Source organism: Triticum dicoccoides, chromosome 2B (genome assembly GCF_002162155.2).
Source record: "Triticum dicoccoides isolate Atlit2015 ecotype Zavitan chromosome 2B, WEW_v2.0, whole genome shotgun sequence".
Classification (NCBI taxonomy): domain Eukaryota; kingdom Viridiplantae; phylum Streptophyta; class Magnoliopsida; order Poales; family Poaceae; genus Triticum; species Triticum dicoccoides.
Genome location: NC_041383.1, coordinates 207306231 through 207378319, shown reverse-complemented (window position 1 = coordinate 207378319; position 72089 = coordinate 207306231).

Sequence of the window (72089 nt, the reverse complement as noted above, 5' to 3'; positions counted from 1 at the left end):
CAGTAAACGTAGCTTTGCAGTTGATGATCTCAATTGCCACACACAACCATCCCAGGTGCTTGCTTTCGCTGTCAAATGTGGTTGCATGTTGCATATGGTGTCTAGCTTGTATTGCTTCCAATTTGGTTAAATTGCATCTGCTTACTTTACACATTATACCTTTCATAATGACATGCCTTCCTGTTTTTGATACATACTACATATGTCTATTAACCATGTTCGTACATCAAACTAATGCTCTTTTGTATCCCTCTTCAATCACTTATGATGAGACAGTCACCCGGGTGGTTTACTGTGAGACGCCCTACTCGTTTAAAGAGTGCAGTGTCATCCTCCCCACATGATTCTCAAGAAACAACAAGGCTAAATGAAGATAGTCAACGTAGCTCTCTAGTTGATCACCGCAATTCCCCCACACCACCATCGCAGGTGCTTGCTCTTACTTGGCAGTGTGATATGTGGTTGCATGTTGCATATTGTGTCTACCTTGTAATGCTTCTAATTAGGGTAAATTGCATCTGCTTAGTTAACACATTATACCTGTGAATATGACATGCCTTCCTAGTTTTGGTACATACTACGTCTTTCTATTAACCATGTTCTTACATCAAACTACTTTTCTTGTGTATCCCTCATCAATGCTCCTAATTTGTTAAATTGCATCTCCTTAGCTTACACATTATACATGTGAATATGACACGCCTTCCTGTTTTTGGTACATACTACATTTGCCTATCACACCATGTTCTTACATCAAACTACTGTTTTTGTGTATCCTGCATCTATCGCTTATGATGAGACAGTCACGCGCGTGGGTTAATATGAGACGCAATACTCTTATAAATAATGCAATTTCATCCTCTCCACATGATTCTCAAGAAACAACAAGCCTAAATGAAGATATTGAACGTAGCTCTGTACCTGAATACCGCACTTCCCCTACACCACCATCACAGGTTCTTGCTCTAACTTCGCAGTGTGATATGTGGTTGCATGTTGCATACGGTGTCTAGCTTGTAATGCTTCTAATTAGGGTAAATTGCATCTGCTTAGTTTACACACTATACCTGTGAATATGACATGCCTTCCTATTTTTGGTACACACTACATCTATGTGTTAACGTTGTTCTTACATGAAACTACCTCTCTTCTGTATCCTGCATTAATCACTTACGACGAGTCACCTTTATTTGTTGCATATTGCATATTATTTCTAGCCTGTTGCCATGTATTGCTTCTAATTTGGTCAAATACATTTGTTAGGGCACCCTTTTAATTTGGCAGAGTGATATTGGTTTCATCTTTCATATGGTTTCTAGCTTGCATCGATTCTAACAAGTTCAAGCACCTTGTGCTTAGTTTACACTTTATACATCATACATGTCAATATGTCACGCCATCTTGTTTTTCATACATATTCCGTCCTCCTATCATGCGTCTGCCTTACATGAAAGTAGTGTTCGTCAGTATCATGCATCAATGAGTTCTGAAGAGCAAGTTTTATTCCTTTTTCTTGTGGATTTGACTTGACAAGGCAAAATCAAGAAACAGGAAGGAAAAGAGTAAGGAAGGCGATGATGGTGGTCCTCTGCAGCAACGTAAACGGAGCATCTGTACCGATTCTCCTTGTACTGATAGTGCATTACAAGGTCCAAGTCTCCGCTCCCCTACTCCACCATCCAAGGTGCTTGCTCTAACTTGGCAGTGTGATATCTGGTTGCATGTTGCATATGGTGTCTAGCTCGCATTGCTCCTAATTAGTGTAAACTGCATCTGCTTAGCTTACACATGATACATGTGAATATGACACGCTTTCCTATTTTTGGTACATACTATATCTGTCTATCACACCATGTTCTTACATGAAACTACTCTTCTTGTGTATCCTGCATCAGTCACTTATGATGGAACACCTTTAAGTTGGCAGTGTGATATTGGTTTGCCTCTTGAATATGATTTCTAGCATGTATTGCTTCTAGTTTGATGAACGCCACCTATGACGAGACATTTTTAACTTGGCAGAGTCATATTGATTGCACCTTCCATATGGTGTCTTGCAGTGTTTCTAATTTGTTGAAGTGCCATCTGCTTAGTTACCACATCATAGGTGTGAATATGTCAAGCCGTCCATTTCTTCGTACATATTCCATCCTCGTATCATGACTTTGCCTTTCATCAGAGTAGTGTTCGTCGGTATCATGCATGAATGAGTTCTGAAGAGCGAATGATATTCCTTTTTCTTGTCGGTATGACCTCACAATGCAAAATAAATAAAGTTGAAGGAAATTGGCAAGGCATTGGATGATGGTGGTCCTTCCGAGCAACTGAAACGGAGGTTCTCTATAGATTCTACTCCGCCATCCTCCCAACAAGATTCGCAAGACAACGCAAGGCTAGACAGTAAACGTAGCTGTGTAGATGATGAGCATATCTCCCCCTACTCCACCATCACAGGTGCTTGATCTAACTTGGCACTATTATATGTGGTTGCATGTTGCGTATGATGTCTAGCTTGTATTGGTTCTAACTTTGTTGAATTGCATCTGCTTACTTTACACATAATGCCTGTGAATATGACATGTGTTCCTGTTTCTACATCAGACTACTATTCTTGCATATCCGGCATCAGTCACTTATGATAAGGCACCTTTAAGTCGCCACTGTGATATTGGTTGTGTCTTGCATATGATTTCTAGCATGTACTGCTTCTAATTTTTTGAAATGCGATAAAGTTTGAACTTGGCAGGGTGATATTGGTTGCATCTTTCATATGGTGTCTAGCTTGCACTGCTTCTAATTTGTTGAAATGCCTTCTGCTTAGTTACCACATCATAGGCGTGAATATGTCACACCATCCTATTTTTCATACATATTCCATCCTCGCATCATGTGTTTGCCTTTCATCCGAGTAGTGGTCGTCAGTATCATGCATGAATGAGTTCTGAAGAGCGAATTTTATTCCTTTTTCTTATCGGTTTGACTTCACAATGCAAAATCATTACAGCTGAAGGAAATTAGTCCCGCAGTGGATGATGGTGGTCCTTCGGAGCAACTCAAACAGGGGGTCTCTACAGATTCTACTCCGCCATCCTCCCAACAAGATTCACAAGACAACACAAGGCTGGACAGTCAACGTAGCTGTGTAGATGATGAGCACATCTCCCCTACTCCACCATCACAGGTGCTTGCTCTAAGTTGGCACTATTATATGTGGTTGCATGTTGCGTATGATGTCTAGCTTGTATTGCTTCTAACTTGAATTGCATCTGCTTACTTTACACATAATGCCTGTGAATATGACACGTGTTCCTGTTTCTAGAACATACGTGTACATGATGAGCACATCTCCCCTACTCCACCATCACAGGTGCTTGCTCTTACTTGGAACTGTTATATGAGGTTGCATTTTCCGTATGATGTCTAGTTTGTATTGCTTCTGATTATGTTGAATTGCATCTGCGTAGCTTAAAACTTATACCTGCAACGATCACTTACCCATAAGACACATTTAACTTGGGACTGTTGTCGGAGTAATGGGCCACGGGTAGGCTAACCCGGGTCCTAGGACCTTTCAAGACATCGGGGCAGGCCGCGCCCCTCAAGCCGAGTCCCATGAGCGACTCCAAGACAAGCGGAGTCCTAGACGGCGACTCCGAGATAAGCCGACTACAAGCAGGCGACCTCCAGAGAGGCCGACTATGGAGAGTCGGCCCATGACTCCTCCATCATCTCGAAGTACGATGAGGGGTACGGTCACGGCGTGGCCGTTCCCCCTGCCTACGAAGGGCCGGCATGGCTACAGTGAGCCGTATCGCTGGAAGATCTCCGGCGAGGTGCGGCACTGTTGCCATGCCTGCCCTAACCTCAGCCACAGTGCGCAGCACACTGTGCCCACGACGCCGGCCTGTACGACCCGAAGGCGGCGGGGCCGCCTATCAGTGGGTGGGCCGAAGGCGGCCTGAGCGCCCCGAAGACGGACCTGTGGGAGTCGGCCTCCCTGGAGTCGACCTCCCTGGAGTCGGCCGACTCCTCCCCGGGGCCCCACGAGCCATTAACCAGATAGGATGGGGAATGGCGACAGTGATCGCCCGATAGACGGTGGCACTGTTGCCATGACCCAATGATCGAGCCTGCGTCATCAGGAGTGCCGCTACAGTATCAAGCCTGTCCACGGGACCCGCCAGTCGGCGGGCCCAGAAGCCAGCGGGGAGGATGGCGGCCTGAGAGACAGACGGCTAGGACCCGCACCCAACCGGATTACTACTGTACCCCCGGGGGGTAGGCCTATATAAACCCCCCGGGGCACCCATGCAAAGGGTTCGGACCTAGATAGAGATAGACCAGATAGCTCAGGGAGGAGAGAGATAGCCTTGCCCTCTCCTGCCTCCCGAAACAGCTCCAGGAGCACCATTGTAGTCACTTTGCCTTAGTGATCATGCGGAGACCCCGCAGAGCAGCAGTAGGGGTGTTATCTCCTAGGAGAGCCCTGAAGCTGGGTAAGTTCCGCCGGCGTGCATGTCTTCGCCTCATCCCGCTTCCAGGCATCGGCGACGTTCTACTCGCTCCCACCATGATAAGCCATCCTTTGGCATATGTCGTATCCAACCCCCGACATTTGGCGCCCACCGTGGGGCGAGGTGCACCGTCGTCCGGAGATCTGCTCTGGACGGGAACCCTGTTCCTCCCTGGCGAGCACAGCCAGCCCGGCACGCCAGATGGCGTCTGTGACGACGCGCTGCACGGCGCTGAGATCGCCTGTGCGGCCAGCTGCCTCGCCGATCTTATCGGCGAGGTTCGCCTCTCCAATGAGCCTGCGTCCGACGCAGGCACGAGTGGCCCCGAGAGCCTCCTCACGGGCCTCCTCGACCAACTCCACGTCGCCGGCGAGCCTGCCGCGGACCTGGAGTCCATAGGATCCACCGACCCGATGCTGGTCGACTCCGACACCGTGTCGCTCGACGCGTTCCCCACCAACGTGGTGGTCTATGACGAGCCGCTCTCTTACGCGGGGAGCGGCGGAAGCAACGTCACTGAGGTCCTCGTTCTCGACCACGGCGAGAGCTCCGGTGAAGGAGCGCATGACCCGTCTGGTGCGGCCCTGCGAGACCTTGCAGCGCTGATTCCGGAAGACGCCGACGCCGGGACGCTGGAGGCGCTCCGCCTTCAGCTCATCGAGGGCGCGAATAAGCTGGCAAGCATGAGGCGCTTGTCAGAAGCTTACCAACGCAAGATGGATCGCGCCGTAGGCGGGTCGCCGGCTCCAACCGGGCCTAGCCGCCTAGGCGCGATCCGACAGCGCGGCGCGGCAATCGCCAACCTCTTTGGGGCTGATCGCCCTGTGTATGCCACGCCCGCAGAGAATATCCATGCCGCCCAGGCGGCGGCAGACGAGCTCGACAACTTCAAAGGCGAAGAGCGCCGCATAATGACGGAGCGAGTTCAGTAGCTCCTCGACGCGGCTGCCACGCAGAATGATGTCGGCTGCCGCACCGAGGCGCCGCAGCGCCAAAACGACGACCCACCGCCTCGCCGAGACCAAGGTGCGAAGTCTCGGACACTGACTGGCGGGGCCCGTGGGAAGAAGGACAAGGAGCCGGCTGTCAGCCATAGTCGGACTCACATCACCATCGAGCGCGACCAAGACGGCCGCCCCAAAGCGATGGAACGGCGGGACGACTACCTGCCTCCCCCTCCTCGCAGAGAAAGGCGAGTCTCCCCGTCGCCCGTGGAACATCCGACTCCCGGCGACCGCCTTGGCCACCGAGAGGGAGTCGGAGAGAACGATGCCCGCCACCGGATCGACCGACTCCACCGATCCCTGGCGCTGGAAGAAGAAGACGAGTTGGGTCCCCCCTGCTTTGGACCCCGCATCCGAGATGAGCCCTTCCCCAAAGGGTTCACGCTCCCCCGAGACACGCCCAAATATACCGGCACCGTGAAGCCGGAAGATTGGTTGATCGACTACTCCACAGCCGTCAACATAGCGAACGACAACAAGTGTGTTGCCGTAAGATACGTCCCGCTCATGCTCCAGGGCTCGGCCCAGACGTGGTTGAACAGTCTGAAGCCTCGCAGCATCAACAGCTGGGTCGACTTCACCGAGGCTTTCGTCCGCAACTTCACGAGCACGTACAAGCGACCTCCCAAGCCACGCCAACTCTCCTTGTGCGTGCAAGGCCCTGACGAGTCTACTCGCGACTACCTCACGCGCTGGGGCGAACTCCGGAACTCCTGCGAGGGCGTGCACGAGGTGCAGGCCATCAAGTACTTTACTGCCGGGTGCAGAGAAGGCACCCTCCTCAAGCACAAGCTCCTCTGCGACGAACCGGAGACCCTCGATGAGCTGCTGATCACAGCGGAGAAGTACGCCACGGCCGACTCCTCCATGAAGGCGGAGATTCGGGTCAGCACAACTGGCAAAGTCGCCCCTCAGGCTCCAAGAACTCCGGCTGGAGACACCAGTCGGCGGCAACAGCAGAATGACCAGAAGCGCAAAGCCCCGCAGCCGACTTCCAGCAGTCGGCAAGTGGCAACAGCAGAGGACCAGCAGTTGGAGGGACCGCCTCCGGCGAAGCGACAGAAGGGCGGCAAGTCCAACTGGTTGCCGGCTTTCTCTTACGAGCACACTCTAGATGGTCCCTGCAAGTTTCACAGCGGCGCGAAGCCGTCAAACCACACCACCAGGAAATGCCACTGGCTAACCAGAATCACCAAGGGGGACGGCCTGCTCCCTCCCCCTGCTGCTGGGCCGCCTCCTCCATTGCCGCCCCAGCAACCGGCCGTTAGGCTAGTCGGCGCGATACAAGACGAGTTCCCGGATGAGCACGGAGCCTATGTGGTGTTCACCAGTGTAGCGGATGATCAACGCAGCAGGCGCCAACAGCAGCAAGAAGTGAATGCGGTTGCATCAAGCACTCCAGAGTTCATGCATTGGTCCGAAAAGCCTATCAGTTGGAGCAGAGCTGATCACCCAGAGGTGATGCCGAGTCCAGGCTCCTACGCCTTGGTCTTAGGCGCCACACTCGCCACAGATAGGCGGGCCGCTCGCTTCTCGCGAGTACTGATAGACGGAGGCAGCAGTATCAACATCCTGTACAAGGATACAATGGAGAAATTAGGAATCAAGCGAAGACAGCTTTAGAGCAGCCGGACTGTGTTCCACGGAATCGTCCCTGGCCTTTCCTGCTCGCCAATCGGCAAGATCCTAATAGATGTCCTCTTCGGAGACAAGGATCATTTCTGCCGAGAGCCAATTTGGTTTGAGGTGGTGGACCTTGAAAGCCCATATCATGCATTGCTTGGCCAACCCGCCTTGGCCAAGTTCATGGTAGTCCCCCACTACGCCTACCTCAAGATGAAGATGCCGAGTTCCAAGGGAATCCTAACCGTGTCCGGCGACTACAGGAAGTCGTCCCCTTGCGCGGCCGAAAGCAGTCGGCTGGCCAAGTCCTTGGTGATCGCAGCTGAGAAACGGCTTCTTGATCGGGTCATGGCGATGGCCGGCAAGCAGCCCGAGTTACCGCCCGACCCCAAGGAGTCGGAAGCAGAAGGATCATTCAAGCCAGCCAAAGAAACAAAGAAGATACCGTTGGACCCGGAGCACCCGGAGAGGTACGTTGTCATGGGCACAGGCCTTGACAGCAAATAGGAAGGCGAGCTCGTCGATTTCCTCCGTGAGAATCGCGACATCTTCGCATGGTCCCCCAAGGACATGCCTGGTGTCCCGAAGGAATTCACCGAGCACAAATTACATGCCCGATCTGATATGAAGCCCGTCAGGCAGCCCTTGCGCCACCTGTCAGAAGAAAAAAGAAGAGTTGTTGGGGAAGAAATAGCCCGGCTCCTGGCAGCTGGCTTCATCATGGAAGTGTTTTTCCAGAGTGGCTGGCAAACCCAATACTGGTGCTGAAGAAGAACAAGCAGTGGCGGATGTGCATTGATTACACGAGCCTCAACAAAGCTTGCCCCAAGGACCCATTTGCTCTACCGATAATCGATCAGGTGATAGACTCCATAGCCGGATGCAAGCTATTGAGTTTCCTAGACGCATATTCAGGATATCACCAGATCAAGCTGAACCCGGCTGACAGACTGAAGACCGCCTTCATCACGCGGTTTGGAGCCTTCTGCTACCCGACCATGACGTTCGGCTTAAGAAAAGCCGGCGCCACCTTTCAACGTTGCATGCAGAAGTGCCTCGTGAAGCAACTCGGCAGAAATGCCCACGTCTATGTGGATGATGTAGTGGTGAAGATGGAGAAGCGTGGAACCTTGCTGGAGGACATCAAGGAAACCTTTGAGAATCTGCGCCAATTCCAGATCAAGCTCAACCCAGAGAAGTGCGTTTTTGGAGTACCAGCTGGCCAGCTCCTCGGTTTCCTGGTCTCCGAACGCGGCATAGAGTGCAATCCTGTGAAGATCAAGGCCATCGAGAGGATGGAAGCACCCAGACGACTGTTAGATGTGCAGAAGTTCACTGACTATTTGGCATCCATCAGCCGATTCATCAGTCGGCTGGGTGAGAAGGCTCTCCCCTTGTATCAGCTCATGAAGAAGACGACCTTCTTTGAGTGGACTCCCAAGGCAGACGAGGCTTTTCTCCAACTAAAGAAGATGTTGACTACTCCCCCTGTGCTGGCGGCTCCGACTCCCAAAGAGCCCATGCTCCTATACATTGCTGCCACCAGCCGAGTAGTCAGCACAGTCATTGTAGTCGAGGCAAGGAGGAAGGCAAGGCGCTACCTGTCCAGAGACCGGTATATTACTTGAGCGAGGTACTGTCGGCCTCCAAGCAGAACTACCCCCATTACCAGAAGATGTGCTACGGCGTGCATTTTGCCGCCAAGAAATTGAAGCCTTACTTCCAGGAGCATCCAATCACGGTGGTCTGCACAGCTCCACTAGCCGAGATCATCGGAAGCCGAGATGCTTCTGGCCGAGTGGCCAAATGGGCCATTGACCTGGCCCCCTACACCATCTACTACGAGCCCCACACCGCCATCGAGTCACAAGCACTTGCCGACTTCCTCGTCGACTGGGCCGAGACCCAGTATCTGCCACCAGCGCCTGACTCCACCCATTGGCGGATGCACTTCGACGGCTTCAAGATGCGCACCGGCTTGGGAGCCGGCGTCGTCCTCACTTCCCCCAAGGGCGACAAGCTCAGATATGCGCTGCAGATCCACTTCGCCACCTCCAACAACGTGGCCGAGTACGAGGCGCTCATCCACGGGCTCCGGCTTGCCAAAGAACTCGGCATTCGCCGGATCCTGTGTTATGGCGACTCTGACTTGGTGGTCCAGCAATCATCTGGCGATTGGGATGCCAAGGACGCAAATATGGCGAGCTACCATTTCCTCGTCCAGCAACTCAGCGGATACTTCGAGGGGTGCGAGTTCCTCCACGTGCCAAGGAACGACAACGACCAAGCAGACGCCTTGGCACGAATCGGCTCCACCCGCCAGGCAATACCATCTGGCGTCGCCCTCCGGCGCCTCCTCAAGCCTTCTATCAAGCCGTCACCAGAATCAGGTTCAATCTTTGTGCCGGCTCCACCTGAGGAAGACGGATCCGACTCCAAGAAACACACAGTCGAAGCCGGCCCGGGGACTTCAGAACCCGGCCCGAGGACTGCAGTGGCAAGATCGAAGACTCCAGAGCTCGGCCCGGGGACTGCTCCAGTCGGCCCCGGGACTTTGTCAAATCAGCAAGCGGCTGCGGACTCCAACCCGCTGCCTCCCATCCCGGCCGCCCTTGTTCAAGTCGCACTAGTGGCAGTTGAAGAAATTGCAGCACCTTCATGGGCCCAGCCCATCCTTAGGTTCTTAGTAAACAGAGAGCTGCCAACTGATGAAATCTTGGCTCAGCAAGTGCAACGCCGAGCAACAGCCTACACCATAGTCAACAGAGAGATGGTCAGGCGCAGCGTTACCAGCGTCTTCCAACGCTGCGTCGAGGCAGAACAAGGCCAAGCAATCCTCAGAGACATCCATGAAGGCGAGTGTGATCACCACGCGGCACTCGTTGCCAAAGCCTTCCGGGACGGTTTCTTCTGGCCAACCGCCCTGGAAGAGGCCAAAGAGTTAGTCCAAAAGTGCAAGGGGTGCCAGATTTTCTGTTCCAAGCCACTTCAGCCAGCTTCCACACTCAAGACTATCCCCATCGCCTGGCCCTTTGCAGTCTGGGGCCTGGACATGGTGGGACCATTCAAGACGGCACGAGGTGGCTTGACTCACCTACTTGTCGCAGTGGACAAGTTCACCAAGTGGGTGGAGGTGAAACCCATCAAGAAGTTGAATGGTCCGACTGCAATGACCTTCATCGCTGACATCACAACTCGGTACGGCATCCCACACAGCATCATCACCGACAATGGCACGAATTTTGCCAAAGGCGCCTTGGCCCGTTTCTGCACGACACAGGGCATCCGACTAGACTTAGCGTCCGTTGCCCATCCGCAGTCAAACGGCCAGGTGGAGCGAGCGAATGACCTCATCTTATCCGGCATCAAGCCTCGACTCGTCGTACCGGTGGAGCGATCTGCCGGCTGTTGGCTTGAGGAGCTGCCAACCGTCCTCTGGAGTCTGCGCATGACTCCAAACAAGTCAACCGGCTTCACACCCTTCTTCCTCGTCTATGGTGCCGAAGCCGTCATCCCAACGGACATAGAGTTCGACTCCCCGCGAGTCACCATGTACACCGAGGAAGAAGCAGAAGAAGCACGTCAAGACGACGTCGATCTGCTGGAAGAGGGCCGGCTGTTGGCACTCAGCCGGTCCAGCATCTACCAGCAGAGTCTGCGTCGATACTACAGCAGGAAGGTCAGGCCAAGATCTTTCCAGGAAGGCGACCTTGTGCTCCGACTGATCCAGCAAACAGCCGGCCAGCACAAGCTGTCGGCACCTTGGGAAGGCCCCTTCATCATCAGTAAGGTGCTAGGGAACGACGCCTACTATCTAATCGACGCTCAGAAGCCCCGAGCGCGCAAGAGGGACGACTCCGGCAAAGAGACAGAGCGCCCGTGGAATGCAAATCTTCTTCGAAGATTTTACAGTTGATGCAGTATGTATCACACTACCCCTTTGTATTAAAGTACTACGACTCTGGGCCCCCCGAGACGAGCTCGGGGACTGCCCTTTTTTGTTATCTGTATGATAAGAATTATGCCTCCGAGTACATTACTTTCATTACAAGCCGCTTGGCACCGGGCCAGACTAGTCGGCCCGGGGACTCGCCGCCTTGCGCTATGAGGAGCTTCCCGCAGTCAGACAAGTAGTGCGCGGTGCCCAATCTACCTCCTGGCAAAGCTGCAGCTCGCAAAGCGACTGTGAGGCGGGCTGGAGTGAGGAAGAACGGGCGCCCACACGAAAAATGGCTAAGGACCTAAAGCACGAACATAGCGTAAGACGGCCTCCAGCATTTCTGAAGCGGAAAGCCGACTCATGAGTAGCCGGCTCGCCGTCTTTATTAGCCTCTATCAAGGACGGCCGACTCTTGGGTAGTCGGCCTGTCACTTTCTATCCGACTTGCTAAAGAAACTCTAAACGGCCAAGTACTTGCCTTCCCGAAGTAGCCAAGCACTTGATCCAGCCATAGTCCGCAGAGCGGCTGTCCGACTGGCAAGGCAATGACTAAAGGAAGGCGGCAAAGGGAAAAGCCTAAAGAGCAGTAAGCAAGGAAAGACGGAAATCGGATTAATATTTACATAGGCCCTTGGCCGAATCTTCGAATAGAAGTTCAAGATACACCCCACGGGTGGAATTGTTCGAATCTAACAAAGTTTTCAAAAGATTACTAAGACAGACAAACAGAGGCGAAAAAGGCAGCCTAGGAGGCGGCATATGGGATCGGAGGATCGGAGGAGATGGCAGTGTCAGGCGCCGGGGCAGTCGGCTGGGCGGTCTCGGTTTGATCGCCTCCGGCGGCAGTCGCCTTCTCTCGACGCGGCTCGTTGCTGGAGGCGGTCGAGCTGAGGCTGGCTGCCTACTCCGTCTTCTGGCACCTCCGCCTCGCCTTTGTCCTCCGCCTCGTTCTCCTCCTCGGTGCTGGAGTCGATCACCTCCGCCGAGTCCTCGCCATACTCCGGGTTCATCCCGAACCACTCTGGCGGCACTTCCTCGCCGCCTTCAGCCCGCTCGGGGACGAAGACACTGGTGTCCGTGTACTCAGCGATGGCCGCCGCACGCTCGATAAGGGCGCCCTCCACGGCCTCCAGCTCGGCCTAGGCTTCTGACCGGAACGCGGCCAGACGGTCCAGGTCCAGCCCTGGATACCACGCCTTGACGAACTCCAAGGCCCGGCGCGCTCCGGCCCGGGTCGAGGAGCCCTTCCAGGCCTCAAGACGGCCGGCAGCGACCTCCAGCCAGTCGGCAGTCCGGCTGGCGGTGCGCAGAGCCGGCGTGCCTGGCCACAGGGCGACAACCGCCTGGGTGCCGGCATGCTGAAGCTGGCGCATCAGCCGGTGAGCCGGACGAAGACGGGCTTCAATGCTCAGAAGCTGCTCATCGATGGTTCAGGGGGCATTAGCGGCGATCTCCTCACCGTTTGCCCTTCGCGCCTCACGATTAGCCTCGATGGCCAGAGGGACTGCCTGCGAGTGACCAGGGAAGAAGTCTGCCAAGACCAAAAAGAAGCAAGTCGAAAAATCAGAAGTCGGCCTGACACATAGTCGGAAGCCCGAAGAAACGAAAGAAACTTACCATCAACGATATCCTCGATCTCGTGGAAGCCGGAGGTCAGCATTGCCTCCCTGTCAGTCCAGGAGGAGCGCTCGCTCTCGAACTCTGCCAGGAGAGCGGCCTCCTTTTTCTCGGCCTCGTCCTGTGCCTTCTTGAGCAGCTCCTTCTGCTTGGCCAGCTGCGCCGCCAGCAGGTCGCGCTCCGCGGCAAGCTTGCCACACTCCTCCTCCTTGGCACGCCGGGCGGTATTGGCTTCGCCCAGCTGCTCCTGAAGAGCGGTGTTGGCTCCTGAAGAACGAAAGAAGAGACAAATAAGTTGTCAGCAAAGAAGGTCACCGAGAAGATCCGGCCTGATTGCTCAGCAGTCGGCCCGAATCTCGGGAACTACAGCCTGCGGGTGCGCCAGCGCGCCCCCGTGAAGAAGAAGAGCTTACTCCGGCTTTCCGACAAGTCGGCAGCCCGCTGGCTCAACTCCTCAACATTGCGGTTGAAGGCAGTGGCGCGGAGGTTGTGATACTCCTACAATAAGTCATTGAAGACAAAGTTAGTATTTGGAACTCGCCAGAGGGAGTTCCGAACCACCTGCTCAGCAGCCGGCTCGGAACTCGGGGACTACACCCAGTGGGTGCGCTGGCGCGCCCCCACAGAGAAAAACAAGAATCAAAAAGGAAAAGAAACTTACTCGGACGACCGTTCGTGCGGCCTGATGCGCTCTGGTGCAGGCTTGAAGGGCGTCGCCTTCGGCCCGCAGCTTCGCCCGGACTTCCAGAAGCGATTGATTTAGCGGCCCGGTGCCGCCTCCGCGCAACCACCTGGTGGGCACGGCGCTTGTGGCCTCGGCATCTAGGGTTGCCGAGCTGGCAGCACCGGTCTCCTGAGGTCGCGGCGCCGAGGTCGCCCTCTCAAGACGGCGGCGCACCGGCGAGGCGACTTGGAGAAGCAGCCGTGCCTCGGCCTCGTCCGTGACCGGCGGCTCCGACGGACCCACCGGCTATTTGCCGTGTTGTCTCCCAGACGGCGGTGGAGGCGGCGGCGGCACGAGAGTGTCCGACATAGAAGCCTCGCCGCTCTCCTTCTCCATGACGGGGTTCTCGGTGCCGGCCTCTCCGGTCTGCCCCGTGAACTCCGGAGGCGGCAGTGCAGACGACAGTGGGGGGACGAGCATCGCTGATCGGCGATGCACGGCCTCCTCGGCACGCCGTCTCGCTGCAAGGGCGGCTTCGGCATCCTCCAGCTTCTTCTGGGCGGAGGCGGCCGCCCTGTCGGCCTCCGCCTTCTCCAGACGTTCGGCCTCCTCCTCCTCACGCTTCTCCCGCGCATTTCGCTCCGTCGCCTCCCGGAGGTCGGCGGCGGGGTCGGCCCGCCGAGTATTGGCGGACGTCTCTGCCGACCCCATGACGGAGGGGACGGCGACTCTCTCAAGGGAAAGAGGGGCCCTGAAGAAGAATGGAGGGAGTATAAAAGAAGACTCGGACAAGATTCAACGAAGGAAAATAAAAAAGCGTAAAGACTTACACAGAGAATAGCGGTGGCCTTCTCACTTCCCTTCGGAAGCGGTTGGCCTTCGCGGCCGCCTCCTCCCATCTGGTCGTGGCGGCCTCCCCCTTTATCTTCTTCAACTTGCCGCTGAGCGCACTCGGCCCGGCGTGACGCCTCTTCAAACCGCCTTGGCCGGCGGAGGAACCGACCTTCGGCTGGTGGCGCGGGGCGACCTCCCCTTCGGCGTCGTCATTAGGCCAGTCGGCGAAGGTGGCCGAGGGCCTAAAGTCGCCTTCTGCTCCTTCTCCCCCGCCTTCGGCGTCGGCTTCCATCGCCGCTGCCCCCAAGTCGGGGTCGTCGACGTCGCTCTCCGCACGATCGGGGACATACTCGTGGGGCTGTCTCATGGCGCCGGCTGCAGGCTGCATAAGGGGATTCTAGCTCAGAAGAAACCGACAAGAGTCAGAAGCTGGAGTCGGCCGCAAAGAAGACAAAACAATAGGGGGACGCGACTTACCACTGGTGGGGGGTTGTCGCGTGAGTACGACTCCTTGCCGAACTGCCAGTCCTCCTCGAACTCGCAGTGCGCGATGTGGTTCACCAAGTTTGCCACCTCCTTGCGGGGCATCTCCTTGGTGCTCATCCGACTTGGGTCTCGGAGGCCGCTCATCTGACAGATCAGATGAGGCCGGCCTTGGAGCGGGAGAACTCGGCGCGCCACGAAGGCGGCCAGCAAGTCGGCCCCGACGAGACCCTCCGACTACGTCAGGACTCGGAGTCGCGCTACGGCGGCGGCTCCAGTGGGAGTCAGCGTCTTGACTCGGTGAGACCAGCTGGGGAGCCTCCCAGTCAGGGGGGCAGCATTGTAAGGCGGCAGGTTGACCCAGTCGCCGTCGGAGGCGAGGTTCTTCACGTAGAAGTATGAGCGCTACCACATCTTCACCGAATTGATCAGCGTGATGGGAGGAAAGGGGTTGTCGGCCGTCGAGCGCCGCACCGCGATGTAGGCGCCGCACTGAGCCGGCACGCCGGCGACGTGCGTGCCGAGCTTAGAAGAGAAGAATTCTCCCCACAGCTCGATGGTGGGGAGAACGCCGAGGAAACCTTCGTACAGAGTGGCGAAGGCGGAGAGCAACACCATCGTATTCGGAGTGAGGTGGTGCGGTTGAAGGCTGTGGAACTCCAAGAACGAGCGGAAGAAGCCGCTCGCCGTCAGCCCCAGGCCGCGCATGAGGTGCAAGCGGAAGATGACCCGCTCGCCCTCCTCCGGCGTCGGCCGGATCTCCCCCTCCGGCGCGGCGCGGGCGTGCACGAGGTCCGCGCTGGGGAGATGGCGTGTCCGGCGGAGGAACTCGATGTGTTCCTCTTCTACCCCCGAGCCGTCCCACACGCCGGAGCGCACAACAGGGGCCGCGGCGGAGGAAGAGCTCATCGCCGTGGTGTGGAGTGCTCTTGCTCAACGGCGGAGGCAGGAGGAAGAGAAGGCAAGATGAGGCGGGGGAGCGGGGAAGAAGGGCGTGCGTGCTGTGCCGCTCTGCTCCCCCCGCCTACTTATAGCCCTGTGGGCTGAGAAGCCGAGGGGGCGGGCGTGGGATTAACTGCGCACGATGCCCCACGCCGCCCCACGATTTACCCCATGAAGTTACTGCGTGCAGTAACGATGTGGGAAAACCAACCGTCCACGGCCGCAATGGATCCGTTCGTATGCCGAGGCACGGTAGTGGCGGGCTCCGCCTGACGGCCCATCCCGTCGCGTGCGTGGGCAGGCAGACTGTCCTCTCCACATGGCGCCACGCGATAGGACCGCCCTGATGGCTGCGGGGAAGCGTATCAGGCACGCCGCCTGGTTTCCCGCCGCGACTTTCGAGCTGCGGCTCTTCGCTAAAAAAATACGACTCTCGACAGTCGGCCCAAGGGAAGACGGCAGCCGAGTTCAGAGTCCGCTCCTGGAAGGTTGAAACTGTTAAAGCCCCACAATGCAGCGTCCGCAGGGCTTCACCAGCTTCGGGGACTACTGTCGGAGTAATGGGCCACGGTTAGGCTAACCCGGGTCCCAGGACCTTTCAAGACATCGGGGCAGGCCGCGCCCCTCAAGCCGAGTCCCATGAGCGACTCCAAGACAAGCCGAGTCCCAGATGGCGACTCCAAGCAGGCGACCTCCAGAGAGGCCGACTATGGAGAGTCGGCCCATGACTCCTCCATCATCTCGAAGTACGATGAGGGGTACGGTCACGGCGTGGCCGTTCCCCCTGCCTACGAAGGGCCAGCATGGCTACAGTGAGCCGTATCGCTGGAAGATCTCCGGCGAGGCGCGACACTATTGCCATGCCTGCCCTGACCTCAGCCACAGTGCACAGCACCCTGTGACCACGACGCCGGCCTGTACGACCCGAAGGCGGCGGGGCCGCCTGTCAGTGGGTGGGCCTAAGGCGGCCTGAGCACCCCGAAGACGGACCTGTGGGAGTCGGCCTCCCTGGAGTCGGCCGACTCCTCCCCAGGGCCCCACGAGCCATTAACCACATAGGATGGGGAATGGCGACAGTGATCGCTTGATAGACGGAGGCACTGTTGCCACGACCCAATGACCGAGCCTGCGTCATCAGGAGTGCCGCTACAGTATCAAGCCTGTTCGCGGGACCCGCCAGTCGGTGGGCCCCAGAAGCCGGCGGGGAGGACGGCGGCCTGAGAGAAAGACGGCTGGGACCCGCGCCCAACCGGATTACTATTGTACCCCCAGGGGGTAGGCCTATATAAACCCCCCGGGGCACCCATGCAAAGGGTTCGGACCTAGATAGAGATAGACCAGATAGCTCAGGGAGGAGAGAGCTAGCCTTGCCCTCTCCTGCCTCTCGAAACAGCTCCAGGAGCACCATTGTAGTCACTTTGCCTTAGTGATCATGCGGAGACCCCGCAGAGCAGCAGTAGGGGTGTTATCTCCTAGGAGAGCCTTGAAGCTGGGTAAGTTCCGCCGGCGTGCATGTCTTCGCCTCATCCCGCTTCCAGGCACCGGTGACGTTCTACTCGCTCCCACCATGATAAGCCATCCTTTGGCATATGTCGTATCCAACCCCCGACAGCTGTGATGTAGGTTGCATCTTGCATTGTCTTCTAGCTTGTACTGCTTCTAATTTCTTGAAATGGCACTTACGACGAGACACTTTTTACCTGATAGAGTGATATTGGTTGCGTGTTCATATGGTGCCTAGCTTTCATTTCTTATAATTTTGTTGAAATGCCTTCCGCTTACTGTTTTTCATACATATTCCATCCTCCTATTGTACGTGTGAATATGAAACGCTGTCTTTTTTTGTATATATTCCATCCGCCAATCCTGCGCTTGCCTTACATCAAAGTAGTGTTCGTCTGTATCATGCATCAACCAGTTATGCAGAGCTAATTTTATTCATCTTCTTGTGGTTTTGACTTCATAAGGCAATATCAGAAAATAGGAAGGAAAAGAGTAAGTTAGGGGATGTTGGTGGTCCTCCACATTGACGCAAACAGAGACTCTCTAGATTTTCCACTGCTACTGCTAATGAAGTTGAAGTCCCAAGTCTACATGATGAGTTCATCTCCCGTACTCCACCATCGCAGGTGCTTGCTCTAAGTTGACAGTGTGATAACTGGTTTCATGTTGCCTATGTTGTCTAGCCTGTATTTCTTCTATTTTGATTAAATTGCACCTGCCGAGTTTATACGTTATACATGTGCATACACTACTAGGGAAGAGCCTATACACAGAAAGTTACTAGTAGCGAGGGTTAAAAACCCTCGCTACTACTACTTAACAGTAGCGCAGGTTTTTATACCTCGCTACTACTAAGTTGATAGCAGTAGCGCGGGTTTTTAACCCTCGCTACTACTAAGCGGTCTCTACCGTGCCCCCCGGGACATGCCATAGTAGTAGCGCGGGTTTTTAAAACCTCGCTACTACTAAGTTTGATAGCAGTAGCGTTAGTTTTTAGCCCTCGCTACTAGTAAGTGGTGCCATAGTAGTAGCGAGGGGGTAAAAAACCGCGCTACTACTAAAGGTCCCATTTTCAAACTCTACCCCCCCAGGGATCGCCTTTTTAGTTTTAAAACAAATAAAAGAAAATAATGAAAATGTCAAAAAAATAAAAGAAAATAAGTTTCCCATGTGATATGTGGTCTAGTTGCTGGGAAAATTTGCAAATATGAATTTCGACTTTATTTGCAAAATCTCTCGAGAATTTGTAAAAATGGGCATAACTTTTACATACTAACTCGGATGAAAAAGTTTTTTATATGAAAAAGCATCTACTCGAAAAGTTACATCCAAATTTAACCGGGGGAACCCCGTTAAACATTATCAAAATCCTCAAAAACCTAACAGAAAAAAGTTACGGGGCTTTTAAGATCTAGAGTGGAAAAAATAAAAAAAATTCAAACTGTGTGGTCAAATTGTGGTCAAACAATGGTCAAACTAATTATTCTAGAATTTTAGTGTTACTAAATAATTATTTTAGTTTTTTTGAATTTTGGTCAAATCTGGTCAAACTATGGCCAAACTATGGTCAAACTGTGGTCAAACTAATTATTCAAGAAATATTAGTGTTACTAATTTTTTAGATCGATAGTTTCAAACTCAAATAGTGAAATGTGTGACTTCATGCTCAAGCTAAATTCCTGAGGTTAATAGGATTGACATCTTACTATTGTTAGGAAAACAATAAGTGCATACTTGGAAACGAGGGAGAATAGAACCCGGAAGTTAAGCGTGCTCAGGCTGGAGTAGTGAGAGGATGGGTGACCATCCGGGAAGTTAGATGATTTGGAATGATGAGGGGTGATTAGAGATTAAATTGAGCAGCGATGAGGGGTGATAGAGATTTGAGGTTAAAATAATTCAGAAATTTGAAAATTAGGGAAAAAATCGAAATATTTTTTTGAAAAAATTCAAAAAAAACCCGCGCTGGTAGTAGTAGCGCGGGTTTTTACCCACGCTACTACTAAAGGACGTAGTAGTAGCGCGGGTGGCACCCGTGCTACTGCTATAAGTTAGCTGTAGCGCCTTATTAGTAGCGCCGGCCCCCACGCTGCTAATAGGCCCAAAACCCGCGCTGCTGCTAGGCTTTTCCCTAGTAGTGATATGACATGGCTTTCTGTGTCTAGAATACACTGCATCTATCTATCATACCATGTTCTTACATCAAAGTACTGCTGTTATGTATCCCGCATCAGTCACTCATGATTGGACGCTTTTAACATGGCAGTTTGATAGTGGTTGCATCTTGCATTGATTTCTATGTTGTACTGCTTCTAATTTTTCGAATTGCCACTTATGACAAGACACTTTTAACTTGGCAGATTAATATTGGTTGCATCTTTCATATGGTGTCTAGCTTGCATTACTTCTATTTTCTTGAAAATACTTCTGCTTAGTTTGCACATCGTAGCTGTGAATATGTCATGCCATCCTGTTTTTCTTACATATTCCATCCTCATATGGTTGTCTTGCATCAAAGTATTGCTTGTCTGTATCATGCATCAATGAGTTCTGAAGAGTGATTTTATTCTTTTGTGTTGTGGGTACAGCTTGACATTGCAAAGTCAAAAAAGAGCAAGGAAAATAATATAGTAGGGAGTGTTGTTACTCATCGGGTGAAACGAAAAAGGATCTGTTGTCGAGATTCTGCTGGTACTTATAGTGCAGTAGAAGGTCCAAGTCCACCGGCTAAATCTACAAACACAGTATCACCTGCTCCACCAGCTGCAGCATCCGCTTCAATTGTACCAGCATCTCAACCAGTTTCTCGTTCGTTTGCTCCAGAACTGGCCAGTTCCCTAGCTGCCTTCACACCTAACACTACTTCTGAAGCACTGCTGACACAACAGGACTTGGCAAGATCAGATGAACCTCATGAGCATCAACACCAAGACGGTACTTGACTGAGTCAAGTTGCATTTGCATGCTCCTTTATATGTACTCTCACAATTTGATGTACACTAACACTTTCCATATTCGTTGTTGAACTAGCACCATGGCGCAAGCGGAAACAGACATCAGGGATAATGCTTGACAGATTAACAAAATCTAAAGGAGGAAGAATGGAGATCCATTTTGAGGCAGGTTTAAGAAGGCCACGCGACGCTATAGTCAGCCAAGTTAGTATCAGAGGCAGCCGTTGCCGTTAGGTGTCATGCACGTATCCTCCCAACATGGATCCAGTACTAGAATGAGAAAGACAATACCCAGTTTAACACCTTCCTTGACCATTTATCCGTAAGTAATGTTATTCATCGCAATTAGTAATATTGTCTTGCTCTGTCCCATACTTTCTAGCTTCCTCCTAATAAGACTCACATTCTTTTTTCAACAGATGAGGTTCAAGTTGGATCCGAAAGATGATGCAACTAAACAAGCATGCACTCATGTTTTTCAGTCTGCTCTGCGACAGTATCGGTACCACCTTAGAAAATCTCACTTTGAAGGCAAGGCTAACAATGAAATCGCCCAAACATCTCAAGTGGAATATATTACAGATGAAGACTGGGCAACCCTCGTTAACCACTGGTTGAACAGCCACAACCACCTGAAGGTGAGAAGGCTACGATAGGCACAATGTCACCTCTTGCTGCAGTGCGTCAGTATCTCTCCACTAACAGTGCAAAAAGCACCTTCCTGCGTAATTCTGGGTTGGTTGTCAAGGTAACCTCGTCCAAATCGCCTTCGGAACAAAATCTTCTTGCTAGACAGAGTGATATATCTGTGCTCCAGACACAAGTCCAATCCCTAATGGACGTTGTTTTGGAAACAAGAATAGTGGTTGAGATATGTCGTCAAGATATGAATGGTTTTGAAACCAGACTATCAGGCATTCGCTTCGTTGTTCAAGAGCAATGGCGGAAAAAGGTGGAGATCGTGCTGCTCCATCAGATTCTACGGCCTGAAACATTAGCACTCAGGTCAAATGATCTGTGCTTCTATACATCTGATGGTGCTTTTATCTGGAAGGACTATAAACTTTATGCCAACATGCCTTTTGTTGTATGGTTGGAATTTATTTTGTTGTGATACAACATTTATGATGCTGCCACAGGCTGCAGTAATTACGACGCTATTTTTGTATAGTGTAGGTTTATCTTAGTAATGTATTCGGCTGAAAGCTTCATAGGAGCCCAACATGCCAACATTCATCGGGCCCATTCCAATTGGGCTAAAAACGATCATGGGCCGAAATTGGCATGTAGCCCACTAAAAATATCTGGGCCTAAATCAGCATAAGCTTTCATATTTTTCGGGTCAGCTTGTGCCCGTAGTGGACCTTTAACAAGCCTAAACATAATTTGGGACCTCAGTAAAATTACGCCGTTTACAGGTGTAAATATCTCGAGCCCATAAAAAACGTGGGCCTTTAATAGACCTAAAGTGAGATTGGGCCCTGATTGTGCCAAATAACCCACTGGACTTAGCAGGCCGAAATGGTGGCCCATTTACGATGCGGATCTTTGACAGGTCGAAATTCGGACGGGCCATAAATGCGCCGACCTAATACACGGGCCTTTAACGGGCCGGAACTTCGGTCGGGCTAGATTATCGTCATTTTTATATGGGCCGTTAATGGGCCCGATATGACGTTGGGCCACATATGGCCCATGGTTTACGTCCGGCGTTAACAGGCCGGAAATGACAACATGTCGAAAGTGGCCCAAATCTATAGTGGGCCTCTAACAAGCCGAATGTCAGACATGGCCGAATATGACCCAAATCCTTTACGGTCATTTATGGGCCGAAAATTTTGATGGCCTGTAAATGGGCCCAAATGAAGCCAGACCTTTAACAGGCCGGAAATACACCGGGCCGTAATTCGGCCCAATTACTTAGCGGACAGTTAACGGACCAGAAGTGACCATGGGCCGCATTGATGACAAGTTTAGGACAGGCCGTTGATGGGCCGATTTGACAGAGAATGTTGGGCCTTTAGCTGGGCCGGCCCATTATGGTCTGCAGAATCTTGTGGGCCTTTAGCTGGGCCGACCCATTGTGGTCCGCAAAATCTTGTGGGCCTTTAGCTGGGCCAGCCCATTATGGTATGCAAATTCGTGTGGGCCTTTAGCTGGGCCGGGCCATTATGGTCTGCTAAATTTTGTGGGTCTTTAGCTGGGCCTGCCCATTATGGCCCGCTAAATCTTATGGGCCTTCGGTTGGGCCGGCCCATTTAAACTTTGTGGGCCACTTTTGGGCCGGTCCACGTGTCAACATATCATAGGCCTTCTCGACCGTTGGATGAGTGACACCTGTGCCAACACGGAGCTGACGCGTGGATCTGTCAGCAAATGAGAATTTTACACGTGGAAAATCGGCATTGGTCGTGGTAGTTAACGGGTTATCGGATCCAAAATCCGACCCGATAGCTTAACGGTGTTCTGTTACGGTGGATGCCACGTGTCGGTCACCCTTGACGAAAGCACTTCTGTGACATGCGATTTATCGTCATGGAAGTGGACACTTCCGTGATGATAATTTCGGTAATGTCATGGAACACTTCTACGACAGCACAGGTATGACTATCTTGATTCTGTCATAAATTTGTCATGGATGTACATGCATGACAGAAAACGTGACCTACTGTGACAAACACGTATCATCACGGAAGTGTATTTTTTTTGTAGTGTCACCTAACAGTGCATCAAGGACATAATTTTTCTGTGCAGCAATGAGGATAATCCTCAAGTTACAGACCCAGTCCATGTAGTTGCTACCATCATATTTCAACTTAGCTTTCTCTAGGAACTTATAAAAATTCAAGGGAACAGTAGCATGGACCATTGATCTACAACATAGATATGCAAATACTATCAGTACTAAGTTCATGATAAATTAAGTTCAATTAATCAAATTACTTAAGAACCCCTGATACGTCTCCAATGTATCTATAATTTTTGATTGTTGCATGCTATTATATTATCTGTTTTGGATGTTTTATATGAATTAATATGCTATTTTATATTATTTTGGGGACTAACCTACTAACCTAGAGCCTAGTGCTAGTTCCTGTTTTTCCTTGTTTTTGAGTTTCGCAGAAAAGGAATGCCAAATGGAGTCCAAATGGAATAAAACCTTCGTGATGATTTTTCTTGGACCACAAGAAAACCAGGAGACTTGGAGATGAAGTCGGAGGAGCCACGAGGCAGCCATAAGGACGGAGGGTGCGCCCAAGGGGGTAGGGTGTTGGTGTCAAAACCGGCGAATCTCGGGTAGGGCCCAAGCTCTATGTCTGAGGACCAATGGTAACTATGGACAAAGGACACCGTGTTTACCCAGGTTCGGGCCCTCTTAATGGAGGTAAAACCCTACTCCTGCTTGATTATATTCGAAGGTTATAGGGGTTACAAGAGTTGATCTACCATGAGATTGAATTGGCTAACCCTAGATTAGTTAGCCTAGCAATGTTGTGATCCTGCCTCCTATCTACCCTCCGGTTTATATAGACACCGGAGGGGCTTAGGGTTGTACAACAGTCGGTTTTATAAAAAAGGAATAACATATCCAGACACCTATACTTGCCATCCACGCATACGGGAGTCCCCACCAGACACAAAAGGTGATCTTCTCCTTGTATCTTGATGGCCCATCAGTCCAGCCCGCATCCAATAGACCGAACACGAGGACCCCCTAGTCCAGGACTCCCACAGTATCCATGAACCAGTCTTCAATGATGATATATTCAATGTTCAGATTGTCTTCGGCATTGCAAGGCGGGTTCCCTGAAGAATATACATGACTTTCCTCTGTAAAAGAATTGTATCCAGCTTTTCATAATGAACACAACCCTTAGCCACGAAGGCAGGATATATATAAAAAATAAGAATAATGTCTTTTACTGACAACTTTTTTGGTGAAGCGTCAGACTTGACCCTTCGACATTTTGAACCGTTTTCACATCCCGCGTTCTGTGTTTCGAGGCCACACCCCATTGGCACATCCAATCAAACAGAGATTGTGCCCACTTAATATGGGATTGCACATCAATAATATTTGGGTAATCCAACCATTTGCGACGCACGCCTTCATTGGGAATAGGCGAGATTCAAGGCACGAACGGGGGGCTGTTGACATTTTTACTGCTTATAAGAGGCAATGGATCTTTACTTTCTCCCCCACGCCTTCACATCTCCTCAGCCTTCCAATCTCCCAAGCTCTATGTGCCCACAAAGTCTCCATCTTTCTCACCACCACCACCTCCTCCGACCATGGCTGGAGCTGGCTCCAAAGGCAAGTGGGAGGCCTCCTACGTGACGGAGAAGGAGATAAAAGATCTCCGGAGTGCGGGGTACCTCACCACTGTTATCAAGCACAGGCTTCCCCCCGAAGGTCAAGTTGTTCCCACTATGGAGCCCGGCAAATGGGCCGTCTTCCTTCCCCATGTTCTTAGAGGGTTAGGTTTTCCACTCCACCCATTCGTCCGCGGACTCATGTACTACTATGGGCTAGATTTCCATGACCTAGCCCCGAACTCTTTCCTCCACATCTCGATGTTCATCGTCGTGCATGAGGCTCTCCTCCGCGTCCACCCACACTTCAGCCTATAGCTCAAGGTCTTCAACATGAAGCTAAAGGTGGTCGATGGGAAGCACGCAGACTGTGGCAAAGCTATGACTAGAAAGCTTCCGGAGACCACATGGCCCAAGGGGGCCTTTGTGGAGACTGTGAAGATCTGGCAACAGGAGTGATTCTACATCATCGAGCCGCGCCGCACTAAGTGGGAGGCCATTCTGGAGTTCAGATCCGGACCCCCTGTCGGGGGTTGGGTGCGACATATGCCAAACGATGGCTTATCATGATGGGAGCGAGTAGAACATCACCGGTGCCTAGAAGCGGGATGAGGCGTAGACACGAACCCCGGCACACTTTACCCAGGTTCGAGGCTCTCCTAGGAGATAACACCCCTAGTCCTACTCTGCGGGGTCTCCACATGATCACTAAGGCACTAGCGAGTACAAAGGTGCTCCTTGAGCTGTATGCTAGAGGCAGATGGAGGCAGGGCTAGCTCTCTTCTTCCTCTAGATGTGAGGCTACTTCTAATAGGTTGGGACCCTTTGCATGGGTGCCCTGGGGGGTTTATATAGGCCTACCCCCCAGGGGTACAATGGTAATCTGGCCGGGTCCCAGACCCGGCTGTCGGCGTCTCTGGTCGCCGGCTTCTCCGCCGGTAGTTGGGGCCCGCCGCCTGGTGGTCCCCGCTGACTGGTATGGTATAGAGCCGATAGGCCTCCTCCTCCGCTGGCGGGTCTGGTTGGTGGCTGATCACTATAGCCGTGATGCTAATGACGCGGTATAGGCCAGGGGAGCGTGGCCACAGTCCCGCCGCCTGGTGGGAGATCACTTTAGCCACACCATGCCCCATCTGGTTAATGGTGCACGAGCCTCGAGGGAGGAACCGTCCGCCTGCTGGAAGCCGACCTCCTTTAGGTCCGGCTAGTCTGGCTTCCGCCGTGTTCCTGGCCCTCACTACCTGGTAGGGCCCGCCGCCTACAGGCCATACCGACAGGCCGTCGTGGGAACAGGGCCCCGCCTATCAGGAATGACGTCAAGGGGGAAGTGGCAAGAGTGCCGCGTCGTGCAAAGATCTCCACCTGTACGAGGCACTGTAGCCACGCCAGCCCAGGATTCAGGGGTGAGGGACTACACTGTAGCCTCACCCTGTCTTGTCCTCTTGATGAGGGGCGCAGACTCTGAGGGCGTCGGGTGGCCGCTTGCTAGAAGCCGGCCTCTGCGGAGGCCGCCTGCTAGGAGTCAACCCGTCTTGGTGCCGTCTGCTGGTGCTCGGCCGTCTTCGGGCAGTCGGTCGTTGAGCCAGCCGGCCACCAAAAGGTTGCGCTTCCTTCTGAAGTCTTGTGGGGCAAAGCCGACCCAAAGTCTTGAAAGGCTCAAGGACTCGGGTTAGGCTACCCGTGGCGCATTACTCCGACAGTAGTCCTCGAAGCTGGTGAGGCATCGCGGTTGACGGGCCATGAAGCCTCAGCAGTTTCCCTTCTTGCCGTGCTCTGACCAAATGCTCGGTCCGCCTTGTGACGCGCCGGCTGCGGGAGCCAACTTGACAAGGCGGGCTCATTCGCCAGTTTCGAACGCCAGGGTGGGAAGCGGATGGTGTGCCTGCTAAGCTTCCCTAGGCCTGCCGCCTGCCACGAGCACGCCACTTGGCGCACGTCAGCTTGGCTAGCCTGCCACCCCACGCTGTTGATGGGACATGTCAGCGGGCTGGGCCCGCCACCATCGGGCCTCGGCACGCCAGTGGATCCGCTGTGGCCGAGGCGGGTGGTTGTGATTCCCGCAAGAGTTACTGTGTAGTAACTCTGCGTAGTAATCGGGGGGTCGTGGGTTCGTGGGCACAGTTAATCCCACGATCCCATGTCCTACCCCCTCGGCTTCGCAGCCCGAGGGCTATAAGTAGGTGGAGGCAAGGGAGCGGCGGACCACGCGCGCCCTCCTCTTCACTCTTTCTTCCTCCTCTCTCCGTTGTTGCTGCTCCGTGCCCACCGTAGCACCGCCGTAGCTCGCCACCGCTGAACCTCTTCTCCCCATGCAACCCCGCTCAGACGCCATGGCGCACGAGAAGGGAGGAGATTGGGACGGCTCGGTGGTGATCGAAGATCACCTCACCTTTTTCCGGGCCACGCGCCAGGTGCCCAATGCAGCCTTCATCAAGGTGCGGGTGCCGCCACGGGAAGAGATCTCGCCGGCGCCAAAGGGGGACAAGCGGGTCGTCTTTCGCTCGCATTTCCTCTGCGGCTTTGGCCTCCCAGTGAGCGGGTTCCTCTGCTCGTTCATGGACTTCTGCCGCATCTAGCCGCACCACTTGACGCCCAACACCGTGACGCTGCTGTCCGCCTTCGTCATGGCGTGCGAGGGCTACCTTGGCATCCTCCCCACCATCGAGCTGTGGGGGGCTTTCTTCTACGCCAAGCTAGGCACCTCCGCCAAGGAGACGGCGGCGAAATGCGGCGCCTTCGTCACTTTGCACCGGCCGTCGAAGAAGAATGCCTTCCCGGTCATCAAGGTGTCACAGTCGGTGAAACTGTGGCAGCAATCATACTTCTATGTGGAGAACGTTGACTATCGGTGTCAAAACCGGCAGATCTCGGGTAGGGGGTCCCGAACTGTGCGTCTAAGGCTAATGGTAACAGGAGACTGGGGACACGATGTTTACCCAGGTTCGGGCCCTCTCGTTGGAGGTAATACCCTACTTCCTGATTGATTGATCTTGATGATATGAGTATTACAAGAGTTGATCTACCACGAGATCGTAGAGGCTAAACCCTAGAAGCTAGCCTATGATTATGATTGTTCTTGTCCTACGGACAAAACCCTCTGGTTTATATAGACACCGGAGGGGGCTGGGGTTACCCAGAGTCGGTTACAGGGAAGGAGATCTATCATCAGAATCGCCAAGTTTGCCTTCCACGCAAAGGAGAGTCCCATCCGGACACGGGAGGAACGCTTCAATCTTGTATCTTCATAGTCCAACAGTCCAGCCAAAGTATATAGTCCGGCTGTCCGGATACCCCCTTATCCAGGACTCCCTCAGTAGCCCCCCGAACCAGGCTTCAATGACGATGAGTCCGGCGTGCAGATTGTCTTCGGCATTGCAAGGCGGGTTCTTCTCCAAATCCAGAGTACCTGTCGTAGCAGACAGTGTCCGGCTTCCCATTAATGTCATACTCCTCGGCCTCGGTGCTTCAATAATGGCCATCTCCACGTGTCAAGCGAATACGAGGAGCCGGGATTTGCCACCATGACCCCGTTAGCGAGCTGTCTATTTGAAGAGACGGGGATCCTCAAATTCAAATCACACCGTCTTCTCCCGAGCAAGCATTCCGTAGAGCACGGACGGAAAAGACCATCCCATCATGGCCGGTCGCTGCAGCTCCTCCACTCGCTCCCTTAGCTCGAAGCCAGGGGATTGGGAGAAGTGTTCCGTCCCTCACAATCACTTAGTAGAGCTGCAGACCCAAGGGTTCCTTCCACCCGCATACATGGTCCCCGTTCGATCCGGACTAGCCACCTATAATGGCGGGGAGCAAGTGGAGAAATTTCCTAACCCATCTCAGGGGGAGCGGGTATGCTTTGTCCCGTATCTGCTAAGAGGAGTCGAGTTTCCAATCCACCCATTCCTCCATGGGCTCCTATAGTTCTACGGCCTCCAGCTGCATAACTTTACCCCCGCCTCCATACTGCACATCGCGGGTTACGTTGCCCTCTGCGAGCTATTTCTGGGTTGTGAAGCCCATTTCGAGTTATGGAAGAGGTTATTTTGCCTCGTCCCCCATAACCAGGAGGGATCTATATATCAAGTGTGCTGGGCCGAAATATGGCGCGTTGCCCAAACCGGATACTTGTCCGATACTCCAAAGAAGGCGTCCAAAGACTGGCCTTCGGAGTGGTTTTATGTTGATGACTTTCCCCTTCCGGATCCAGTCCGGACAGGCCTTCTCGAGTTCACCAATACTCCACTGAAGAAACGCCAAAGTTGGCGCCCCCAGAGCCCCCAGGAGGAGGACAACAGAGAAGTTTTCTATCTGATGAGCAGGATAAAAATCTTGGCCAAATCAGGACTGACAATAACCGAAGTTATGTCGATATGCATAATACGGGGACTTCAGCCACTTCAATATAGGGGAAAACCCATGTGGCACTTCAATGGAGAAGACAATGCCTCCCGCTGCGGTCGTAAAGGTCCGGACTCCGCCACCGCTCTAGCAAAAATATTGTCTGACTTGTATAAAGGAGAAGAGGAGGAGTTCCTTCGCATTAAACCGCGGGATGGATTTTCCATGTACAACCCCCCAAGTTGGGTAAGCGGTCATCCTTTACTCGACTCTGTCCATTCTTGCCTCCTTCGTCACAATCATTTACCTTGCTATTTCAAAGCAGGAACTAAAAAAGGCCGTGAAAGAATTCAACAACCCATCTCCGCAGCCAGAGGATCATGGTCGGGCCCTCGACCCCGGACTCGAAGAAGATCCGGACATATCTGCAGAGTTTGTCAACGGGACATTCTACCAGGCAAGCTGTGACGGCTCTTTAGTGGCCATCATCGCAGATTATCCCGGACTGCTCCCTGTGTCGCATGTAAGTAAAGCCGGGGTCCTAACTTCTGAAAAGGATTTCTTTGTTATGCCATACCTTATGCACACATGTTGCATCTTTATAGAAATGGCCATCAGGACGCCGCACGGAACCCGTGGGGGCTCATCAGCAAGGGGCGCCCGGACAAGGCAGGCTTAAAAGGAAGGTAGTTAGGGTTGAGACGCTGGCTCAGAGGTACAAATTAAACTTGCTCCGTGATTATCTTCGCCGAGATATGACAGTCTTAATTATGTCCTTGCAGAAAGAGTAGTCACCGGACTATACCCGGGGACCCTGCCGGCCATGCCTCAAGCAGCCGGATTCCTGAACCGGACTCACGGGCGGAGGCTGATTTGGGGACAACACCGAACTGTCCTCATGCAGAGGATACAGATAGGCTTTTCGCCACAAATTGTGAAGTGGAGAGCGCCATGAATCACCGGCGCCGACGGGCCGTACTGCATGGTGGTATTTTTTCCGAAGAGGCGATTAATGCCTTCAACTCCGGAGATGCATATATCCGCGCTGCTCAAGATGGACTTGCCAAAGCAATGGACCAGTATGTGAAGGATATTTGGGTAAGAAAATTTGATAAGTATGTGTAGCAGTAGCCCCTGAGACATGAAATAGTTGGCACAACTGATTTAAGGATCATTGTATGCATAGGTTCTTGTAGAGAAGAATACCCATTTATCTCAAGAGCTGGAGGAATGTAAGACCCAACTGAAGGCCGCTTTTGCCGAACAAGAGGAATCCAAAAAGGCCTCTTCGGGTAATACTTCCCTTGACAACGGAATTTGTAAGGACGTGTACCAGTTATTTATTCGGCATTTTTTATAAATCTAACAAAATATTATGCAGACAATCCCGGAGAGAATCCGAAGATTGTGGAAGATAATGAGCCACATCTATGAAGTCAGATGAAAGCGGGCGAGCGCGTGCTGACGCAGGCTGTTCAAGAGAAAAATAAGCTCCAAGATGCCAATATCCGACTGAGCGTCGAACTGTCAGATGTTCGGGCTCAGCTTGTTGACTCCGTGAAGGAGAACATGAGGCTTCGATGCGGCATTTATAGTAAGTGCTTTAAACGAGCCGCGAAACAATTCAGCAAGGAAGCAAATTAATAGAGTTGTGTCTGTAGGTATGCTGACGGGCCGTACTGGAGAGGAGATGCCCAGATCCGCAGGTGATTTGCTACAAGATCTTTCACAACTGCACGAGCGAGCTCAACAGGTGATGCAGGGTATTGCCCAGGCCTTGTGGCCGTCTTCTTCCTTGCCAGAATGCATGAGCGAGCTTGTGGAGATGCTCAAAGGAGCACGGCGGCGCTTCCGATCATGGAAGATATCAGCTTGCCGACAAGGTGCGAGAGAAGCTTGGGCCATGGTGAAGACGCGATACGCCAAGGCTGACCCGAACCATATGGCCAAAGTCGGACTGGTGGGGTCAGATGGGCAAGAGATACCCATGGGTCTGTTATATGACCAAGTAGCGTTAGCCGCAAAGTATTCCCAACAGGATTGTAGGCTAGACAGCCTGTTGGATGGTATAGAAGAAGAATATAGTCAGTCCAAGTGACTATGTAATTAAATGGACCTATGTGGTCCCTAGCCGGATTGAAAATCATTTGTCATGACGAACCTTTTCGCTTCAGCCCCCGGACCCAATAGTCCAAAGTGTATCCGAATACCCGCGCAGTTATGTAAAACCGGGGCATGCATGGAAACCAGGCGTAGGGGTCATAAGTGCTTGAACAGACAAGTACCCAACTAGTTATGTTATATTGCATGGATAGTAAGAAACATCTTCCAGAGAGAATAGTTCCGTTAGGGGTTCCTTTCCCTGGGAGTGCATGCATCGATGTGCATGTCCGAACTGCGAACAGAAGCGCATGAAACAAAACATCTGGGGATTAACGTTGTAATAAAGGAAAACATCTTTTGTTCACCGACCGAATATTCCCTTAAGAACGCTATCTTTCGGCTTCACCCAGTCTGAGGTACACATCCGGCTGAACCGGCAGTAACAATCGCAGAGGTGCTCCCCTTATGCCCTAGCCGAATTAACGGGAACGTAGGGCATAAACACAAGAGCCAGGCAACCCAGCATGGCCAAAACTTAAGTCATATCGATGCATATAATGGTGAAGAAAAGGCACATATGGAAAGAAAACGCATATGTGGCTGGCAGGAAGCCATTAAAGTAGTTATATTTAGCTTCTGTATAGGAAGCCCCCAGGTATAATGAGCACACGTAGTGCATCCGGAGCGATCAAAGCATCCGTACAGTTTGTAAGGCTGTATGTGCAAAGGAAAAGAGGGCGAGAAAGGAAGAAAGAGAACATAATTGAAGAAGCGGAGGTAAGGGGGCGAACACTGAGTTTGGCACTAGGCGTAGAATCTTCGGAGTCTGGCCGCGTTCCATGGGTATGGCTCGAGTCTGTTATCAGATGCATTGCACAGATGGTACGGTCCTCCGGTGAGAACTTTATCAATGATGAAGGGGCCCTCCCACTTGGGTTTGAGCTTGTCCTTCTTCTTCTCGGGGAGGCGTAGAACTAGTTCGCCAATGTTATAAGTTTTGGCCCATACTTCTCTGCTTTGATACCTTCGAGCCTGTTGCTAATAGAATGCAGAACGGGCTTTTGCGACGTCACGCTCCTCCTCCAAAGCATCTAAGTTGTCCTGCTGATCTAGCTCGGCTTCCTTCTCTTCGTACATGCGCACACGAGGTGAGTCATGGATTATGTTGCAAGGTAGCACTGCTTCTGCACCGTACACCATAAAAAATGGTGTGTATCCGGTGGTACGATTCAGCGTGGTTCGCAGCCCCCAGAGTACGGAGTCGAGCTCCTCGACCCAATGTGTGTCTAATTCCTTCAAGGATCGCACTAGTCTGGGTTTGATGCCGCTCATGATGAGACAATTTGCATGTTCGACTTGACTGATTGTTTGGGGGTGATAGACAGAGGCGTAATCGAGCTTGATGCCCATTTTGCTGCACCAAGTTTTCACCTCATTGGCTGTGAAATTTGAGCCATTGTCAGTGATGATGCTGTGGGGGACACCGTAACGGTGTACGACACCTGATATGAAGTCTATCATTGGTCCGGATTCAGCCGTTTTAACTGGTTTGGCTTCTATCCATTTGGTGAACTTGTCCACCATGACCAATAAGTATTTTTTCTTATCGCTTCCCCCTTTAGAGGTCCGACCATGTCCAGCCCCCAGACCACGAAGGGCCAAGTTATGGGGATTTTTTGGAGATCGGTAGGGGGCATATGGCTCTAATTGGCGAAGAGTTGGCAACCAACGCAATGTTGGACAAGGTCCGATGCATCTGCCCGGGCCGTCGGCCAGTAAAAACCTGTACGGAAGGCCTTGCTTACAAGTGCCCGAGCTACAGCGTGGTGCCCACCGAGTCCGGAATGGATTTCGGCTAAGAGCTGTCGCCCTTCCTCTTCGGAGATGCATCTTTGGAGCACTGTGGTAGTGCTTTTCTTGTAGAGCTCTCCTTCATGGACTTTGTAGGCCTTAGAGTGTCGCACAATACAACGTGCCTCATTTTGATCCTCAGGGAGCTCTTGCCTATTTAGGTAGGCTAAGAAGGGCTCGGTCCATGGGGCGATGACAGCCATGATTTCATGGGCCGAAGGTGTTATTTCGGCGGCAGAACCTCTGATTATGTCAGATGGTTCGGAATCTGGGGTTGTATTCGGAGCCGGACTAGTATGGCCGGACTCCTCCTCCCATACCACGGACGGCTTGAACAACCTTTCCAAGAAGATATTAGGTGGGACAGGGTCGCATTTAGCGCCGATGCAGGCGAGGACATCCGCCGCTTGATTATTTTCTCTGACCACATGGTGGAATTCAAGCCCCTCGAACCGAGCTGACATTCTGAGGACGGCATTACGATAAGCCGCCATTTTCAGATCTTTGGCATCAAAGTCTCCATTGATTTGAGATATTGCGAGGTTCGAGTTGCCGCGCACTTCGAGGCGTTGGATGCCCATGGAGACTGCCATCCGAAGACCATGCAACAGAGCCTCGTATTCGGCTACATTGTTGGAGTCTGTGTATAGTATTTGGAGTACGTATTGGACCGTGTTTCTGGTCGGGGATGTCAGGACAACACCTGCTCCCAATTCGGTCAGCATTTTAGAGCCGTCGAAGTGCATGATCCAATTGGAGTACGCACCATACTCTTTCGGGAGTTCGGCTTCTGTCCATTCGGCGACAAAGTCAGCCAGAACTTGCGACTTAATGGCCCGCCGTGGTTTGTATGTTATGTCGAATGGAAGGAGCTCGATAGCCCATTTAGCAATTCGGCCCATTGCGTCGCGGTTGTTTATTATATCATTGAGTGGTACTTCGGAGGCCACCGTAATCGAACACTCTGGAAAGTAGTGTCGTAGCTTCCGGGATGCCATGAAGACCGCGTACGCTATCCTTTGATAGTGTGGGTACCGAGATTTGCATGGAGTGAGGACAGTGGACAAGTAATATACCGGCTTTTGGAGCGGGAACTTGTGTCCGTCTGCTTCTTGTTTGACAACGAGCACTGCGCTTACAACTTGGTGTGTTGCGGCTATGTATAATAGCATGGGTTCGCCAGTATTTGGTGCGGTCAGGACTTGATTGGTGGCGAAAAGTGCCTTTATTTCTTCCAGTCCTGCCGTGGCCGCATCCATCCACTCGAAGTGTTCGGTGCGTCGAAGAAGGCGATAAAGAGGTAGTTCCTTCTCTCCTAATCGGGAGATAAAGCGGCTTAAGGAAGCATCACATCTAGTTAGTTTCTGGATCTTCTTGAGGTCTGTTGGGATAGCCAACTGTGACAGAGCTCGGATTTTTGCTGGATTTGCTTCAATTCCTCTATTGGAAATGATGAAGCCAAGCAATTTCCTAGAGGGTACACCGAAGACACATTTCTCCGGGTTGAGCTTGATGTCGTATGTTCAGAGGTTGTCGAACGTGAGCCTCAAGTCATCTATTAAAGTTTCAACATGTCTTGTTTTGATGACCATGTCGTCTATGTAAGCCTCTACTATTTTGCCAATTTGTTTTTCTAGGCATGTGTGAATCATGCGTTGATAGGTTGCGCCGGCATTTTTGAGCCCGAAAGGCATGGTGTTGAAACAGAAGGGGCTGTATGGCGTAATGAAGGCCGTTGCGGCTTGGTCAGACTCCGCCATCTTAATCTGATGGTATCCGGAGTATGCGTCGAGGAAACACAATGAGTCATGTCCTGCGGTGGCGTCGATGATTTGGTCAATGCGGGGGAGGGGGAAGGGATCCTTGGGGCAAGCCTTATTGAGGTCCTTGAAATCGAGGCATAGGCGCCAGGATTTGTCCTTCTTTGGTACCATTACCAGGTTTGCTAGCCAATCCGGATGTTTTATGTCTCTGATGAATCCGGCCTCGAGTAGCTTGGCTAGCTCTTCTCCCATGGCTTGTCGCTTGGGCTTTGAGAAGCGCCTAAGAGTCTGCTTGACTGGCTTGTATCCTTTTAGAATATTGAGGCTGTGTTCGGCCAGCCTGCATGGGATGCCCGGCATGTCTGAAGGATGCCAGGCAAAAATATCCCAATTCCCATGCAGGAAATCTCGCTGCGCGGCGTCTATTGTGGGGTTCAGTTGTGTCCCGATGGAAGCTGTCTTTGTAGGGTCCATTGGGTGGACTTGGAACTTGACTATCTCGTCCGCGGGTTTGAAAGAGGTGGACTTGGGTCGCTTGTTGAGTATCACGTTGTCTCTGTCCACTGTGGCGCGCAGTGTTGTTAGTTCTTCGGTCATGAGGGCTTCGGATAATGCCTCCAGGGCTAGTGCGACAGTTTTATTTTTGGCGCGGAGTGTGACGTCCGGATCACTAGCTTGAGTGATGATTCCATTGGGCCCGGGCATTTTGAGCTTCATGTACCCGTAATGGGGTATAGCCTGGAAGCTCGTAAATGTGTCCCACCCTAAGAGGGTGTGGTATCCGCTGCTGAACGGGGCCACTTGGAATGTAATTTCTTCGGACCTGTAATTCTCCGGCGTGCCGAATACCACATCAGTGTGATTTTTCCCACACATCGCGCCTCCCGACTAGGGATGATTCCCCTGAAGGTCGTGCTGCTTTGCTCAATGCGGCTTTTGTCAATTTCCATCTTGTTGAGGGTTTCTTTGTAGATGAGGTTTAGTACGCTTCCGCCGTCCATGAGAACTTTAGTGAGCCGGAAGCCGTCCACGATTGGACTAAGGACCAAAGCGGTTGGTGCTCGGACTGTTCGGAATTGAGGTTCATCACTTGCATTGTAAGTTATAGCCGTCGTTCCATGGATTTATTGTTGCCACGTGGCAAACTTCGGCGAGATTGCGTTGAGCTCGCTTGCGCCTATTATTTGGGGCAAAAGTCTCGAAGACTGTCAATGCCATATTGTTATTTCCAGCAGGACGTTGCTCTGCTGTATGGTTTATGAGGAGATCCTCGCCGCTCTTTGCTACCTACCGGAGTATCCAACATGCTCTAAGGCTATGAGTTGGCGTGGCGTCCGGTGTGCTGTGAAGTTGGCAAGGCCCATTGAGCCATTCCTCCAATATGGTTCCACGCCTTGTATCGGGCTTTGGTTTTTTGGTAATTGAATCGGGTAACTTATGAGAGTTTGCCCTTTTAGTTCAGACGAATGGTTTAGTGAGAGCCGGATTGTCCCAGAAGTTTGTTTGGGTTTTCCACGCGCTTTCCATTGTGCAGTATTTCTGCACTATGGCCGCTAAGTCAGCGAAGTGTACTATGTCACGAAGACTTATAGCGTTGAGGACCCCTTTGTCCGTGAAATTTTTGCAAAAGAGGGAGATTGCGTCTTACTCGCGACAGTCCTTGACCCTGTTTATCACAAGGAGGAATCTGGCCCAGTAATGATGTACTGTCTCTTGGGGCTCTTGTCTGATATGTGAAAGATTGAATAAATCTGGGTGCGTGGGTGGTTTCGAATCCGAATCCTGACCCAATCTGGGACCCAGGGGCAAATAAGCTTCCGAGCTTAACGGCTCGGGCTCCGGGATGTTGCCCAATTTCTTCGGTCCACCGCCCGATTCTGAATTCGGGGTTTGGGTCGTGCCCTCCCGCGAGTGGGTGTCCGGCTCAGAGAGCTCGCAAATCCGGACATAGTTCATCCTCAAAATAGAGGGAGAATTCGCATGATGCACTTCCACTACCGCTATCTCATGGGTGACTGGCGGAGAATAAATCTCCCTTTGGTCGGGTTTAAACCCGATCTGATCATAGTCTGTAGCGACCCCCAAGGCAGCCATGCGATCTAAGAGCTCATTAAGGGAGGAGAGCTCCATTGGATCCATCTGTTCGGCGAGTTCCGAATCGACGTGGAGGCTGTTTTTGATGACCTGAGAAGTCATCGTCGCCGTGACAGCCGATCGGGCGGTCATGACGAAGCCGCCCAACCGGAGAGTTCGGCCTAGGGCCAGAGCTCCCCCAGAGATGATGTTGTCCCTGACAACGAGGCGAGCCATCATGCCTTATCGCGGCGACACGGTGGAACTCTCAATGAAAGCACCAATGTCGGTGTCAAAACCGGTAGATCTCGGGTAGGGGGTCCCGAACTGTGCGTCTAAGGCTAATGGTAACAGGAGACTGGGGACATGATGTTTACCCAGGTTCGGTCCCTCTCGATGGAGGTAATACCCTACTTCCTGCTTGATTGATCTTGAGGATATGAGTATTACAAGAGTTGATCTACCACGAGATCATAGAGGCTAAACCCTAGAAGCTAGCCTATGATTATGATTGTTCTTGTCCTACGGACTAAACCCTCCGGTTTATATAAACACCGGAGGGGGCTAGGGTTACACAGAGTCGGCTACAGAGAAGGAGATCTATCATCCGAATCACCAAGCTTGCCTTCCACGCAAAGGAGAGTCCCATCCGGACACGGGACGAAGTCTTCAATCTTGTATCTTCATAGTCCAACAGTCCGGCCAAAGTATATAGTCCGGCTGTCCGGATACCCCCTTCTCCAGGACTCCCTCATCGACCCTGCAGTCGACTTCCTCAACCTGCCGCCCTACAAGGCTGGTCCCCCTGTTGGGCCTCGGCCCAACTGGGGCTACAAGCCGAAGCCCGTGTCGGCCGACATGGCCACCGCCATCAGCCGGCTCCGGGTGCTGACGGAGGTGGAGGGTCTCATGGCGTCCGACCTGCCGATCGCCTTCATCGAGCGCCGGGTTCTCCCGCTCCAAGGTCGTCCTCATCTGATCTGTCAGATGAGCGGGCACCACGACCCGAGAAGGATGTGCACAAAGGAGATGCTGACTGCCGAGGTGGCCCAGATGGTGAACGAGATCTCCGACCTCAAGGTGTCGGAGGGGTCCTGGGGGTTCGGGAAGCGGCCATACTCCCGCGACAACCCGCCGCCTGCCATAAGTCTCTTAGTTTCTTCTTTTTAGTTCTTGCTTTAGTCTTGATCTTGGTATGAAGTGGTTCTTCTTTGGAGCACAGATCTACATCTCTTCGGCGACGGGCCATTGTGGGGCCGAGTAGTAACTATGAGCCGGACCGGGAGGTGAGCGACGAGGACGACCCCGACTTGGGGGCGGCCGCCTTGGAGGACGACACCGTTGGCGGAGGCGATGGAGTAGGCGGCTTCGAGGAAGGGGGCAGCATGGAGACTCTGCTCGGCAAGAACGACGACGAGGATGAGCCGCGCCCTGCGCGGGGCGCCGTTAATACAGGCGCGGGCCCCTCTGCCGGGCCGTCCACTCGAGGCAGCAAGCGCAAGCAGAAACAGGGTGCCACCCTGTTCGGCAGCGCGCCGAAGAAGCCCAAGAACCCGGCCGCCGCAACCAGGTGATAAGAGGCCGCGGCGAAGGTGGCCAAGTTCCAGAGGCAGCCGAAGGCGCCGCCCATGGTGTCGGCGTAAGTATTTATCTTACGCTTTCCCTTTCTTGCCGATCTGGCCTAAAAATTTCTTTGCCTTGCTATCTTATCTCAGGGCCCCGCTCACCATCAACATGTCGGCTGCCGCCTCCGTTATCAGGTCGGTGGAGACCTCCACCACCACTCGGAGAATCGATCCGGCCGCCAACCTCCGGGAGGCGCAGGAGCGAAACACGCGGGAGGTGCTCGAGGAGCAGGAAGCCGACCGCCTAGAGAAGGCGGAAGCTGACAAGGCGGAGGCGTCTGCGCTGAAGAAGCTGGCGCAGGCGGAGGCTGACGCTGCAGCGAAGGAGCGGCTTGTGGAGGCCGCACGCTGCTAGGAACCGCTGCTCGTGGCTCCCCTGAATTCTGCGCCACCTCTGCCAGAGTTCGTGGTGACGACTGGGGGAGCTGGTGATGAGCAGCTGGTCATGGAGAGGGAGGGCGGCGATGTTGCCATGCCGGACGTCATCGTGCCTCCGCCACCGTCGACCGGTGGAGTACAAGACAGGCAGCCAGCCGCCCCGCCGGCACCACCAGCCGAGAACGAGGTGGTGACGATCCCAACTCCTCAGGCCCGCACACCCGTGCGCCGTCATCTTGCGAAGGCGGTCTCGGCACCGCGACCGCTGGAGGCTGGCGCCGCGAGCTTGTTGGTCCCGGACACCGAGGCGACCAGTGCCGCGCCCTCTGGCTGGGTGCACAGAGGCAGGACGGGAGCCTGATAACCCACAAGTATAGGGGATCACAACAGTTTTCGAGGGTAGAGTATTCAACCCAAATTTATTGATTCGACACAAGGGGAGCCAAAGAATATTCTCAAGTATTAGCAGCTGAGTTGTCAATTCAACCACACCTGGAAACTTAGTATCTGCAGCGAAGTGTTTAGTAGCAAAGTAATATGATAGTGGTGGTAACGGTAACAAAAGTAAAGACAGCAAAAGTAATGTTTTTGGTATTTTGTAATGATTGTAACAGTAGCAACGGAAAAGTAAATAAGCGAGAAACAGTATATGGAAAACTCGTAGGCACCGGATTAGCGATGGATAATTATGCCGGATGTGGTTCATCATGTAACAGTCATAACATAGGGTGACACAGAACTAGCTCCAGTTCATCAATGTAATGTAGGCATGTATTCTGAATATAGTCATACGTGCTTATGGAAAAGAACTTGCATGACATCTTTTGTCCTACCCTCCCGTGGCAGCGGGGTCCTATTGGAAACTAAGGGATATTAAGGCCTCCTTTTAATAGAGAACCGGAACAAAGCATTAGCACATAGTGAATACATGAACTCCTCAAACTATGTTCATCACCGGGAGTGGTCCCGAGTATTGTCACTTCGGGGTTGCCGGATCATAACACATAGTAGGTGACTATAGACTTGCAAGGTAGGATCAAGAACTCACATATATTCATGAAAACATAATAGGTTCAGATCTGAAATCATGGCACTCGGGCCCTAGTGACAAGCATTAAGCATAGCAAAGTCATAGCAACATCAATCTCAGAACATAGTGGATAATAGGGATCAAACCCTAACAAAACTAACTCAATTACATGATAAATCTCATCCAACCCATCACCGTCCAGCAAGCCTACGATGGAATTACTCACACACGGCGGTGAGCATCATGAAATTGGTGATGGAGGATGGTTGATGATGACAACGGCGATGAACCCCCCTCTCCGGAGCCCCGAACGGACTCCAGATCAGCCCTCTCGAGAAAGATTAGGGCTTGGCGGCGGCTCCGTATTGTAAAACGCGATGATTTCTTCTCCCTTATTTTTTCCTCCCCGAAAGCCAATATTTGGAGTTGGAGTTGGAGTCGGAGGGCCACCAGGGGGCCCACAAGGTAGGGGGGCGCGCCTAGGGCGGGGGGGGGGGGCACCCTCGTGGACAGGGTGTGGGCCCCCTGGTCTCCATCTTTGGTGAGGATTTTTATTGTTTTTTCTAAGATGTTCCGTGGAGTTTCAGGTCATTCCGAGAACTTTTATTTTCTGCACATAAAACAACACCATGGCAATTCTGCTGAAAACAGCGTCAGTCCGGGTTAGTTCCATTCAAATCACACAAGTTAGAGTCCAAAACAAGGGCTAAAGTGTTTGGAAAAGTGGATACGACGAAGATGTATCAACTCCCCCAAGCTTAAACCCTTGCTTGTCCTCAAGCAATTCAGTTGACAAACTGAAAGAGAAAAAGAAAAACTTTTACAAACTCTGTTTGCTCTTGTTGTTGTAAACATGAAAAGCCAGCATTCAAGTTTCAGCAAATATTATGAACTAACCATACTCACAATAACACAAAGGTCTCACAATTACTCATATCAATAGCATAATCAGCTAGCGAGCCATAATAGCAAAACTTGGATGACAACACTTTATCAAAGTAATCATAACATGATATAACAAAATGGTATCTCCCTAGCCCTTTCTGAGACCGCAAAACATAAATGCAGAGCACCTTCAAAGATCCAGGACTGACTAAACATTGTAATTCATGGTAAAAGAGATCCAGTCAAGTCATACCCAATATAAATCGGTAAAAATGAATGCAAATGACAGTGTGCTCTCCAGCGGGTGCTTTTTAATAAGAAGGATGATGACTCAACATAAAAGTAAATAGATAGGCCCTTCGCAGAGGGAAGCAGGGATTTGTAGAGGTGCCAGAGCTCGATTTTAGAATAGAGATTGAATAACATTTTGAGCGGCATACTTTTGCTGTCAACGAAGCAACTATGAGATGATGATATCTTCCATGCTAAACAAATTATAGGCAGTTCCCAAACAGAATGGTAAAGTTTTATGCTCCCCCTCCTCCACAGGCATCAATCCATGGCTTGCTCGAAACAACGAGTGCCTCCAACATTCAACGGGTCCGGGGGAGTTTTGTTTGCAATTATTTTGATTTAGTTTGCATAAAGCATGGGACTGGGCATCCCGGTGACCAGCCATTTTCTCATGAATGAGGAGCAGAGTCCACTCCTCTTGAGAATAACCGCCTAACATGGAAGATAAGGGCAGCCCTAGTTGAGACATGAGCTGCTCGAGCATACAAAACAGAATTTCATTTGAAGGTTTGGAGTTTGGCACATACAAATTTACTTGGAACGGCAGGTAAATACCGCATATAGGAAGGTATAGTGGACTCATATGGAACAACTTTGGGGTTTAAGGAGTTTGGATGCACAAGCAGTATTCCCGCTTAGTGCAAGTGAAGGCTAGCAAAAGACTGGGAAGCGACCAACTGGGAGAGCGACAACAGTCGTAAACATGCATTAAAATTAATTTACACCGAATACAAGCATGAGTGGGATATAATCCACCATGAACATAAATATCATGAAGGCTGCGTTGATTTGATTCAACAACATGTGTGAACATGTGCCAAGTCTAGTCACTCAATTCATTTAAAGGAGGATACCATCCCATCATACCACATCATGATCATTCTAATAGCATGTTGGCACGCAAGGTAAACCATTATAACTCATAGCTAATCAAGCATGGCACAAGCAACTCTAATCTCTAGATGTCATTGCAAATATGCTTATTTCATAATAGCTAACTCAGGAACGATGAATCATCATATTTACAAAAACAAGAGAGGTCGAGTTCATACCAGCTTTTCTCATCCTAATAAGTCCATCATATATCATCATTATTGCCTTTCACTTGCACGACCGAACAATGTGAATAATAATAAGAGTGCATGTGCATTGGACTAAGCTGGAATCTGCAAGCATTCAATAAACAAGAGAAGACAAGTAATATGGGCTCTAAGTTAAATAAACAATCATTCATATAAGAGCCACTTCAACAATTTTAATAATGGTCTTCTCCTAGTGTCCCCCAAAGAAAAGAAAAGAAAATAAAAACTATTTACACGGGAAAGCTCCCAACAAGCAAAAGAAGAACGGGAATTTTTTTTGGGTTTTCCTTTTTGATTACTACAACAAAGAAATAAACTACTACTATTTTTTGTTTTTCTTAAGGTTTATTAAACACACAAGAAGAAAGCAAGAAAAAGAACATAATCTAGCATGGATATTACAGTGAAAGAGTATGGACACCGACATCTAGCAATGAATGTGTGTGAACATGAATGTAATGTCGGTGGGAAATACGTACTCCCCCAAGCTTAGGTTTATATCTTAAGTTGGTTTATTGCCAGGGATGGCCTAGCGGATACCCGTAGGTGAAGTTGGGGTCATACTGTGACGAAGAAGGCTCTGGCTACCACTGGCTGGCAGCCTCCTCTGGATCCCAAGAATAAATAGATAGTCGTGGAGGATCATCTTGTGGCTCCGGTTCCGGGGCTGGTGCAGGATTTTGATAGGCTTGAATGGCCGCCCACGGAACGATGTGAGGACCCGCAGACAAGTTAAACAAAGAGGGAGCAGGCAAAGTAATAATCTCAGGTTATGTTTATCAAAGTACAATTTATATTTGAGTTCCCCTTCACGACTCTTAACAAGAAAGTCATGTTCTAGCATACTCCTATAATCTAAATAAGCACGGGGCAGCGATGTTTCCTCTTTCTCCTCATGCCTAATACGTATTTCAAAATGTTCAGCTAGGCGTGAGGCATAAATGCCTCCAAGGATGGGGCCCTTAGTACGGTTCAGACTTAACCGTCTAGCAACAATTCCACCCATACTAACAGAGTTATTGCGGTATAAACCATGGAACAAAATCATAACATCAGGAATACTAAGGTTTCCATAGTTTTTGCGACCTATCAAGCAACGACTAGCAAATAAGGCAAAGTAGCGTAAAACAGGAAAATGTATGCTAGTAATTCTTGCATCAGAAACCTTCCTGGTTTCTCCCACCGTGATAGTGTTAATAAAAGCTTCTACCTCGTTACGGTGTGGTTCATCCAAGGTGCCCTCAAAAGGTATTTTACAAACCTCGCAGAATTCAGCTAGTGGCATCCTCTTAACAACGTCATATAAATGAAATTCTACCGATGGAGGTAAATTCTTAGGGAAAAAGTAGAAATTTTTCACAAAAGTATTTGTGAGTAAGAGATACTGATGACGTTGGTCGCGGAGTAAGTCGGTGAGGCCAGCATTTTCAATTAATAAATAGAAATCTTCATAAATCCCAGCTCTCCTCAAGAAGTCATCGGAAGGCCATTCACATGGCCGGACCTCCGCGGTGCGAGGCAAATTAAATTTGGGCTTCTGTTCTTCTTCCTTTTGTTTTTCCTTCGAGCTTCGGCTCGACGAGCCCCTCAAAAGTCTCTTCATTATTTCTGAAACAATCTGAAATTTTTAGTAACTTCAAATAAAAGTGAACCAACTTCAACAAAATTGATAGCAACAACTCCTACAAGTGCCTAGAGCTTAAATCAAGCATTGGAACTACTTGGAACCATATAAATTTGACATGCAAGCTCAAGAACATGTTCACCTATGCAGCACAAATTTGCAATGAATAAAGCACTAGAACAAAAACTAATTGTACCAATGGAGGAGTCACATACCAAGGAACAATCTCCCCAAGTAGTTTTGCGAGAGGTGCTTTAAGGAAGGAGATCGAAAATCACAGCAACGGGGGCTGGAACTCGTGCTTGAGTTGGTTTTTCGTGTTTGTGTGAGGCAGAGGAAGAAGATGGGTGCAGGAATAAGTAGAGGAGGGCCACCGTGGGCCCACGAGGCAGGGGGGTGCGCCCAGGGGGGTAGGGCGTGCCCTCCACCCTCGTGGCCAGGTGGCAGCTCCCCCAGCGGTGATTTTTGCATAGTAAATTCTTAAATATTCCCGAAAAAATCGTATTAAATTGGCATGGCGTTCTGAGGACTTTTATTTTCGGGATAATTTTATATTGCACGGGTAAGTCAGGAAATAGACAGAAAAATACTATTTTACTTTATTTCTACTAAATAACGGAAAATATAAAGAGGGTTCAGAAGGTTGTGCTTCTAGTTTCATCCATCTCATGCTCATCAAAAAGAATCCACTAACAAGGTTGATCAAGTCTTGTTAACAAACTCATTCCGATAATCATGGAACCGGAGAAATTTCGAATAGCACTAAGTTACCTCAACGGGGATATGGAAATCCCCAACAATAAGTATATCATACTTTTTCTTGATAGTAGGGAGAGGAAATTCGAAACCTCCAAATATAACCGGTGGAATTTTTCCAATAGAGTTGATACTGTAAACCTGAGGTTGTTTTCTCGGAAAGTGTACCGTGTGCTCATTGCCATTAACATGAAAAGTGACATTGCCTTTGTTGCAATCAATAACAGCCCCTGCAGTATTAAGGAAAGGTCTTCCAAGAATAATAGACATACTATCATCCTCGGGAATATCAAGAATAACAAAGTCCGTTAAAATACTAACGTTTGCAACCACAACAGGCACATCCTCACAAATACCGACAGGTATAGCAGTTGATTTATCAGCCATTTGTAAAGATATTTCAGTAGGTGTCAACTTATTCAAGTCAAGTCTACGATATAAAGAGAGGGGCATAACACTAACACCGGCTCCAAGATCACATAAAGCAGTTTTAACATAATTTCTCTTAATGGAGCATGGCATAGTAGGTACTCCGGGGTCCCCAAGTTTCTTTGGTATTCCACCCTTAAAAGTATAATTAGCAAACATGGTGGAAATTTCAGCTTCAGGTATCTTTCTTTTATTAGTAATAATATCCTTCATATACTTAGCATAAGGATTTGTTTTGAGCACATCAGTTAATCGCATACGCAAAAAAGATGGGTCTAATCATTTCAGCAAAAAGCTCGAAATCTTCATCATCCTTTTTCTTGGATGGTTTTGGAGCAAAAGGCATTGGTTTCTGAACCCATGGTTCCCTTTCTTTGCCATGTTTCCTAGCAACAAAGTCTCTTTTATCATAACGTTGATTCCTTGATTGTGGGTTATCAAGATCAACAGCAGGTTCAACTTCTACATCATTATCATTACTAGGTTGAGCATTATCATGAACATCATCATTAACATTTTCACTAGGTTCATGTTCATCACCTGATTGTGTTTCAGCATCAGAAATAGAGATATCATTTGGATTCTCAGGTGGCTCAGCAATGGGTTCACTAGAATTTTGCAAAGTCCTATCATTTTTCTTTTTCTTCCTTTTAGAAGAACTAGGTACATCAATATCATTTCTCTGAGAATCTTGCTCGATTCTCTTAGGGTGGCCTTCAGGATACAAAGGTTCCTGAGTCATTCTACCAGTTCTAGTAGCCACTCTAACAGCATAATCATTTTTCTTACTATTCATTTCATCAAGCGCTTCTTTTTGAGCTTTAAGTACTTGTTCTACTTGAGTGGTGACCATAGAAGCATGTTTGCTAACAAGTTTAAGCTCACTTCTAATATCAGCCATATAATGACCCAACCGTTTAATCATATAAGCATCTTGTTTTAATTGTCTACCAAAATAAGCATTAAAGTCATCTTGCTTAAACATAAAGTTATCAAACTCATCCAAGCACTGACTAGAAATTTTAGTAGGAGGGACTTCAGCTTTATCATATCTATAGAGAGAATTTACCTTTACTACCTGTGTCGGGATATCGGGAGGTTCTTCAGTAAATAAGTAATTGAGATCATATACTTCTTCAACAGGCGGTAAATTAAGACCGTGTATTTCTTCAATAGGAGGTAAATTCTTAACATCTTCAGCTTTAATACCTTTTTCTTTCATAGATTTCTTTGCCTCTTGCATATCTTCGTGGCTGAGAAATAGAACACCTCTGTTCTTCGGAGTTGGTTTAGGAATAGGTTCAATAATCGGCTCAGGAATTGGCTCAGGAGGTGCCCAATTATTTTCATTTGTCAACATATTATTCAATAGAATTTCAGCTTCATCCGGTGTTCTTTCCCTGAAAAGAGAACTAGCACAACTATCCAGGTAATTTCTAGAAGCATCGGTTAGTCCATTATAAAAGAGATGAAGTATTTCAGGTTTCTTAAGAGGATGATCAGGCAAAGCATTAAGTAACTTGAGAAGCCTCCCCCAAGCTTGTTGGAGACTCTCTTCTTTAATTTACACAAAGTTGTATATTTCCCTCAAAGCAGCTTGTTTCTTATGAGCAGGGAAGTATTTAGCAGAAAAGTAATAGATCATATCCTGGGGATTTTGCACACAACCAGGATCAAGAGAATTAAACCATACCTTGGCATCACCCTTTTATGAGAACGGAAATATTTTGAGTAAATAAAGGTAGCGCATTCTCACATTATTAGTAAACACGGCAGCTATATCATTTAACTTAGTAAGATGTACCACAACAGTTTCGGATTCATAGCTATAAAAAGGATCAGATTCAACCAACGTAATTATATCTGGATCAACAGAAAAGTCATAATAATCCTTATCGGGAACGCAAATAGGTGAAGTAGCAAAAGCAGGGTCGGGTCTCATTCTATCTCTAAAAGATTCTTTACTCCATTTAACTAGCAACCTCTTAAGTTCATATCTATCCTGGCAAGCAAAGATAGCTGCAGAAGATTCTGCATCAAAAAGATAACCTTCAGGAATAGGAGGCATATTTTCATCATCACTCTCATCATTGTATTTAGGTGCAATAATTTCTCTTTCTCTAGACCTAGCAATTTGCTCATCAAGAAATTCACCAAGGGGCACAGTAGTATCAAACATAGAAGTGGTTTCATCATAAGTGTCGTGCATAGCAGAAGTGGCATCATCAATAACATGCGGCATATCAGAATTCATAGCAGTAGTAGGTTTAGGTGTCGCAAGCTTACTTATAACAGAAGGAGAATCTAGTGTAAGGCTAGATGGTAGTTCCTTACCTCCCCTCGTAGTTGAGGGCAAAATACTAGTTCGATCGTCTTTCAAGTTCTTCATAGTGTCCAGCAGATATAAATCCCAAGTGACTCAAAGAATAGAGCTATGCTCCCCGGCAACAGCGCCAGAAAAAGGTCTTGATAACCCACAAGTATAGGGGATCGCAACAGTTTTCGAGGGTAGAGTATTCAACCCAAATTTATTGATTCGACACAAGGGGAGCCAAAGAATATTCTCAAGTATTAGCAGCTAAGTTGTCAATTCAACCACACCTGGAAACTTAGTATCTGCAGCAAAGTGTTTAGTAGCAAAGTAATATGATAGTGGTGGTAACGGTAACAAAAGTAAAGACAACAAAAGTATTTTTTTTGGTATCTTGTAATGATTGTAACAGTGGCAACGGAAAACTAAATAAGCGAGAACCAGTATATGGAAAACTCGTAGGCACCGGATTAGCGATGGATAATTATGCTGGATGTGGTTCATCATGTAACAGTCATAACATAGGGTGACACAGAACTAGCTCCAGTTCATCAATGTAATGTAGGCATGTATTCCGAATATAGTCATACGTGCTTATGGAAAAGAACTTGCATGACATCTTTTGTCTTACCCTCCCGTGGCAGCGGGGTCCTATTGGAAACTAAGGGATATTAAGGCCTCCTTTTAATAGAGAACCGGAACAAAGCATTAGCACATAGTGAATACATGAACTCCTCAAACTATGGTCATCACCGGGAGTGGTCCCGAGTATTGTCACTTCGGGGTTTCTGGATCATAACACATAGTAGGTGACTATAGACTTGCAAGACAGGATCAAGAACTCACATATATTAATGAAAACATAATAGGTTCAGATCTGAAATCATGGCACTTGGGCCCTAGTGACAAGCATTATGCATAGCAAAGTCATAGCAACATCAATCTCAGAACATAGTGGATACTAGGGATCAAACCCTAACAAAACTAACTCGATTACATGATAAATCTCATCCAACCCATCACCGTCCAGCAAGCCTATGATGGAATTACTCACGCACGGCAGTGAGCATCATGAAATTGGTGATGGAGGATGGTTGATGATGACGACAGGGATGAATCCCCCTCTCCGGAGCCCCGAACAGACTCCAGATCAGCCATCCTGAGAGAGATTAGGGCTTGGCGGCGGGTCCGTGTCGTAAAACTCGATGATTTCTTCTCCCTTATTTTTTCCTCCCCGAAAGCCAATATATGGAGTTGGAGTTGGCGTCGGAGGGCCACCAGGGGGCCCACGAGGTAGGGGGGCGCGCCCAGGGGGGGGCGCCCCCCACCCTCGTGGACAGGGTGTGGGCCCCCTGGTATTCATCTTTGGCGAGGATTTTTTTATTGTTTTTTCTAAGATGTTCCGTGGAGTTTCAGGTCATTCCGAGAACATTTATTTTCTGCACATAAAACAACACCATGGCAATTCTGCTGAAAACAGCGTCAGTCGGGGTTAGTTCCATTCAAATCACACAAGTTAGAGTCCAAAACAAGGGCAAAAGTGTTTGGAAAAGTAGATAGAACGAAGACGTATCAGAGCCTTGAACCAGGTGGCCCTTGACGTCCATGCCAAGCTCCGGGCTGAAGCCGACGCCCTCAAGCGGTGCAACGAGGCGTTCCTGAACTCACGAGCGGCCATCAGGGTATGCTTCTCACTCCCCTTTGTTTTTGATCCTTTTATTTCTTGGTGGGGGCGCGACAGCGCACCCACTGTGTGTAGTCCCCAAGTTTCGGGCCGGCTGCTGAGCAGGCGGTCCGAATTTTTTTAACTTGCAAGCATCAAATGCTAACTCCGTCTGACATTCCTTTGCAGGATTACCATAACCTTCGTGCGGCCACCTTCAACTCTGGAGTCTGGGAGCTTGAGAAGCAGACCGCCAACTTGTCCGAGAGCCGGAGTAAGTCTTGGCTTCCTTTCTCCGCGGGGGCGCGCTGGCGCACCCGCGGGCTGTAGTCCCCGAGATTCGGGCCGACTGCTGAGCAGTTGGGCCGGATCTCCCCAGCAACTGTGTTTCTTTGGTTGATCATTGATAACTTCTTTCTCTGCGGGGGCGCGATAGCGCACCCGCGGGCTGTAGTCCTCGAAATTCAGGCCGACTGCTGAGCAGTCGGGCCGGATCTCCCTGACAACTGCATCCCATCTTTGTTGAGTGTTGACATCCTTTCTTTTTCTCTCTTTGCAGAGGCCAACGCCGCCTTCCAGCAGCAGCTGGGCGAAGCCAACATCACGCTGCGCACCAAGGAGGCAGAGTGCAGCAAGGTGGCCGAGGAGCACGACCGACTGGCTGCGTGATACGTATCCAACGTATCTATAATTTATGAAGCATTCATGCTATTATACTATCTGTTTTGAATGATTACGGTCTTTATTATACACTTTTATATTACTTTTGGGAGTAACCTATTAACCGGAGGCCCAGCCCATATTGCTGTTTTATTGCCTGTTTCAGTATTTTGAAGAAAAGGAATATCAAACGGAGTCCAAACGAAATGAAACCTTCGGGAGCGTGATTTTTGGGAAGAATATGATCCGGGAGACTTGGAATCCATGTCAAAAGAGCCTCGAGGAGGCCAGGAGATAGGAGCCCCCCCCTACTGGGCGCGCCCCCTGTCTCCTGGGCCCCTCGAGCACCCCCCGACCGACTTCTTTCACCTATATAATCCCATATACCCTAAAAACATCGAAAACAAAGATAGATCGGGAGTTCCGCCGCCGCAAGCCTCTGTAGCCACCAAAAACCTCTTAGGAGCCCGTTCCGGCACCCTGTCGAAGGGGGGATCCCTCACCGGTGGCCATCTTCATCATCTCGGCGCTCTCCATGACGAGGAGGGAGTAGTTCACCCTCGGGGCTGAGGGTATGTACCAGTAGCTATGTGTTTGATCTCTCTCTCTCTCTCTCGTGTTCTCTCTCTCGTGTTCCCTCTATGGCACGATCTTGATGTATCACGAGCTTTGCTATTATAGTTGGATCTTATGATGTTTCTACCCCTCTACTCTCTTGTGATGAATTGAGTTTTCCCTTTGAAGTTATCTTGTCGGATTGAGTCTTTAATGATTTGAGAACACTTGATGTATGCCTTGCCGTGCTTATCTGTGGTGACAATGGGATATTCACGTGATCCACTTGATGTATGTTTTGGTGATCAACTTGCGGGTTCCGCCCATGAACCTATGCATAAGGGTTGGCACACATTTTCGTCTTGACTCTCCGGTAGAAACTTTGGGGCACTCTTTGAAGTAGTTTGTGCTGGTTGAATAGATGAATCTGAGATTGTGTGATGCATATCTATAATCATGCCCACGGATACTTGAGGTGACAATGGAGTATCTAGGTGACATTAGGGTTTTGGTTGATTTGTGTCTTAAGGTGTTATTCTAGTACGAACTCTTGAATAGATTGATCCGAAAGAATAACTTTGAGGTGGTTTCGTACCCTACCATAATCTCTTCGTTTGTTCTCCGCTATTAGTGGCTTTGGAGTGACTCTTTGTTGCATGTTGAGGGATTGTTATATGACCTATCTATGTTATTATTGTTGAGAGAACTTGCACTAGTGAAAGTATGAACCCTATGCCTTGTTTCCTACCATTGCAATACCGTTTACTCTCACTTTTATCATTAGTTACCTTGCTGTTTTTATAATTTCAGATTACAAATACCTATATCTACTATCCATATTGCACCATCTCTTCGCCGAACTAATGCACCTATACAATTTACCATTGTATTGGGTGTGTTGGGGACACAAGAGACTCTTTGTTATTTGGTTGCAGGGTTGTTTGAGAGAGACCGTCTTCATCCTACGCCTCCCACGGATTGATAAACCTTAGGTCATCAACTTGAGGGAAATTTGCTATTGTCCTACAAACCTGTGCACTTGCAGGCCCAACAACGTCTACAAGAAGAAGGTTGTGTAGTAGACATCAAGCTCTTTTGTGGCGCCGTTGCCGGGGAGGTGAGTGCTTGAAGGTATATCTTTAGATCTTGCAACCGAATCTTTTTGTTTCTTGTTTTATCACTAGTTTAGTCTATAAAAGAAAACTACAAAAAATGGAATTGAGTTTTTCTCATAAGCTTCATCTTTTTAATATCTTTCGTGAGAATGATGGTAAGGAAAATCGTGCTCAAGTGCTAGAAGAAGAAATCTATAAAATGTTTGTCACTAAATCTTTGAATGATGAGCATGATTGCAATGTTGTTAGTATGAATTCTTTGAATACCCATGATGCTAATGATATGCAAAGGCACAAGCTTGGGGATGCTATGTTTGATGAATATGATATTTTTTGTCCCCCAAGTTTTGATGAGCAAATTTATTTTGATGATAGAATGCCTCCTATTTATGATGATTATATTGATGAAAGTGGGTTTAGAAGAGTGTCAACTTTAGGTAGTATTGATCCCACTATTTTGGAGGATGTTGAATCTTATTGTGATGAATATCAAAGTGCATTTGGAAGAGTGTCAACTTTATTTAGTGACGATTCCACTATTTCAGAAGAGGTTCCAATTGATTATGAGAACAAAGTTGCTATCTATGATGATTATTGTGATGACTTATATGCTATTAAGAATAATGATAACCATGAAACTTGTCATCATGATTTTAGTTTTCAATTGGATTATGCCTCACATGATAGTTATTTTGTTGAGTTTGCTCCCACTAGTATTGATGAGAAGAAATTTGCTTATGTGGAGAGTAGTAAATTTTCTATGCTTGTAGATCATGAAAAGAATGCTTTAGGTGCTGGTTATATTGTTGAATTCATTCATGATGCTACTGAAAATTATTATGAGGGAGGAACATATGCTTGTAGGAATTGCAATAATATCAAGTTTCCTCCCTATGTGCTTTAAATCTTGAAGATTTGCTTGTTTTACATTCCTATGCTAGTTGATTATTGTTCCCATAAGTTGTTTGATCACAAAATCCCTATGCATAGGAAGTGGGTTAGACTTAAATGTGCTAGTCATATCCTTCATGATGCTCTCTTTATGTTTCAATTCTTATCTTTTATGTGAGCATCATTGCCATCATCATGCCTAGCTAGAAAGGCATTAAAGAAAAGCGCTTGTTGGGAGACAACTCAATATTTACCTTTACTATTTTTGTGTGTACACATGATTATATTACTATAGTAATCATGTTTTATAGCTTTTGTTTCAATAAAGTGCCAAGTAGGACCTTTGGGAACACTTGGGGTGAAGTCCTTATGATCATGCTGTAAAAAACAGAAACTTTGCGCTCACGAGATTAGCTGCCATTTTTTTACAGAAGAGTGCTTTTAGGTTGGTTCTTTTTGCAGATGATTAATAGACAAATTACTCAGGCCCACAAATTTATTTCAGATTTGTTTTAGGTCCAGAAGTATACGTTTGATACATATTACTACAGACAGTTCTGTTTTTGACAGATTCTATTTTCATTGTGTTGCTTGCTTATTTTGATGAATCTATGAGTAGTATCGGAGAGTATGAACCATAGAGAAGTTGGAATACAGTAGGTTTAACACCAATATAAATAAATAATGAGTTAATTACAGTACCTTAAAGTGGTGGTTTTTTTCTTATACTAACGGAGCTTACGAGTTTTGTTTTGAGTTTCGTGTTGTGAAGTTTTCAAGTTTTGGGTAAAGATTCGATGGACTATTGAATAAGGAGTGGAAAGAGCCTAAGCTTGGGGATGCCCAAGGCACCCCAAGGTAATATCCAAGGACAACCAAGAGCCTAAGCTTGGGGATGCCCCGGAAGGCATCCCCTCTTTCGTCTTCGTTCATCGGTAACTTTACTTGGAGCTATATTTTATTTACCACATGATATGTGTTTTGCTTGGAACGTTAATTTATTTTGTTAGTATTTGCTTGTTGTTATTTAGAATAATGTTTTGCATCTTTATTTTTCAATAAAAATGTCAAGGATAGCCTTTACCATGCTTATTTTGCTAGTATACATGTTGCTGTTTGAAAACAGAAAGTTTACCGCTGTTGCAAAAATTCCCTAGAAAATTAAGAGAGTGATATAATGTTGAATCTTTTTGCATAGTGAGCTCTGATAAATATTTTACAGCATAGTATTTTTCTTATAATTTTTGGAGTTAGGGAAGTATGATGAATCTTGCATTCTTTACAGACTATACTTTTTTGGCAGATTGCTGTTATGTTTGCATTGTTTGCCTATGCTTGCTTGTTTAATGATTCTATTTGAGGATAGGAGTATTAAATATGCATAGACATTTAGTATGAATGTTGAATAATAATGTTAGTAATTTTTTACAGTAGAAAATGATAAGGTTTTTGCATTGTTTTATACTAACTTATATCACGAGTTCTTGTTGAGTTTTGTGTGGATGAAGTTTTTGAGATTTAGGAAACCGAGATATAAAAGGAATTAAGGAGACACAAAAGCTCAAGCTTGGGGATGCCCAAGGCACCCCAAGATAATATTTCAAGAAGTCTCAAGCATCTAAGCTTGGGGATGCCCGGTAGGCATCCCACCTTTCTTCTTCAACGACTATCGGTTAGTATCGGTTGAGCCTAAGTTTTTGCTTCTTCACATTTGTCGTGCTATCCTTGCAATGACATTTTTGTTTTGCTTTGCTTGCTGTATGAATAAAATACCAAGATCTGAATTTCTTAAATGAGAGAGAGTCTTCACATAGTTGCATAATTATTTAACTACTCATTGATCTTCACTTATATCTTTTTGGAGTAGTTTGTCATTTACTCGTGCGCTTCACTTATATCCTATGAGTAAATGGTTAAATGAGTTGAAAGTCATAAATCTGAAATTATATATCTCTCATTTGCTTATCCCATGGGGAGTAATGACTTCACATCTAAGAAGTAGAGGTTGTAAATTTATTGAAGGTTAGCAAGCATTGTATTGGTCATTTGAACAATTCATGAAAGAATATTGAAGGAAGCGAGATTTCACATATAAATATACTATCATGGACATCTTTTATAATTGTGAGCACTCATTAAGTATGACATGCTAAAGAGTTGATGTTGGACAAGGAAGACAACATAATGTGTTATGTTTTCTCACATCTCAGTTAAAGTATATTGTCATGGATCATTCAAATATGTTGAGCTTGCCTTTCCCCCTCATGCTAGCCAAAAATTCCTAGCACCAAGTAGAGATACTACTTGTGCTTCCAAATATCCTTAAACCCAGTTTTTGCCATGAGAGTCCACCATACCTACCCATGGATTGAGTAAGATCCTTCAAGTAAGTTGTCATCGGTGCAAGCAATAAAAATTGCTCTCTAAATATGCATGACTTATTAGTGCGGAGAAAATAAGCTTTGTACGATCTTGTTATGGAAGCAATAAAAGCGACGGACTGCATAATAAAGGTCCATATACAAGGGGCAATATAAAGTGACATTCTTTCGCATTAAGATTTTGTGTATCCAACCCTAAAAGAGCATGACAACCTCTGTTTCCCTCTGCGAAGGGCCTATCTTTTACTTTATGTCTTTTACCTTGTGCAAGAGTCAAGGTGATCTTCACCTTTCCACTTTTTAATTTTATCCTTTGGCAAGCACTTTGTGTTGGGGTGATCCTGATATATATATCCAATTGAATGTAAGTTAGCATGAACTATTATTGTTGACATCACCCAAAGGTGAATACATTGAGAGGCAACACTATAAGCCCCTATCTTTCTCAGTGTCCGATTAAAACTTCATAACCACAAGTATTGCGTGAGTGTTAACAATTGTAGAAGACTATATGATAGTTGAGCATGTGGAGTTTGCTAAATCAAAGCTCTGACATAGACCCTTCCTGAAAATAAGATGAATTGCAATTGTTTGATGACTAATAATGAAGTTTCGCTAGTTTTCAAGAAAGTTTATGGTCTATGCTTTAACATTTTATGACATATAAACATGCTAGAGAAGGTGATTGAAATTATCATTGATCAAACTTGTGCACCTGCTAGCATTCACAATTCATAAATTCTTTATTTTATCATTTACCTACTCGAGGACGAGCAGGAATTAAGCTTGGGGATGCTGATACATCTCCAATGTATCTATAATTTGTGAAGCATTCGTGCTATTATTGTCAGGACCCCGACTCGATGTCACATCGATCTAGCCGGTAACACCTCATATCACTTTGCGGCCTCACGCACGGTATCCCCACGGGTGTCGCCTTACCTTTGCCCGGGACCGTTTGCGCCTTTTGGCTCACGTATATGATAGTGTCGCTAGCATCCATATGATAAAGAGCCCGGGCTGACATGACTAGTCGTAAACCCAAAGTGGCACAGACTTACAGGGACAGGCATCCATGACCCAGCTTCGAACGTGTCGGTCATCAGCAAGTGGGTCCGGGCTGTAGCACTGGGCTAGCAGGACTCCGGTAAACCGGGCTGTAGCGGGCTAACAGGACTCCGGTACTCAAGCGTGACATTTCCCCGAAGGGACAGACACAGGAACGAAGAAGGACACATGCCGGCCAGCCTAAGTGTTCCAGAGCAGTAGCAAGCTACCATGGCTCAGCGGTAACACTAGGAGACATTTCCCGGTAAGAGAGGCTACTAAAGATAAACAACTAGATAGTCAGATCCCACACATACCAAGCATTTCAATAACATACACACAATATGCTCGATATGTGCAATACAACATGGCATCACAAAATGACTCTACGACTCAAGTAGTTTATTCAATAGGCTCCGAGGAGCGAGATATTACAAACATGGGTCTCATGACCCAACAATCAGAGCATACAAGTCAAGGCACAAGCGGAAGCTATCATGTCTGAGTACAGACATCTATAAATGAAAAAGGCTGAGAAGCCTGACTATCTACCAGATCCTGCCGAGGGCACAAGATCGTAGCTGAGGTATCAAGCTAAACGTCGAAGTCCAAGCGGAACTACTAGTGAGACTGAAGTCTCTCTGCAAAAACATAAAATAGGCAAACGTGAGTACAAATGTACCCAGCAAGACTTACATCAGAACTATCTACATATGCATCATTATCAACAAAGGGGTGGTGGGGTTTAACTGCAGCAAGCCAGCTTTGACTCGGTGGCTATCCTAACTACGACTGCAAGTGAATCTTTTGAGGTGGCGCACACGAGTCCACATATTCACCATATCAATACACCACTATGGATCCGCTCCCGTCTCCCTACGAGAACGCCATCCATAGCACTCACGCTTATCTTGCGTATTTTAGAGTATCCACTTTCACTTGTCCATGAACTGATATAAGCAACCCAGAAGTCCTTTACCGCGGACACGGCTATTCGAATAGATGATGTTAACCCTGCAGGGGTGTACTTCTTCATACATGTTTCCACCACTTAGCGTCTGCACACGACATGTGCTCGGCAGACTTCAAGCGAAAGCCGACGTGGGTGTAGACCACGACCTACCTAAACACTCAAGTCTCTAGTCCAGGTTTATCGCCTATTCGGGTTCCATCCATGAGGAGATCCGGCCGGAGTTTCGCTCACAGCCCCAAACGATGTGAACAGGGTTCCCGAGATACCAAACGGGCATCCGGTACACCGTGCCACGTACCTACCGCATCACAGCCCACCCCTACGGTCAGCGCTGTCCACGGCCTCCAGTAAGCTACAAACACCAGAAACTACTTGCAACTCCTGGACAGAGGACTAGGGTGAATAAGAAGTCGAGCGGGGTCATATTTCAGGGCCCAATGTATGGTAGTAGCTGAATCATGGATCACAAACACAGAACTCAGTTCCTGAGGACGGCTTCAATGAGACAACCCACCATGTACTCCTACATGGCCTCTATACCAACACTGTCAGGACCCCGACTCGATGTCACATCGATCTAGCCGGTAACACCTCATATCACTTTGCGGCCTCACGCACGGTATCCCCACGGGTGTCGCCTTACCTTTGCCCGGGACCGTTTGCGCCTTTTGGCTCACGTATATGATAGTGTCGCTAGCATCCATATGATAAGGAGCCCGGGCTGACATGACTAGTCGTAAACCCAAAGTGGCACAGACTTACAGGGACAGGCATCCATGACCCAGCTTCGAACGTGTCGGTCATCAGCAAGTGGGTCCGGGCTGTAGCACTGGGCTAGCAGGACTCCGGTAAACCGGGCTGTAGCGGGCTAACAGGACTCCGGTACTCAATGCGTGATATTTCCCCGAAGGGACAGACACAGGAACGAAGAAGGACACATGCCGGCCAGCCTAAGTGTTCCAGAGCAGTAGCAAGCTACCATGGCTCAGCGGTAACACTAGGAGACATTTCCCGGTAAGAGAGGCTACTAAAGATAAACAACTAGATAGTCAGATCCCACACATACCAAGCATTTCAATCATACACACAATATGCTCGATATGTGCAAATACAACGAAGCATCACAACATGACTCTACGACACAAGTACTTTATTTAAGGCTCAGGGAGCCATACATAACATACACAAAGGTACGGGTCTCACGACCCAACATACAAGTCATACAGTCATACAAACCAGCAGCGGAAGTAACTTGTCTGAGTACAGACAACTAGTAAAATAAAAGAGGCTTGGAAAGCCTAGCTATACTACAAGGTCCTTCACAAGCTCAGGGTCACCACCCGGGTCTTTAGCCTACTCGTTGATGTCAACGTCTACATAGAACCCATCAGAAGGGGTTGCAGCGTCTTCTGTAAAAAATGTAAATTATAGCAACATGAGTACAAAGGTACTCAGCAAGACTTACATCAGATCCTACATACATGCATATTATCAAGAAGGGTTGGTGGAGTTATTGCAGCAAGCCAGCTTTGACTCTTGGCTAGACTATCCTACGATACTCCAACTTGAAATGGTTTTGCGCACACGAGTCCACTACTCACCACTTCAATACACTACCGAGGATCCACCTCCGTCTTCCTACGGAAGAGCCATCCTCGGCACTCACACTTATCTTGAGGCTTTTAGCAGTTTCCATTTACTTGTCTATGAACTGTATAGGCAACCAAGTAGTCCTTTACCACGGACGCGGCTATTCGAATAGATCATGTTAACCCTGCAGGGGTGTACTTCTTCATACATGTTTCCACCACTTAGCGTCTGCACACGACATGTGCTCGGCAGACTTCAAGCGAAAGCCGACGTGGGTGTAGACCACGACCTACCTAAACACTTAAGCCTCTAGCCCAGGTTTATCGCCTATCCAGGTTCCATCCGCAGGGAGTCCGGCCGAGGCTTCCCATACGGCCCCGAACGATGTGAACAGGGTTCCCGAGATACCTAACGGGTATTCGGTACACCCGGCCACGTACCTACCGCATCACAGCCCACCCCTACGGTCAGCGCTGTCCACGGCCTCCAGTAGGCTACAAACACCAGAAACTACTTGCAACTCCTGGACAGAGAGCTAGGGTGAATAAGAAGTCGAGCGGGGTCATATTTCAGGGCCCAATGCATGGTAGTAACTGTATCTTAAATCACACATACAGATCTCAGTGCTTAAGGTCGGCTTCAATGAAACAACCCACCATGTACTCCTACATGGCCTCTCATCGATACCTTTACCAAATCGTGTTCACCACACCACTCTCATTACCGACATAAACATTTCACTCTAGCCCATCACCCAGATGAACCAGACCTGACACGACTCTAAGCATAGCAGGCATAGCAAGGTAGGAACAACACATACATATGGCTCAATCAACTCCTACACATGCTAGTGGGTTTCATCTAGTTACTGTGGCAATGACAGGTCATGCAGAGGAAATGGGTTCAACTACCGTAACACACAGCAGTTTGAAACGCGTTGTCTTAATGCCGTAAAAAGAGCAGGAGCGAGAACATGGGATTGTATCGATATGATCAAATGGTTGGTTGCTTGCCTGATGGTTCGATGCACTGATACGGTTCTTCGTTAGGGTAATCACGGTACTCCACGGAGGCAGAACCTGTCGCAAAGGACATCGATACACAACCATCACCAAACAATGTGCAACAATATGATGCATGCATGAAACATGGCAATATGAGTGTGTTGGTCTAATGCAACTAAAACCAGAAGGGTTTGAACAAATTTGAATCAAAGATTCAAATTTCAAACTCAAACATGGCCTCTTTAAGTGCTTTTCCTTGTTCTGCTTAAAACATCAATTTAACTTGTTTGATCATGCATGAAAATAGTACAGATGGATAGATTGGATTTTTCTGATCATTTTTCATATATAATTTGTCTAATTTGGAGTTATAGAATAAAAGTTATGAATTTTTGAAGTTTAAATAATACTCTGGAATTTCCTGGTTTAATTTAAATCCAGAAATATAATTATTGCGCCAGCATGACGTCAGCATGACGTCAGTGGTCAACTGCGGCTGGCTGGGGTCAAACCTGACGTGTGGGGTCCACACGTCAGTGACAGGGGGGTTTAACAGGGTTAACTTAATCCTAATTAGGAATTAGTGGCGCTGGGGCCCACTGTCAGTGTCAGGGGGGGTAGTTAGTTTAACTGATTCGGTTAGTGCTAATCCTAATTAGCTACAGGGCTGGGCCCACCTGTCAGGGACACAGGGGGGTTCCTGCCGTGGTCAAGGTGGGTCAAACCCACCGGCGACATGACGCCGGCGAGGCCCGAGACGGCGGCGCGATGCGGGATCGCGCTACAAGGCACGGGCGAGGCCGTGCTTGGGCTCGTTGGAGAGCCCTTGCTCCCGCGCGTCGAACGGTGGTGGTGGCCGTGCCTGGGGTGGCCTGTACCGTCGACGGCGACGACCGTGGCGGCTGCCGGAGCTCAGTTGAGCTCGGGGTCGAGGCTACAACGGCTGCGGGGATGCGGGGTTGGCACCTACGGCTTCTACGCGGTGCGGTGAGGACGTGGGTGTGCTCGGTTGGGCGCTACGGTGCCTGTGGCCACGACGGCGACGAGGCATGGCGGCGGCGAGCTTCGGTGCTGAAGGGGGCGGCAGCTACAGGAGGCTAGGGACGACGGGGCAAGGGGGAATCGAATCAGTGGCTCACCGCGGAGCTGCAGGGATGGTTAGCGGGCTCGGGGACGGCCGGAGTGCAGCGAATCGACGGCGATGACCTCCGGTGGCCGAGGGGGGGAACGGCGACGTAGGCGGCGATGCAGGGCTTCCGGAGACCCGTGGAGCGGTGGGGAGGAAGAGGGGGTCGCGGCGGAGCCTCTGGGCTAGTCGGGGGAGCGAGGGGTGGCCGGTGACGGCTGCTATGGCGAACGGCGGCGATGGTGGTGTTCGGCCGTGTGAGAGAGAGAGCGAGGGAGAGGAGGGAGGAACTGAGGGAGAGTGAGAGAGAGCAGGGGGGAGGCGTGGCGTCGTCCGGGGCATCGAGCGAGGAGGGGAGGGCAGGCAGGCAGCCGAGCAGGTGGCGTGGCGCGGTGGCGTGCGCGCGCGCCGGCCACACTCCCCTCCCTCTGTCGAGGACGAAGACGACAGAGGAGGGAGGCAGGCTGGGCCGCCTGCTGGCTGGGCCGGCCAGCTGGCTGGGCTGCACAGGGAGGAGCCCAGGTAAGCTTCTCCCTTTTTAATTATTTCTGTTTTCTAATTTCTGACATTTGTTTTGATTTAAATAAAATATTAAATCATTTATATACCTTATGCCAATTTTTGCAGGAGCTAGATAGATTATTCTAGAGCTCCTTTACAATTGGCATAATATTTGGACATATATTAATATATATAAATAATATATTTCCAATGCAAATATTTATGCATTAATTCCAAATGCCCAAAATAAATACCTATGAGCTCTTAAAAATATTGGTTTGATTTTTATCTCTGTCCAATATTTTCAGAGAGCAACATGAGCATTTTCTTGGACCTTTTTGGAGAAATTTTTATTTGGATCATTTTCAGAAATGATTCTGAGGGTTTCACAAATCCCCATTTCAATTTAAATGGAATTTTAAACATGATGCACACACTCTGATGCATGACTAGCTAGGGTGTGACAATTATACTATCTGTTTTGAATGTTACGGGCTTTATTATACACTTTTATATTACTTTTGGGACTAACCTATTAACCGGAGGCCCAGCCCATATTGTTGTTTTATTGCCTGTTTCAGTATTTCGAAGAAAAGGAATATCAAACGGAGTCCAAACGGAATGAAACCTTCAGGAGCGTGATTTTTGGGAAGAATATGATCCGGGAGACTTAGAGTCCACGTCAGAAGAGCCTCGAGGAGGCCAGGAGATAGGAGGGCGCGGCCCCCTACTGGGCGCCCTCCTGTCTCCTAGGCCCCTTGAGCATCCCCCCGACCGACTTCTTTCGCCTATATAATCCCATATACCCTAAAAACATCGAAAACGAAGATAGATCAGGAGTTCCGCCGCAGCAAGCCTTTGTAGCCACCAAAAACCTCTCGGGAGCCCGTTCCGGCACCCTGCCGGAGGGGGGATCCCTCACCGGTGGCCATCTTCATCATCCCGGCGCTCTCCATGATGAGGAGGGAGTAGTTCACCCCCGGGGCTGAGGGTATGTACTAGTAGCTATGTGTTTGATCTCTCTCTCTCTCTCTCTCGTGTTCTCTCTCTCGTGTTCCCTCTATGGCACGCTCTTGATATATCGCGAGCTTTGCTATTATAGTTGGATCTTATGATGTTTCTCCCACTCTACTCTCTTGTGATGAATTGAGTTTTCCCTTTGAAGTTATCTTGTCGGATTGAGTCTTTAATGATTTGAGAACACTTGATGTATGTCTTGCCGTGCTTATCTATGGTGACAATGGGATATTCACATGATCCACTTGATGTATGTTTTGGTGATCAACTTGCGGGTTCCACCCATGAACCTATGCATAAGGGTTGGCACACGTTTTCGTCTCAACTCTCCACTCTTTGAAGTACTTTGTGTTGGTTGAATAGATGAATCTGAGATTGTGTGATGCATATCGTATAATCATGCCCACAGATACTTGAGGTGACAATGGAGTATCTAGGTGACATTAGGGTTTTCTTTGATTTGTGTCTTAAGGTGTTATTCTAGTACGAACTCTTGAATAGATTGATCCGAAAGAATAACTTTGAGGTGGTTTCGGACCGTACGATAATCTCTTCGTTTGTTCTCCGCTATTAGTGGCTTTGGAGTGACTCTTTGTTGCATGTTGAGGGATTGTTATATGATCTATCTATGTTATTATTGTTGAGAGAACTTGCACTAGTGAAAGTATGAACCCTATGCCTTGTTTCCTACCATTGCAATACCGTTTACTCTCACTTTTATCATTAGTTACCTTGCTGTTTTTATAATTTCAGATTACAAATACCTATATCTACTATCCATATTGCACTTGTATCACCATCTCTTCACCGAACTAATGCACCTATACAATTTACCATTGTATTGGGTGTGTTGGGGACACAAGAGACTCTTTGTTATTTGGTTGCAGGGTTGTTTGAGAGAGACCATCTTCATCCTACGCCTCCCACGGATTGATAAACCTTAGGTCATCCACTTGAGGGAAATTTGCTACTGTCCTACAAACCTGTGCACTTGCAGGCCGAACAACGTCTACAAGAAGAAGGTTGTGTAGTAGACATCACTGCACAGCTGGCGGAGCAGACGGAGCGTCTCAAGACGGCTCAGAAGGAGGTGGAGATGAAGGAGATCGACCTCCTCGCTGAGTTTGAGACCGAGCGCTCCGCCTGGTCTGACAAGGAGGTGCAGCTGACTGCTTGCTTTGGCAGCATCGAGGACATGGTCGACGGTCGGCTTCTTCTTTTTTCTTTCTTTCTTTGAGTCGTCGGCCTATATTCAGGCCGACTGCTGGCTTCTAACCTCTGGCTTCCTTGCCCTTCACCCAAACAGACTTCTTCCCAGGCCACTCCGTCGCCGCGAACCAGGCCATTGAGGCTCATCATCAGGAGCGTAGGGCAGAAGGCGTGCAGATTGCCGCCGACGCTCCCCGAACCATTAACGAGCAGCTTCTCAGCATCCAGGCCCGCCTTCGGCTGGCTCACCAGATGCCGCGCCGTCTTCAACGCGTCGGGGCCCAGGCGATCTCCGCCCTCTGGCCAGGCGTGCCGGCTCCGCGCACTCCCAGTCGGACTACCGACTGGCTGGAGGTGGTAGCCGGCCGTCTGGAAGCCTGGAAGGGCTTCTCGGCCCGGGCTGGGGCGCGCCGGGCTCTAGAATTCATCAAGGCGTGGTACCTTGGGCTAGATCTAGCCCAGCTGACCACGTTTCGGTTGGAGGCGCAGGAGGAGCTGGTGGTGGTGGAGGGCAACCTTGTCAGGAGGGCAGCGGTGATCGCTGACTACACCGACACCAACGTCTTTGTCCCGGAGCTGGTTGATGACAGCGCCGATGCGCCACCGGAGTGGTTCGGACTGAATCCGAAAGGCAGCGAGGACTCAACCGAGCTGATCGATTCCAGTGACGAAGGGGAGGAAGCGGAGGACGAGGAAAGAGAAGAAGACACGCTGGAGGTAGGAATGGACAGCTGATACGTCTCCAACATATCTATAATTTTTGATTGCACCATGCTACTTTATCTACTGTTTTGGACTATATTGGGCTTTATTTTCCACTTTTATATTATTTTTGGGACTAACCTATTAACCGGAGGCCCAACCCAGAATTGATGTTTTTTGCCTATTTCAGTATTTCGAAGAAATAGAATATCAAACGGAGTCCAAACGGAATGGAACTTTCGGGAACGTGATTTCCTCACCGAACGTGAGCCAGGAGACTTGGACCCTGCTCCAAGGAACAAAAGAGGAGGTCATGAGGGTGGGGGGCGCCCCCCTTAGGGCGCGCCCCCTGCCTCGTGGGCCCCCTGTTGCTCCACCGATGTACTCCTTCCTCCTATATATACCTACGTACCCCCGACATATCAAATACGGGGCCAAAACCTAATTCCACCGCCACAACTTTCTGTATCCGTGAGATCCCATCTTGGGGCCTGTTCCGGAGCTCCGCTGGAGGGGGCATCTACCATGGAGGGCTTGTACATCAACACCATAGCCTCTCCGATGAAGTGTGAGTAGTTTACTTCAGACCTTCGGGTCCATAGCTAGTAGCTAGATGGCTTCTTCTCTCTTTTTGGATCTCAATACAATGTTCTCCCCCTCTCTTGTGGAGATCTATTCAATGTAATCTTCTTTTTTGCGGTGTGTTTGTTGAGATCGATGAATTGTGGGTTTATGATCCAGCTTATCTATGAATAATATTTGAATATTCTCTGAATTCTTTTATGTATGGTTGAGTTATCTTTGCAAGTCTCTTCGAATTATCCGTTTGGCTTGGCCAACTAGATTGGTAGTTCTTGCAATGGGAGAAGAGTTTAGCTTTGTGTTCAATCTTGCGGTGTCCTTTCCCAGTGACAGCAGGGGCAGCAAGGCACGTATTGTATTGTTGCCATGGTGGATAACAAGATGGGTTTTTTATCATATTGCATGAATTTATCCCTCTACATCATGTCATCTTGCTTAAGGCGTTACTCTGTTTTTAACTTAATACTCTAGATGCATGTTGGATAGCGGTCGATGAGTGGAGTAATAGTAGTAGATGCAGAATCATTTCGATCTACTTGTCTCGGACGTGAAGCCTATACACATGATCATACCTAGATACACTCATAATTATGTTCAATTCTGTCAATTGCTCAACAGTAATTTGTTCACCCACCGTAGAATACTTATGCTCTTGAGAGAAGCCACTAGTGAAACCTATGGCCCCCAGGTCTATTCTCATCATATCAATCTCTATTACTTGCTTTGTTTTTACTTAGCCTTTTACTTTTCACTTTGCATCTTTATATCAAAAAATACCAAAAATATTATTTATCATCTCTATCAGATCTCACCCTCGTAAGTGACCGTGAAGGGATTGACAACCCCTAATCGCATTGGTTGCGAGTAGCTATCGTTTTGTGTAGGTACGAGGGACTTGAGCGTGATCTCCTACTGGATTGATACCTTGGTTCTCAAAAACTAAGGGAAATACTTACGCTACTTTACTGCATCATCCTCTCTTCTTCGGGAAATCCAACGTAGTGCTCAAGAGGTAGCAACAGCCAACCTCATCCCGACCGTGTGCCTCGAGCAACTATCTGCGCTCAAGCGCGCCAACTGCTGCTAAAGGTGACCAGGCGGCGACTGACCAGCCGTCCGCTCCACCAACTGGCGCTGCCTACTCTGCTGCCCAACCGTCCGCTCCACCGACCGACGTTGCCGATACCGCCGTCCAGCCGTCTGCTGCACCAGTCAGTGCTACCGACATGGCCGTCTAGTCGGAACCCTCTGCTGCTCCTTAGACCGTCGCCTTTATTTTCCCTGTTTTAGCGGTCTCCACAAACTTTGTTAAATTTGCACAATTCCACCCGCGGGGTGTATTTCAAACTCTGTTGAATGCTGGCCAGTAGGCCTTTTGCTATGTAAATATTCTTTGTCACAAATTGCGCTTTACTTGCCGAGTTCTAACTTCTCTTGCTTTCTACTCCTTGCTTTCTCCTTTGCCGCCCTTCCTTGGCTACCCTCTTGCCAGCCAAACAGCCGCTCTGCGGACTGTGGCTGGGTTGAGTACTTAGCTTTTTATGGGAGGGCAAGTACTTCGCCGTTTGGAGTGTTGGCAAGTTAAGCAGAAGTCGGCCGGCCGGCTGCTCGGCAGCCGGTCGAAGAGGCGGGATGTGGGCCCCGGCTATGTGCGCATTCTTTCTTAGCCATTTTTCATGTGGGCACTGCTTTGCAACCCCTGTCCACCGTATAGTCGCTCTGCGAGCTATGGCTACTGACAGGAGAAGTTTTTGGTGCCAACACACTACTTGTCCGACTGCAGGAAACGACACATAGTAGAAGGCGGCGAGCCTCCGGGCCGACTGGTCGAATCCGGTGCCCGGTGGAATAATAAAACAACACATTCATAGGCATAACACTTATCATATAGATAAAAGAGGGTAGTCCCCGAGCTCTTCTCGAGGGACCCGGAGTCTTCGTACTTAATACAAAAGGTAGCGTCATACATACTGCTTTTAACTGTAAAATCTTCAGAGGAGGTTTGCGTTCCATGGCCTCTCCGTCTCCTTGCCTGAGTTGTCTCTCTTGCGTGCTCTAGGCTTCTGAGTGTCGATCAGGTAGTAGGAGCCGTTGCCCAGCACTTTGCTGATGGTGAAGGGGCCTTCCCAAGGTGCCGAGAGCTTGTGCTGGCCGGATGTTCACTGTATCAGCCGGAGCACAAGGTCTCCCTCTTGGAAGGATCTTGGCTTGACCTTGCAATTGTAGTATCAGTGCAAACTCTGCTGGTAGATGGCGGGCCGGCTGAGTGCCAATAGCCGGCCCTCTTGCAGCAGATCGACACCGTCTTCTCGTGCTTCTTTGGCCTCTGCCTCGGTGTACATGGTGACTCGTGGGAAATCAAACTCGATGTCCATCGGGATGATGGCTTCAGTGCCGTAGAGGAGGAAGAAGGGCGTGAAGCCGGTTGACTTGTTCGGAGTTGTGCGCAGGCTCCAGAGGACGGCCGACAGCTCATCGAGCCAGCAGCCGGCCGAATGCTCTTGAGGCTCGACCAGTCGGGGTTTGATGCCAGAAAAAATGAGGCCCTTTGCTCGCTCCACTTGGTCGTTTGACTACGGATGGGCAACGGACGCTAGGTCCAGTCGGATGCCCTGCGTCGCGCAGAAACGAGCCAAGGCTCCTTTGGCGAAGTTTGTGCCATTGTCGGTGATGATGCTGTGTGGTATGTCGTACCGAGTGGTGATGTTGGCAATGAAAGTCACGGCAGTCGGCCCATTCAACTTCTTGATTGGCTTTGCTTCTATACACTTGGTGAATTTGTCCACAGCAACAAGCAAATGAGTCATGCCGCCACGAGCCATCTTGAATGGCCCCACCATGTCGAGCCCCCAGACGGCAAAGGGCCAGGCAATGGGAATTATCTTGAGCGCAGAAGCCGGCAAGTGTGGCTTGGAGCAGAACTTCTGGCACCCTATACACTTCTGGACCAACTCTTTGGCGTCTTCTAGAGCAGTCGGCCAGAAGAAACCGTGGCGGAAAGCTTTGGAAACAAGTGATCTTGAAGCCGCGTGGTGACCACATTCGCCTTGGTGGATATCCTTGAGGATTGCATGGCCCTGGTCCGGCTCCATGCAGTGCTGGAACACACAAGTGACACTGCACTACACCAGTTCTTTGTTGACGATGGTGTATGCTGCTGCCCGTTGTTGCACCTGTCGGGCTAGGATCTCATCAGCGACAACTCTTTGTTCACCAGAAAGTTGAGGATAGGCTGAGCCCATGAAGGTGCTGCTATTTCTTCGACTACCACGACTGCAACTTGTACAAGGGCGGTTGGGCTGGGAGGCGGTGGGTTGGAGTTGGCTGCCGCCTGCTGAGTTGGAGAAGTCCCGGGGCCGAGTGCTGCAGTCCCCGGGCCGGGTTCTGAAGTCCCCGGGCTGGGTGCGACTGCTGTAGTCCCTAGGCCGCCTGCCGAAGTTCCCGCGCCGACTTCTGGGGCCCTCAAGTCGGATCCGACTGCTTCGGGAGGGGCCGACACGAAGATGGAGTCAGATTCTAGTGACGGCTTGACAGACGGCTTGAGGAGGCGTTGTAGGGAGACGCCGGCTGGTATTGCTTGCCGGGTGGAGCCGATCTGTGCCAGGGCATCTGCTTGCTCGTTGTCATTTCTTGGCACATGGATGAACTCGCACCCGTCAATGTATCCACTGAGTTGCTGCACAAGGAAGCGGTAGCTTGCCATATTTGCATCCTTGGCATCCCAGTCGCCTGACGACTGCTGGACCACCAAGTTGGAGTCACCATAGCACAGGATCCGGCGAATGTCGAGTTCCTTGGCAAGCCGGAGCCCGTGTATTAGTGCCTCATATTCGACTACGTTGTTGGAGGCGGCAAAGTGGATTTGCAGCACATATCTGAGCTTGTCGCCTTTGGGAGAGGTGAGGACGATGCTGGCTCCCAGACCGATGCGCATCTTTGAACCATCAAAGTGCATCCTCCAATGGGTGGAGTCTGGCGCTGGCGGCAGGTACTAGGTCTCGTCCCAGTCGACAAGGAAGTCGGCCAGCGCTTGTGACTTGATGGCAGTGCAAGGCCGGTAGTAGATGTTGTAGGGGGCCAGATCTATGGCCCATTTGGCCATTCGGCCTAAAGCATCTCGGCTTCCAATGATCTCAGCAAGCGGAGCAGTGCAGACAACAGTAATTGGGTGCTCTTGAAAGTAAGGCTTTAGCTTCTTGGTGGCAAAGTGCACACCATAGCACATTTTCTGATAGTGGGGGTAGTTCTGCTTGGAGGCGGACAACACTTCACTCTGGATTGGCAGTGCTCTACCCTCCTCCTTGCACTCTACCACTATGACTATGCTAACCACCCGACTGGTGGCGGTGATGTAGAGGAGCATGGGCTCTTTATCAGTCGGAGCCGCCAAGATAGGCGGAGTGGTCAACATCTTCTTGAGCTAGAGGAAAGCTTTGTCCGCCTTGTCATTCCACTCAAACAAAGTGGTCTTCTTCATGAGCTGGTATAGGGAAGAGCCTTCTCGCCCAGCCGACTGATGAAATGGCTGATGGATGCCAGGCAGCCGGTGAACTTCTGCACGTCCAGTAGTCATGTGGGCACTTCCATCTTCTCGATGGCCTTGATCTTCACAGGATTGCACTCTATGCTGCGCTCTGAGACCAGAAAGCCAAGAAGTTGTCTGACTGGTACTCCAAAGACGCATTTCTCTGGGTTGAGCTTGATTTGAAATCGGCGCAAGTTCTCAAATGTCTCCTTGAGGTCTTCTAGCAGCATGCCACGCTTCTCCATCTTCACCACCACATCGTCCATGTAAACATGGGCGTTTCTACCAAGTTGCTTGAGGGGACACTTCTACATGCAACGCTAAAACATGGCGCCGGCATTCCTCAAGCCGAACATCATGGTTAGGTAGCAGAAGGCTCCGAATGGTGTGATGAAGGCGGTCTTCAGCCTATCGGCTGGGTTCAGCTCGATCTGATGGTATCCTGAGTATGCATCCAAAAAACTCAACAGCTCGCATCCGGCTGTGGAGTCTATCACTTGGTCAATTCTTGGCAAAGCAAAGGGATCTTTGGGGCAAGCTTTGTTGAGGCTAGTATAATCAATACACATGCGCCACTGCTTATTCTTCTTCAGTACAAGAACATGATTGGCCAACCATTCTGGAAAGAATACTTCCATGATAAAGCCGGCTGCTAGAAGCCGGGCTATTTCTTCGCCAACAACTCTTCTCTTTTCTTCTGACAGGCGGCGCAAGGGCTGCCTGACCGGCTTGGCGTCAGGTCGAACATGTAACATGTGCTCAGCGAAATCCGTTGGAACACCCGGCATGTATTTGGGAGACCATGCTGTTATCACGGAGGAAATCGACGAGCTTGCTTTCCTATTTGCTGTCAAGGTTTGCACCTATGACAGCTTGCCTCTCCGGGTGCTCCGGATCCAAGGGTATCTCCTTTGTTTCCTTCTCCGGCTTGAACGAGCCCTCAACTTCCGACTCCTTGGGGGTGGGTGACATTTTCGACTTCTTGCCTGCCATCACCACAACCCGTTCAAGGAGCCCGCTTTTCAGCTGCGATCACAAGGGACTCGGCCAGCCGGCTGCTGTCTACAATGCAGGCGGATGACTTCTTGTAGTTTCCGACTATGGTCAGGATTCCCTTGGTAGTCGGCATCTTCATCTTGAGGTAAGCATAGTTGGGGACCGCCATGAACTTGGCCAGAGCAGGCCGGACAAGTAGTGCATGGTAGGGGCTCTCAAGGTCCACCACCTCAAACCAGATTGGCTCCCGGTGGAAACGATCTTTGTTTCCGAAGAGAACGTCAACTTGGGTCTTGCCGATTGGTGAGCAGGAAAGGCAAGGAACTATGCCATGGCATACAGTCCGACTGGGTTGAAGTTGCTTCTGCTTGATTCCCAATTTCTCCATTGTGTCACGGTACAGGATATTGATGCTGCTGCCGCCATCTATCAGGACTTGGGAGAAACGAGATGCCCGCCTCTCTGTTGCGAAGGTAGCATCTAAGACTAGGGCATAAGAACTAGGGGAGGGCACCACCACCGGGTGGTCAGTCCTGCTCCAACTGATGGGCTTCTTAGACCAATGCATGAAATCTGGGGTATCTGATGCCACTGCATGTACTTCTTGCTGTTGCAACTGTCTGCTACGTCTGTCGTCAGCCACACTTGTGAACACAATGTAGGCTCCGTGCTCTTCTGGATACTCATCTTGTATGGCACCGACTGGCCAAACCGCCGGCTGCTGGGGCGGAGGAGGCGGCAGGCCGGCAGGTGGAGGAGGCAGGAGTCCATCTCCCTTGGCAATTCTGGTGAGCTAATGGCACTTTCGAGTGGTGTGGTTGGACGGATTCACACCACTATGGAACTTGCAGGGTGCATCAAGAGTCTGCTCGTACGAGAAGGCGGGCAACCAATTGGGCTTGCCGCCCTTCTGACGCTTGGGCGGAGGCTGCCCTTCTGACTGTTGGTCCTCAACTGTCGCTACCTGCCGGCTGCTGGAAGCCGGCTGTGTGGCCTTACGCTTGTTGTTGCCTGGTTGCTGTCGCTGACTAGCGTCACCAGTCGGAGTCCGAGGAGCCTGAGGAGCTACCTTGCCGGTTGCGTCGACTTGGATCTTCGCCTTCATGGAGGAGTCGGTCGTAGCGTATTTGTCGGCGATCATCAGCAGTTCGTCGAGAGTCGCTGGCTCATCACTGAGAAGTCGATGCTTGAGGAGGGTGCCTTTTCGGCACCTGGCGGTGAAGTACTCGATGGCTTGCACCTCGTGCACGCCTTCGCAGGAGTTGCGCAGCTCGGCCCAGCGCGTGAGATAGTCACGAGTCGATTCGCTGGGCCCTTGGACACACAAGGAGAACTGACGGGGCTTGGGAGACCGCTTGTACGTGCTGGTGAAGTTGCGAACGAAGGCTTCGGTGAAATCGACACAGCTATTGATGCTGCGGGGCTTCAGGCCGTTAAGCCACGTCCAGGTTGTGCCCTGGAGCATGAGCGGGATGTACTTCACGGCAACGCGCTTGTTGCCGTTCGCTATGCTGACGGCCGTGGAGTAGTCGACTAGCCAGTCCTCTGGCTTTACGGAGCCGGTATACTTGGGAGTATCTCTTGGGAGCGTGAACCCTCGAGGGAAAGGATCATCTCGGATTCGCGGGCCGAAACAGGGGGGCCCAGCGTGTCTTCTTCTTCGAGTGCCAGGGATCAGTTGAGGCGGACGATCCGATGGCGGGCGTCATTCTCTCCGACTCCTACTCGGCGGCCAAGCCGGTCGCCGAGTGTCAGGTGCGTGACAGGCGACTAAGTAGGATGCCTTTCTCCATGAGGCCGAGGAGGAGGCGGGTCGCCTTGACGCTCCACAACTCAGGGGCGGCCGTCTGCGTCACGCTCGATTGAGAGGTGAGTCCGACTGCTGCTGGCAGCCGGCTCATTGCCTCTTCTACCACGGGCGCCACCAGTCGGCGTCTGATGACCCACAAGTATAGGGGATCTATCATAGTCCTTTCGATAAGTAAGAGTGTCGAACCCAACGAGGAGCAGAAGGAAATGACAAGCGGTTTTCAGTAAGGTATTCTCTGCAAGCACTGAAATTGTAGGTAACATATAGTTTTGTGATAAGATAATTTGTAACGGGTAACAAGCAATGAATGTAAATAAAGTGCAGCAAGGTGGCCCAATCCTTTTTGTATCAAAGGACAAGCCTGGACAATTTCTTATAATGAGAAAAGCTGTCAGGACCCCGACTCAATGCCACATCGATCTAGCATGTAACACCTCATATCACTTTGCGGCCTCACGCACGGTATTCCCACGGGTGTCGCCTTACCTTTGCCCGGGACCGTTTGCGCCTTTTGGCACACGTATATGATAGTGTCGCTAGCATCCATATGATAAGGAGCCCGGGCTGACATGGCTAGTCGTAAACCCAAAGTGGCACAAACTTACAGGGACATGCATCCATGACCCAGCATCGAACGTGTCGGTCATCAGCGAGTGAATCAAGGCTGTAGCATTGGGCTAGCAGGACTCCGGTGAACCGGGCTGTAGCGGGCTAACAGGACTCCGGTATTCATTGTGTGACATTTCCCCGAAGGGACAGATACGGGAACGAAGAAGGACACATGCCGGCCAGCCTAAGTGTTCCGGAGCAG